Below are 61,613 nucleotides of genomic sequence, written 5' to 3' on the forward strand. Positions count from 1 at the left end.
CCACGGTGCAATTTCGCATTCACCAAGATGGCATGAGGCCTCATGCCATCTTGATATACACACAGCTACAGGCAAGTAAAAACATACATGACAATACGCTAGCCATGAAATTGCAAGGGCCCAAGATGGCATGTGGCCTCATGCCATTTCTAAATGTGGTCCTAAGCCATTCCATGGTGAACATACCAGGAAGCACAAGTGCCAAATATCAAGAGGAAGCGGTAGCCACACCAAAGATAGTGCCGCTCGCAACACCGCAACTGCTCGTAGCACTGCTCGCACAAACTGCCACTCGCATAAACTGCCGCTCGCAATGGCGCTCGCAATGCCGCAACCGCTTGTAGACGCATAAACCACAGCTCACAACGCCGTTTACACAAGTAGCGCTCACTACACTCAGCGGAACCAAGAACACGGCGCACAAAAATGATAGACCTAGGAATGAGTTCGAGAATTCAAAAATAACACACGCTTGAACGTCACATCAAATCCTCTGACAAACCAGATCTTATGATTCCTCTGACAAATTTCAAACTGAGTAGCTTCTAGACTTTGCTGTCGGAGGTTGAACTTTGTCACATCATGTCCTTGCCTCGATCCAGCTGTGCCATGTCAGTGATTCGAACTTTGCCATGCCGTGTCAGCGATTTGCGCCAAGATTATTCGCCGTGTAAAGGAATAATTATGCTGTGTGTGTACGTCCATTTATGGCAATATAAGGCTACACGCCATTTAAAGAATAATGCTAGTCGAGCATTTTTTGGTGCATTTTTGGGTTCAAAATTGCATGAGCCCACACACTATAAAGTTTACCTGTACCAAAAATAGAAACAGCTTTATTTACTTGGGAATTTAAGTGGTTGAGGCATTTTTAAATTTACAAACACATGCCCTACTTACATTCCTTTGGTTGCTTAAAATTCAAAAATATTATAAACCTTTCTTTTTGCATTTTCAATGTTTTCAATTATGGTTTTTGATTTTCGCAGGACCAGCCTAGTAATCTATTTGCATCCCGTCATGTTTATAGCTAGCTTTTGTTTGTCCCCTTCGCTAGCTTGAGATACATCTGCTCAGCATCTGCCTCTTACAGCATTTGCCCAGAAAGGGCATCTTTCTTCACGCAGCATTTGCCACATGTTTAGGGTTTAGGGTTTAGGGTTTAGCAATTCAGTAGCTTGATAAACATGCAAATACAGAACTTGATGCAAAATCCTTTGATATGTCACAATGCCCCTAGGACCATAAACACATTTCAATAGAGAGGGTCCTTTCATTTCATAACTCCTTACGTAGATCTTGGTGAAACCAGAGTTAGTGAAGTTGGTTTCTTGTGATCCCGCATCTGATTGTGATGTCCCTTTGCAGTGTCGATGGAAAGGTCAATGCACACCAAACTGTAGAATCTTGGAGCAAAATAACGGTCGGATCTATGGCAAATGCCCATGAAACATTGTAAGGCTCGTGTGGTCTCATGTGGTGTCTGATCGAGATGCTTTTTTGCAGGATCATCAAGAAGGACATTGTATACCATTCTGTAAAATCTAGTTGTGATCTAACGGTTGGTTCTCCAGAAAACTCAAAACAATCTCGCGTGTGTCAGAATATTCTAGGAATATACTCCTATGTGCCCCTGAAAATGGCATGCGGCCCCACGCCATTCAAGAGATAACGCCAGATGACGCCGAGCATTTTTTGGTGCATTTTTTGGGATCAAAATTGCATGAGCCCACACGCTTGAACATCACATCAAATCCTCTGACAATTTATTTAGCTGAACATCTGGCATTTTTGGAAATACAATATGCTTTGGAATATCCAATCATGCATGGTATAAATATAGTGAGGGTATTAAATGATATCCCAATCATGATCTTTCTTTTGGATTTCGCGTGCATGCAGTCCGAGGAATGATGACGTTGCAGATTTCTTTTGGATTTCACGTGCATGCATGCGCGCGGCGATCCAGAAATTAATGGTGGCGCCCAAGTCCGAGGAATGATGACGTGGTGGGATTACCAACCGTCATGACATTTCGCGCGTGTGAGGTTAGGTTTTGCATTTTGCTTCGTACTCGCGCTCGCATCGCGCTCCCACTCGCGATCACGCTCACATTCGCGCTCATCTACCTTCTCTACAGGTTTCTCGTGTGCATCGGCGTCCACTCGCGCTTGCATCACACTCGCGCTCACATCGCGCTCGTGTGCATCGGCGTCCACTTCAAAACACACCCAGTTTGTAACTTCGCCGCCAACTCCGCCGCCCACTCCGCCACCCACACGCAGCCCACTTGGCGTCCCGGGAGATTTCAGCGCCACTCTCCAACTGGAAGTGGCAGAGTAGCCTTGCTGCTACGCACATTCGCCAGCGAGTCCGGTTGTCACGCCTCCATTCGGCTTCAAATGGTAAGTCTTTTAGGCCAAGTAGAAAATGGCATGAGGCCACATGCCATTCAGTAGCAACATTGGCATGCACCGATTGGGCTCTCGAGTGCAGTCTGGTTACAGATGGCGTGTAGCCTCACGCCATCTTAGGATGCAGCCTCAAGACATCTGATGCAGTGGTGAATGGCGTGTGGCCTCACGTTATTTCCAGCTGCTAGCTTTTCATCTATCAGCTCTAATTGTTGTGCATTTCTGAACAGGCGAGGAATTGCGTTCTTCTTCCAACCATTGTCAATGTGGATGCAGAGAAGGGGGAGGAGCTCACCAGTTGGACTTTTGGGATGGAAGGCGAGGATCTGAGGCTGTACAACACAGATGGTGGGAGAAAAGAATGCATGGGGATCCTCATCCAAGTGATAGACACTCCATGCAGTTCCATGCAAGAATATGGACTGGCACTTGTGGTAGAGACAGCGTCTGCCTTCAAGATCCACCTTGCACATCCTAGCGGCTTCCCAGAGGGGGGCAGTGGCTATGAGGAATTCCTAGAGGGAGCTAGGGAGAGGTTGTCCAGGAGGCCCACAATTTCAAAGACGCTGCGGGTCTATGAAGATCACATAGAATCCACGGACCTCACCTACGGCGATGTTCAAAAACTATATTCCAACATTGAGCCGTTGAGAGTGCCTCCATTTCGCGAAGCGAAGGGGAAGGGGGTCGATCTGGAAACTACCCCGAAGCAGAAAAGGGTGGTCAAGCTCAAGCCGACGTCCGACTCTCCTCCAAAAAAGAAGCTACTCGGTGATGCCATTGCCTTGGGTTCGAACACTACACCCACCAAAAAGAAGAGCCGCAAAGAGCAGAAAGAGCAAGAAGAGGTAGCAAAAATCGTCGCAGATAATAGTACTTGTTACTATTCCAACAAAGTATATACAATCGACGTGAGCCGTATCGACATCCAAAGCAAATACAACCACAGGCTAGTATCTGATGAGTGGGTGGAGAAACTGAAGCAGAAGATGCTGGCAAGTCCAGTAACACCCGACATCGCAAATGTGATCCCCTACTACCAAACAATGAAGGGCGAGACGAGGTTTCCAGACTTGATCAATAGGAAGGTGTTGGACAATCAGAACATCCGATTCTATGCCGTCTCCGGACAGCATTCTAGCTTGGCGATGCAAGAGATAGTTGTGGATATTATGGTGGGTGAGGAGGTGAAGAAAGTCTTCAAGACAAGAGTTGTCCGCCTGATAAAAGGCAACTCGCCCCTCCGATCTATCATATACATCTCCCACGCGCAGAATGTCAAGCAAGAAACGTGCTACAAATCGGGTCTGCACGAGACATTGGCACGAACACGGAAGCTCTGGGTTCAACTGAAGAAGCCACAAAAACCAGGACAAGGACGTGCACTAGCAACTAGCGCCTGGCAGGTAAGCCTCGTTGCATGTGGCATAGCATGTGGCCTCACGCCATTTCCATTGCAGGAATTCTCGAGTCTTCTCTCGAAAACACTGGGGGTCAATGACACACTCAGCATCCATAACATTCTACTCGTGACAAAAGTTGTTTTTGACAAATGAGTAGATGTGCTGAGGAGGTACCATGACGGGGAGTTACTAAACTCAATGGGTGTGAAGGACGGCCGGAAGCCCAATGATTTGAAGCTCAACGCCTTGCGTTTCTCGCAGTCTCTAGACGACGACGACCTTCTGACAGTGGCTAATGCTCTTCTACGTGGTGAGGTAGTCTTCAACAAGACCAAAATGACTCCTGGCCATATTGTGACATACGAGGACTTGTGCACGACTTTGAGAGCTCGTGCGCTATTGAAGGATTGGATCTTCGAGCAAGTGGCCGTGGAGAGGGTGAGTATCGACACCACGCAAGAGATGATGGAAGCGCTGGATTTGTCAAATGAAGACATCGACGAGTACGTGAAGGGGGCCCCCAAGTTCATCGATCTGCTGCGGGATGCCACGAAAAGTAAAGCTGAGAAGTTGGATCAGTATCCAAATTTCATTAAGAGTGATGTCGACCGCCGGCTTCAAAAACAGCTCGACCCCGCAGCAGAGGCCTATCAAGAACCTTACCGGGTATACTTGAATTCGGATGAGGATCAAAGGTGGAGGAGCATCGTTTCCCACGGAGATGAGCAGGTCAAGAACATCTTTTGTGTGATGGACTTCACAAACAAGGAGATCACTCATGCAGACGAAGTCAGCTCCATCATTGACTTAATGGTGGGACTTGCGGAGGTGGAATCTTCAGTCCACTATATGATCTACGACTCCGAATCCTATCACAAGTTCTGGAAGGCCTTGAACGAGGTGAAGGCTCGGTTGAAAGGCAAGGAGATGCGGGAGATCCATGGGATAATGGCTAAGAAGAAGATACCGACGAATGTCCGCATCTTCACACTCGCCCTTGTTATTGGTCCTGCAACAGAGTGGGACTGGAGTGACTTCCCAGCTTCGTTCGACAAGGCCGATCGAATTGATCTGAGGGAGGTCAATTTACCCGTGCCTGAGGAACTGAAGACAGCTATGGAGCTTTCGAATCCAAAGAAAGCTCTAGGTGTAGCATGGGAAATGCTCAGCTGGGTCTTCAACGCAATAGCGGGTGGGTCACCTGCTTCCAACTCCAAGGGCAAATGCGTTGTCGAGTACAACTGCGGTGGACTATTCTTTCGAGCCGCACTACTCAAGGGTGTCCCGTGTGTTGCGGTGACAAACTCCATTGAAGAGGTGACTTCAATGGAGCATATAATTACAGTTGCCAAAGAAAAACAGTATCTTCTCTGCGAACCTGGTGAGTATGCACTTTAAGTTTAAATGTTATCTCACAAGCTCTGTATGCAGGAGCGTGGCCACCCCCAGATGCTGAAACGGCGTTAACAGCTACTATTGAAGATACCCATGTTGGGCCGAGCTCACAACCTGCACAAGGTAAGGTCACGTGAGGCCTCACGCCATTTTGATTATAGATCGTTGTGAATATTCAGACACGAGGACTGAAAAGTGCACTGGTGGCGCGTCGAAGAAGGACAAACAGACAAGCAACAAGGAGGTACAAATTATATTTGCAATGGCATGTGGTCTCATGCCATTCCTTGCAGGAGACACTTCTTCAAAGGCAAAACAGGCAAGCACCAGCCAAGCTCAAACTGACAGTGGTCATAAAAAGCGAAAGCACGTTGGACAGTCGTCGGGATCAGAGGCGTTTGATTCGAAAAGGAAGAAGGGCAACGAAAAGATGATAGGTAATGCCTCGCGGTTATGGTGTGTGTGCTCATGCCATTCATTGCAGATCAAGGGCTGAGTGAAAGCAGGCAGTCACCACCTCCTGACTCAGATTCCTATGGCGAACTCCCCTTCCCCAATCTCAATGGAGAGGTACAATGGATGAGGGATGCTTTTCAAGTCAGGGCCACGTTTTTCTCATCTCGTCGTCTTCGAAGGGTGTAAGAACGTGCAGAAACCATGTTAAGACAGTCGGGTGAGGATACGGTCCTAGGTCACGCACTAAAACAGGCTATGGATGTCTTGTATTTTGAGATGGAGACTCGGCCAGATGATTTTCCCAAGATGGTCCTGGAAGAACAAGCCATCCAGCCTGAGCAGCCTATGGAAGAAATGCAGGAGGGGGATGAGGAGCCAGAGAAAGATAATGAGCAGGAAGAGCAGAAGGACGAAGAGGAGGACAAAGAAGAGGAGGACGAAGAAGAGGAGGACAAAGAGGACTTGGATGGTCCTCACAATGGTGACGATCACAATAACGACGACGACAATGATGACGACGATGGCCAGCCTGAGGTGGCCAAAGAGCAGCGGAGGAAGGTCATACAAGACAAACCATCAGGTAAATAATAGTACATCCATTCCTAACCTTTTACCATTTCTAACATTGTCCATGTAGGTCGCAGAGCAAATAGTAAGTAGAGATTATTCAGTTGAATTTACAAACTCTAGCATTTAGTGTCGAGGAAGGATAGTGCCAAGCAAGGGTCGAAACGTATGTCCAATCCTTCAGAATCAGCAGTGCGCCCAAGTGATATTGGTCCTAGTTCCTCAATAGTAGTTGATGGTAAATACAGTATAGTCGATTCAATGTGCTAATGAGTTTGTTTTTAGTAGCACGGGAGGATACCATCTCAATCGAAGGGAGATATTTGGACATGCATATGGATCCGCCAGTGGACTCTACTTGCCTGCAAGAGTCATCAGAGCTGGTGGAGGCTACTATCCATATCAACGCCAAGCAAGCTGACCACGCTCCACTTGATGCTGCCCATACCACTGAGTCAATCTTGTCCACGTATCCAACTGACAGTGACCAGGCGCCATTGGACCCGCATGAGGCCGCCCCAGCCGCCGAGCCGGTCGTATCCTCATTTCCAACGGACTCAACGTGTGCCCAATCGTCTGACTACACGCCGTTGGAACCTCCCTACACCGCCCCTGCTACATGTTCGGTCATGTCCACTTTGCCAACGGAGGCACCAGCTGAAATGGCGTGTGATCACACGCCATCGGAACCACCCCATGCCACTGTTGAGCTAGTTGTACCAGAGTCTACAGCTGAAATGGCATGTGCCCACACGCCATCGGATGCGATTGACCCCACATTGCAGAGGAGAGTATTTCCGCCCTTCACGTTTCCTCGACCAAAACCCTCTCAACGACCATCGGGAGCACCATTCGCTAATATTGTAGATGGTAAAATTGACTTGTACCATTTTTTATGCTGACGCATTTCATTTCAGAGTCACGGCGAAGGTACTGTATCGTTTTTGATCTGAACGGTGTCCTTTTCTCCCATGAGCGTGGCTCGTCCTCGAATGTCACTGCACCCTCCAAAGCCTGCGGTCGCAAGTTGGTCAAAAGAGACAGATTCACATTAATCACACGGGAGAAACTGCGGGATCTAATAATGACCATGTGACACTTAAAACAGAGGGCCGGGTTCAATTTGCAATTGGGAGTTTGGACATCCATGATGCGCCACAATGCATTAACGTTGCTACAGATGATGCACAATCAAACGCGAGTAATATTACCATTTGACTTTCTCCTAACACAGGAGGATTGCTTGACTATGGTCCATGTGAGGGGTAGCAAGCCCATCTTCGTCAAGCCAGAGGCTGTAGTGATGAACCAGACTGCTAGGTCAAGTGAAATCCTCATCATCGATGACTCGCCGGTTAAAACTGCAACGAACACGCACACATATGCAGTGCACCCCATCTCTTGCAGTATGGAAACTAGGGAGAAGAAACCGTATGTTCTGGGGGACCTTGCAAAACGGCTTGGAGCGATGGTGATAGAGAACCGGCTAGTCCAGAAGGTGGCTGCAGAAATCAACCAAATGGCAGATGGAACGGTATATCAGAAGCCATTTGATCGGACAGACACCAGTCATCATTTATGGCATGTATATTGTCTAGCCAAGCACTATCCGCATCTCCATAATCTGCTCAACCGGATGGGTTCTTCGACCACTGAACATGAGCGTGGACGTATTAGAGAAGAGATGGCATTACTATTGGGTTTAAATCCTGATAGTGTGGAGAGTGATGAAATTCCAAGATTATTGTATAGGCGTTGGAGGCAAAAAATAACAGTCTGAGATGGCATGTATTTATTTAAAAATGTAACTTATTATGGCATGGGGTTCCATGCCATTGTATTAATATTAAAAGACAATTCTTTGAGAGGATTTGCATTATACTAGAAGTGTTACAGCATGTTATTGGAAGTCTACGAAGTTGTTTTATTAATAAGGGGAAAGTAAAAATTGAATGGGGACTTGGGCTCCACCTAGACTCAGAGCAACTGAGCCAATATTAAAAGGATGGAAAGAAATTGGACGACGATGACAAGGAGAAGAGAGAGGTGAAGCAGTGGCAAGGGGAGGAGAAGTGATTGAGTAGACATTTCCTTGTTTAAAATAAAATGGCATGTGCCTCAATGCAGTTGAATTTTGTTATATTTATATACTATATAAAGGTTTGGAAACCTTATTTTACAAGTGGGATAATGACAATTCCCACTTTAACGAAATAGAGCTTTTATGTAAATACTCGTAAAATTGTAGCATATCCCATGGTAGTAGTAAGTGGTGTCAAGTTGATCAAATGGATCAATCAAGCTATAGACCTCTATCTATATCTGTTTTGATGATGACAATGGACTTGGGAACAAGTTGCTACAAAAGACATATATGATAATAGTTTGTGACCACACCACCTCATGCTATCATTGTACAGCCGGGCTGCAACATCTCCCATGCAAGAATGCCACAGCAGACTTCTCGATGAAGGATAAGGAGGAACACTGAGTCTGACCTGCCAGCCACAATGCAAAACGTGCTTCTCCTGCAGCTCAGAGCCAACCTGCCTGCCACATAGGCATTGAGCTGGCCATCCAGGTGGCATGGATAAGGCACAGCTGCCACATGGAATATTTCTAGAGGTCTGGCCAGATATTCATGTCAATTGAGGCAATTCCTAAAGTATTCTCTTCAGGTACCTCAAGGACAAGAGCGATGGCGATCGAATTCGCTGGAATTTCACAAAGTTTTTGATCAATCGCACTGGTGTTCAATATTATGTACCATAGGTTGTTATACCTTCCCACGAGCTCCACAAGGGTCTATGTACGAACTGTTGTTTGTTCTAAATTTTCAGATTTTCCTTGTTAATTAATGCATTAAGGCATTCTGGAGTTCTCCGTAAGTATGTGGCCACAAGAAGGATATATAAGAATGCAGCAGCAAGTGAAAATCATAACACAATGGCTTCCTGTCTCTCTTTCTACTTTGCTCTTACTGTTCTTCTGGCCACTGTGGTGGATGCTTCGAATTCCATTTCTTCGACATCAGATGAGAATGCGGACATCTCTAAGTCACTGGTTGCATGGTGGAAGCTGGATGAGAAGATAGGCCATCTGGTCGCAGACTCGTCTGGGAACAAGGCAACTGGGCTTGTGGAGCAGGCCGGGTCCCAACTTGCTCACACAACTGATGGTATTGTGTTTGATGGTGCAACATACATTTCCATGGGCACCACGCCCTCTCTCTCTGGGCAGACTGATTTTGCTGTTCATGCTTGGGTGAAGGTCCCACCCCGCATCAAGCAGGAACTGTGCATCATCCAGCAACGCTCTGATCATATCTATGGTGAGTGGTGGCTATGGATCCGCAATGGCAGTCTATGGTTTACGGTGTACAATGATGAGTTCCAGTTCAGAATTGAGGGAACAGTGCCAGTCACTGATGGAACTTGGCACCATGTTGCTGGAGTCCGAAATGGCACTGTTGGGTCTATCTACGTTGATTCTAAACTTGATAAGTCACAGAACGGCTCCAAGATAGTCAAGCTCAATTCCAGCCTACCTGTCTTCATTGGTTATGACCCCCGTGACAACAAACGCTACTTTCATGGTGAACTCAAGGAGGTTCAGATCTTCAGTGCTGCTGTTGTGCCTGTGGGCTTCAACCCAATCTCTAGCTATGGAATCATGTAAGCTTATGCTCCTCTGACATGGATTCATATACGTAAATAAAGAGGAGCTGGTTTGTTATATTCTATGAAGTATGGCGTGTTTCTTATGAATTGAATGTAGAATATACATTTCTCTAGTGTCCATAGTTCCACAATCCAACAAAGATGGATGGACAGAATGGCAGCATTCAACATGCGTGGCAGTGCTTCGCCAGAATTCAGCAGCTGACTGTTGTTTCAGGGAATGGCATGCTCGTAGCGCTTGCCTGGAATGGGCACTTGCAGCAGGCAATGATGCAACTGCAATGCCTGGACAACAGTATTATCGATCTAATCGCTGTATAGGTACTTTGAGGGGCGTTTTAGACTCCATATAGAACAGTTTCAGAAGATGCATGTGAGAAATGTGTATCTTGGAATGCCATCATCTGACAGAGCGGCATTTTCATGGCTAAGGTGGTCTTAAATTTTAATTCTTGCATTTGTTGTTTTAAAACAAATTTGTGTTATATCATGTCAATACTGAATTTAAACCTCTGGTCACTCTTGGGCCTTATTACCCTTGGAGGGCCTCCGTGCTAACATTGTATCGATATAATTTTTCAAGTTTTATGTACTAAGCAGCTTTATTTTATTCTAAAAATGAAAAATAAAATAAAAAACAGAGAAAAAAAACTTTATCATCTCTTGCTGGGTTGCTTGTTGTCGTTGTTGATCTGGAGGAGGTTCTTATTTTATATAGTAGAATTGATGTTTTTTTTTTACAATGTTGGCCATATTGAACACAACTACTTAACAGTCCTCTAAATTTTTATGGCACATTTATAATAAATAGTAATAGTTTAATTTCTTCTAATAATAAATTTCGAGCCAAATTAGAAAATTGTAATTTTGTTATTGATGATATTGAAACAATCAAAAGTATATGGTCTACAATATCAGAAAGATCAAATATATTTTGTTATCTTCATCTTCAACTAGATGGTCATTTACTTATAATAGATAATAACAATAATATTATATGGAAAAATAATATATTTTGCTCAAAATGCATAATATTTGCAATTTTAAAAATAGAAGATACTGGACAATTAATAGTAACATTTTATGATTTTTTTAAAGAAGATAATGTGGAGGAATAATAATCTTAATTAAAATAATGTTTTCATTAATTTCTAGGTTAATTCTTATTTATATTGTATTTTTATTTATTTTTAATGTATTTTACATTATTAATAACAAGCATTTTATTGCTTTAGAGTCATCGTTGGTCATCTCCGAAAGATTCACTCTTCTTCTTGTGGCTCAATCCTCTATGTGCCACTGGTTCCAAGCAGCCACTGCACGACGAAGAAGGGGATCACACGCGCGATTGCTCCAAGCACTGTCCAAGGTAGGAGACAATCACAGCCCCTCCACCCTCTGCCTGTTGAGGCTAAGAGAACAATCAAGACCGCCAATCATATTGCTAGATCTACAGCCTTGGAACGATATGGTTATTTAAAATTCGTATAAGCTGCTAGATTATATGTACACCTGTGAGATTAAAATTTTACGATGCAAAAGCTTATTACTTATCATTAGCAAGATCATCGTCAAGAGCGTCCTGACCGACTTGGACCTCACCACACACCCCGTCTTCTTCCGAAAACGCATCCAAATGAACCGTGGCTCCACTCTTTCGCTGCTGGGGCAGGCTCTTGTAGTTGAAGACTTTCTCTAGAACGTCCTTGAGGGTCGAGCAAAGAATAAGCTCCATTCCGTCCACCTTGACTCCTTTAGCACCCTGTGGGACGATGCATTTCTTGAAACCCAGCTTGGATGCCTCAAACAGTCGCCTTTCGAGTTGAGCTACCTGCATGGACGGAACTTCCAGCATTGAAAAGTGAGAAACCACGTAAGAACTTACAAAGCGCAGCTCTCCCCCGAGTCCTAGCTCACCAACGAAGACTGTGTCCCGAGGAACCGCAAGCAAGACGAAGCTCGTGAGTTGGTATGCCCAGCTAGTCGAGAGAAAGTACCTGCTGGCAATAGCGACGGCAACAGCAATATCTGTGGCGGGCTCTTCCAAACGAAAGCCTCCAACGACATTAACAAAAATATCCTAGAGCAGTATTTCAGCATAAGAACTTTTGCTATCACAAAGTACAGAACGCACCCGTCTTGCAAGTCTCAAGCGCGCTTGTTTGAGTAAGACCTGGCATCACAGCGTCAAGCCTCACAAAAGTGGAGAATATTTATGGAGTGACTTACGGCAACAATCAGATTGAATCGAGATGGATCCACTCCAGTGAACGTTCTTTTACTTGGCAGTGAAGTGGCAGGAGAGCATAAGACCTGCAAAACGTGCGTTCATGCCGGAGAAAACTTTAGCTTTTGATCGTTGTCAGATACGCTTCTCGGTTTTAAAGTCAGATCATGGCAAGTCAGAGAAACTGTTCTTGGCAGTCCAGCTCACTCGAAACTCGGGAAATTCCAAAGAATCTACCACCAGTCTCTCGTTGAACCTGGAAAGCTAGAGCAGCCAGACAACGCTCAGATTTGGCTAAAAGTATCATCATCCAACGTAAATCCTAGAAGTCGCTTACCTGGATTTCAACCAGCAGCGGCCGAGATCCTTCCAAAGCCACCCCAACGGTGGCTGACGCATTACTGTCCTCCCCAGTTCTATCAGAAAGAAACATCAAACTGGGATTTCTACCGCTCGTAAACCGCTGTCGACCATCTCAAACACGCCGACCTGTAATAAAGATAAAACAGCCAGATTCAATTTAAAAGCAAATGCTGAAAGACAGTCACCTCTTTCGTAGAAGCGAAGCGATTTTTTAGCGATCTTAGAAGCCGTTGAGACAAAAGACGGTCTCCCTAGAGACAAGAAATATATGGCAACCTCAAACGAACAAAGATAAAAACTCCAAGTGAAGACAAACATCAACCATGTGCTCCAATGTACGTGGCCCCGCTATTTCTCCAGATTTCGTTACATGCCCAATCTTTATATCGCCGAACATCTAATGCAAGAAAGAAAGAGAGCTTACCACCAGTGAAGATATCGACAACCGTAGAGTAGACGAATTGAAGTCACAGTTTGCTCCAGGAGTAGGAAATGTTATCCCGGAGGGAAGGTTTACAGTCCAAGGAGGAGTTTTCAGGCTCTGAAAGGAAAGAGCTTAGTGAGACCAAAACTTTTACCATATGCTTACATCCAGGTTGAAAACATGCACAATGGGAAGACCATTTTGTCGTCTGTATAAGATCAAATGCTTCGCAAAAATATCCATATCCTCTATCCAATTTTCGCTCTCGACTGGGACAACCTCCTAAAGTGTTTCATTTTTTGCTGTGAAAAAAACGAGAATTGACTTACCTCCCACGCCTTCGAGGTCAAGCTATCTGTCTTGCAGCGGACAAGCCGATAGTTGTTTCCTAGCGACGCTAGCTTCTTGTCGCCCAAAAAATTGGTAAGAATATACAGGTGCTCTTCATGGTGTTCCACGAAATACTGGATGCCATCAACTCTATCTGCAACTTTCCGCAACGTTGTGGCTGAAGTTTTCGGATCTACCAGAAAAACCAGGCTCGAGCAACACATTTGTGAAACGCAATTACCTCAGAGGACGTCTTCGAGTTGACATTAATCAAAACGTACTGCCATTTTTTGGTTCTTGTAACATCAACAAAGTTCTTTGGATTGTCGTCGTGATAAATTGCAATGTCATCATCTTAGACCGCAAGTTCTGCAACAAAACCCTGTCGAGATCGAGAAAAAATGATTCTAGAAGAAACTTCAAATAGAAACCTGTGAGGTCGATGTGCTGCATCACTACAAGTGTAGTAAAGATAGTCTCCAGTATCAGACCACTCCACACTTACTACACCATCGGTTTTGTGCTCCAGGAGGAGGCTATCAGTCTCCAAGTCTTTGACAAACAATGTGAAGATCTCGTTGCCACCCAAGTCGATTGTGTACGCTAACAGTTTGTGGTCTCTGGATAGCTTAAAAACTCCAAGCTGTGCATGGCCTACACTTGTGTAATTAGGAAGAATTCGTGATCATCCATATACAAGTCTAACTTCGCGCAGTGACTACGTTTGCTTATTTTGATTTTCTGTCTCTAGGCAAGCACCTGTTTCTATAGAAGATTTATTTCGCGGTTCGGATTCCTACAGTGAACAAACATCAAGTTTTCTCTCCATGCGTAATTCTTTTTATCTTCACTTCAGGACAGCATCGGAGAAGACAACTTCGCAGTAAATTTTACGATCTTCACGTCCATTTTTCAGCCGCAGACAGCCTGGAGTCCACTTCCTTTACGTATCTGGCAGTTCTATAGAGGCGGTTTTTGGAGTCAATGAGGCCGAGTTAAGGTAATAAAAGAAAAGAAAAGAAATTGTTTTCTGAGCAAGGATGCATGCCAGCTGGCGATATACATCGAAGATGAAAGTTTAATGGAAGCTCTAGTGAACCACGAGGTAAAGCTTCAATTCTGTTTAATCAAGACTGGTCGCCAATTATGCAGCTGGTTGAGAGGATGATCGGATACTCCCGTTGGATGTAAGTGCCGCTATAGAATGTCAAGCTTTTCTCAAGAAATACCAGGTGTTTTTTTACAAAGGCACACATGAGATATTTTCTTAAGCGTGTGGTGATCTTTATATTTGGTGAACGACTGCCTACATGCATCCGGAAATGGATGGACGCTTCTTGTCCGAGTTGAAGCTCTTCCAGTTTGCGCCAGGATCATCAGCGATCCCTTCCATTGTATTGAATTTGACTTAGAAAAGAAACTTCATAACTTGCAAAGACAGTTCTTGCATTGCTATAGAAAATCTTTCTCGAAATTGTCTCACAAAAACAAATTCCACCCGGTGACCAAGCAAGCAAAGTTAGTACCTGTACTCTTCAATCAAAAACGATGCTTACCGAACTGGTGCTGGCTTTTGTTCTTAAGCTGCACGAGCTTTTTTCACGATCAAGTCGCTGCCGCTGGGAAGACTCCTCTTCACTCCACAGCACCTGCTGCGTGTCACCGTCTCGCTCTTGCTACTTCTGCTGCAATGCTTCATGATCCAGGGATGTGCAAGCACACGGTCCAGCGTTACCCTCTTGCTCAGTTCGACAGCTAACATCCCCTGGAGGAGATCCTCCACTTGGTCTGAGCCAAAACCAGTTGGAAATGCTCCCGCTCTCAAGAAATCGATCTCCATTCTCGACTTGTAACTCCTCAACAGCTCGTATGCAATGACTCCCAAACCCCACACATCAATGGCTGCCGTGTAGAAGCTCTGTGATTCTCCCTTGCGACCCTTAGTCGCCATCACCTCTGGTGCCATATACTTCTCTGTGCCACAGTACTTTGACATCTCCCTGTGCAGGTCTGTGGCTATCCCGAAGTCTCCAATCAGAACATCGTGCACACCAGTGGCATTGAGCTTGACAAGAATGTTCTCCGGCTTGAGATCCCGGTGGATAATTCCCCTGGAGTGGATCTCCTTGAGCGTTTCAGCCAGCTTCTTGATGGTCTTCAGTGCATCCTCCTCCCTCATCGGCCCGCAATTGATCAATCCCTCGCATAGATTTGGACCGCACAGCTCCATGACAATGGTGCCATAGCACTTGGCACCATCTCTCTCCCTGACAAAACCCTTGAAGGAGACGACCCCAGGGCAGGCGTGAAGCTTGGACATGAGCCGAGCTTCTCTCTCGGCATCACTCCCCGATCGAAACAACTTTCCAGCATATGTGTTGCGGCCATTATGGATCATGAAAACTTGCCCTTGCCCTCCACATCCCAGCTGCTTGCCCCTCATGTAAAACTTGAGAAGCTCACTACAGTCATCCTCGCTCAACTCACCAGTGTCACGCGCCATCGCTCCCAGACCTTCTTGCTGAATGGAAGACCTAGCTTCTTCAAAACGGGTTTATATCGACGGCTGGGATGATGTTTGATGGACGGTGGCGATTTCATGGGACAACCTGCCAAGTAGTGACGCTAGTGTCTTCTCGCCCAAAACATTGGTGGATCATCAGCTCTATCTGTTTGGAAATAAACCATCCGGATGAGGTGGGAGGATACTACCACTACACCAGCTGCGCTTCACCATGGAAAAACCTTAGTTACACGAGGCAGTGACAAAAATTTCTCTAAGTTCTACTATAAACTAAGTCGTCACAAAACGTTTGGTCTTATGAGCTCGATGCTTTCAAAGACGAGTTATATGTGCCTGGATTGCTGTGTTGAATCATGTGTTGGATTATTAAACTTGTTGCCACAGGCCGTTGGCCTTCCACTTCCCGGGGGTATAAAACGGTGAGCTCTTCCCTGATTTTTGCTCTAGTCGCTTCGTTTCCTTTCCTGGTCTCAGAGTGCCGAATTTTGTGAATCTCATTCATCGCAATGCAGGTCCTTTCGATCGATCATCCTCATGATAGCTACGACGAGAGAACGAAGGATAGATCCTCAAAACTTTATCGTGCTTCGCAGCAAGCGCATTGATGTCGATCATCACTTCACTCTGCTTCTTGTCGAGAAAATTTTGTCAAGAAAGCCTTCAGCCTTCCACCTTTGCGGGCTCTTCGTCTCGAGTAGATCTTTCCCCGGGATTTGCACGAAATTTCCTACATCTTTTCGTCTAAGCCAAAAACTGGAAGAACTCACCAATGCCCCCAGCACTCTGGCAGCGACGCGAGCTCCTTCTCCATCCTACTCGCCATTTCCTGGCGGATCTGGCGCTGCAGCTCCCTTGTCCCAGCCATGGTCGATTGCGCGTGCTGATTCGTCTGAATTTCGCAGCCAGTGGCAGGGATCGTCCCATGTCACGCCGTGGCGCGTCTTGGGGAACGATATCCTCGGCACGGCAGGATCGAATTGCTGCAATGCGCGATCTGGAAGAGAAGAGAGTGCGCGCGGCAAAACACCATAAAGCCCTTGCTTGGCAAGCATATTCCTGGAACCTTTCAAGCTAGCAAAATGGCGGGAGGAGGAGCGGGTTGTGGAGATTATGGCTTCTCGTGGAATGTGGCCTAAGGCGCAGTGGCTTTCTTCTTGCCTGCGCGAGCAGATCGGAGCGTCATAGTTGCCGGTAGACTTGTGCACCAAGAAATGCTTTGCGCAGCTCCTCGCTGCCGATTTCAATCTCGTCACCGATGCTGTGCTTCCTCCAGGGGTCCAGGCGATGCACAAAGTGGAGCTAGCGGGCCCTTTCGTTCTACAAGTAAGTGAAAGTTTTTCTATATTTTTTTTTATCGACGGGAGTATGGCACACAGTTAGATGAAACGGTGGACATTTGCTGCGGCCTCAAGGATCGCTACCGGGACCAAGACCGAGACCAAGGCCGAGGCCGGGACCGAGTCTGAGTCCGAGTCCGAGTCCGAGTTTGAGAGGGTGAAAGCCCAAAGTGTTCGTCTCCCAGACCCTGGGGGCTTTGGTGAGCTCCAAAAGTATACTAGGGGGAGGACTCCAGTGGAGCCCATTTGGCCAGGAAAGGCCAGTTTAGCCCAGGAAGGCTGTGCCCAAGTGTTGGGTGATGGGATATCCATTGAGAAGTCCAAGACTAGAGTGAATACAGACTGACAAGTGGGGTAGCTTGGTGAAGTGTTCAAGAGCCGACTCTAGTTCCCCCAGGAGATCGAATGGCCGATGCTCCCAGTCCAAGTGTGGGTGGCACTACCTACTTGGATACCTAATGTGGCTCAACGGAACCTCGCTCTAAACCCATGGCTAGAGCACCTAAAGGCAGAAGGTGGGGAGAGTACCCACGGGGCCTGCATAAGGCCACAGTGTTCCGAAATGTTGTCCCGAAGTCCCAGCCTGTGAAAAGGAAGAGGAGCAATCCTCGAGTGTAGAAACCAGGGATGCAGTGATGGGAGGAGGAAGTCCCAGGAGACTAGGGGACTTAGTGGTCGGGCATGTGGGCCTTGAACAAGTGGCAGTGATAGCAAACACAGCCATGGATAGAAAGGGTCTTGGTGAGGACCGGAAAGGGATATTGGGGAAGGCTATTCCCCATGCCTACGGGCATCCTAAGGATACTAAGGAGTGGATTTGGGATAATCAATCATGGATGGATGCCCCAGTCCTTGAGAGACAGGACGGTGACGCAACTGGTGTTAGACCACCGGTGTGACCAAGGTAAAGGAGCATAGCCTTAGCGTAATGGGCTGATATGTCGGTGGTATCTTGGGGTGTCGATCTTAGGACTGGACATGTGGAGCACTTTGACTAAGTGCAAAGGATGAGTGGCATAGATGCCATTCTCGGGACAAGCAGGTCCTATGTCCTGAGTTGGACTTATGAAGGTTGTGAGTGAGACTCCTCAAAGTGGTCAGAGGTGTGGTTAAGTGACTAAAGTAGAATGGAAAATTTAGTCACTTACATACATCTTTGAAGCGGGCTTGTTGTAATGGAAAAGCACTTTTGTGTTACTTGTTGTTTATTTATGACTTGGGGGACCAAGGCACGTGCAGGGGAGAAGCAGTAGTACAGGATGTACTTGACGAGTTTTCTGATGTTTTTCCATTTGAACTTCTTCATGGGTTGCCTCCATTACGAGGTGTGGAGCATGGGATTATATTGGAGCCGGGGATGCGGCCAATTTACCGGCATCCATTTTGGTTAAGTTATGCGGAGGAGCAAGAAGTTCAACAACAAGTCAAGGGTTACTTGAGTTTGGATTTATTTAGCCAAGTAAGTCTCCGTTTAGTGCTCCGGCCTTGCTTGTGAAGAAGAAAGACAGTTTAATGTGGATGTGTATTAACTACTGTGCTTTGAACAAGAAGATAGTGAAGGATAAGATGCCAATGGCACATGTGGATGATATTTTAGACAAGTTTGGTGAAGCATGAGTGTTTACCAAGATTGATCTAAGGAGTGGATATCATCAGATTGCAATGGATGATGCATTTATCTCCAAGACGGCATTCAACACAAGCTTTGGACATTTTGAGTTTACAGTTATGCCATTTGGTTTGACGAATGCACTAGCCACATTTACTCGGTTGATGATGGAGGTATTTAGGCATTATCTTTATGAGTTTGTGGAGATTTTCTTGGATGAGATTCTTGTTTTTAGCAAGAATATGGGGAGCATAACGTGCATTTGCGCAAAGTTCTTTTATTACTTCGAGATAGCAAACTTTATGCCAAGAAGAGAAAATGTGAGTTTGCAAAGTTAGAGGTGGAATATTTAGGCCATATTGTGATATTTAAGGGTGTCAAGACAGATCCAAGGAAGGTGGCTGTGGTGGAAAACTAGCCTACACCGACTACAGTGGCCGAGTTGTATAGTTTTCTTGGTATGGTTAGTTACTACTAATGTTTCTAGCATAAGTTTGTAGAGGTGGCTATGTTTACGATGCTTTTGACATGGTTATTACGCAAGAATGTGTCATTCGAATGGAAGAAGCCACAAGAGAAGAGTTTTGTGGCACTGAAACGATTGTTGAGCGAAACTCTAGTGCTTCACATTGTTGATCTATCAAAACCTTATGAGGTGACATGCGATGCAAGTGGTTATGCATTGGGAGGAGTTCTCATGCAAGAGGGACAACCTATTGCATATGAGAGTCAAACTTTGAATTTCATGGAGCAACGCTATTCCACATATAAGTAAGAGTTACTCTCTATTGTTCATGCTTTGCGGACGTGACAGCATTATCTTTATGGTGCAGTGTTTGTGGTGTTGACAGATTACAAACCACTTGTGTATCTTTTCACACAGAAGGAGTTGAACACTAAGCAAGCTCGTTGGATGGTCAAACTCATGGAGTTTAAGGAGTTTCCTATTGAGTATCGTCCAGGAAAATCAAATGTGACGGCAGATGCTTTATCTCGTGTTCGTCATGTGACAATGTTACAAACACAATTTTATCATCATTTGAGTAAGGTGGTCAGCGAGTTTGGGTAGTTTGTTGAGCATGCTTAAGCTCAAGATGTTAAGGTGGCCTCTTTGCAAGACCAGATGGAAGCCCCTTTCTCATTGGTGGATAGGATTCTCTACTACAATGACTATGTATATTTGTCACAGGTGGATGTGTTAATTACTCAAGTTTTATCCCACTATTATAATCATCTAGAAGCCAGTCATTTTAGGGGGAAAAAGACGTATGAGTTGATTAAGCACAATTTTTATTGGAGGAATATAAAAGCTAATATCCTCAAGTATTGTAAATCATGCGAGCTCTGTTAGCAGGTTAAGGTGCCACAGGAAAAGCTAAGGGGACTTTTGCAACCTTTACCTATTCCTAAGAGCTGTTGGTGTAGTATTTCTATGGACTTCATTACTTGTTTACCACGAACATTGAGGCAAAAGGAGCAAGTATGGGTTATAGTGGATTGGTTGACGAAGTATGTGCGGTTGTTGGCTCTTCAGAAGATTGTCATTGCCTCAGACTTGGCTGTGGTTTACTTGGAGAAGGTTTTTCCTGATTTTGGTTTGCCGGAGAATATCATTAATGATCAAGATTCAAAGTTCACTAGTGGATTTTGGAAGAGCTTTGCAAAGGCTATGCAAGTGACTTTGAAACTCTCGAGTAGAGATCATTCTCAGACGGATGGGCAAACCAAGCGTGTGAATCAGGTGGTGAAGGATATGCTACGTTGTAGTATTGGTCAAAGGCAAGGATAGTGGGATCTATATCTTCCATTAGTGCAATTTGCTTACAACAATAGCCAATACAGTGGAACCAAGCTAAATCCTTACTTTGCCATGTTTGAAAGGCATCCTTGAATAGCGGTGGAGTTGAGATTGCATTTAAGTAAGGACGTTCAAGATAAGCTTGATTCTGAGGCGACTAATCTGGCTACAGAACTTGATGAGATTCTAGTGGTGTGCAAATAGAATTTGCAGGCAACTCAGGATAGAGCAGAGAAGTTTGCTAATGAGTATCGCCAATTCTGGGAATATAAGGTGGGGGATCTCGTCTTCGTGCAAGTGATCTTTCCGTCAAGTGAGCGGCAAAACACCTTGGTGCCTTTACAGACAAGGAAGAGTGATAAACTTTCCCATCAATATGCTGGTCTATATAAAGTGCTGGAGCGTATTGGTAAAGCGGCTTATCAGGTGTGGCTACTAGTTGGGGTGAAAATTCATCTGGAATTTTATGTCAGCCAATTGAAAGGTGTACTATCTCAGAGTGACGGCCTAATGCCTCCTTGATGTATATGACTGTGGAAGATAGACCTGAGCAGGTTCCTTAGAAAGGGTGATCACTGGTATAACTTGTCCTTGGAACAAGGACTTTGTTAGGGGGAAGAATTGTTAGGTGCTAGCTTTGACCACATGGTCAATGTTTGTCAAAAGGACACTCAAGGGTATATTAAGGCATGTTAGGGTAAGGGACTTAACCTACTTTGTGGAGCAGCAATGCGGTTGGGTAGTGAGGGACTTCAAGAGGTGGTGAAGAGGTGAGAAAACCCCTCTTCGCTGGAAATCTATTGTTAGTAAGAAAACAAAAGAGACAATGGCCCGATCTCCAAGGGCAGAGAAGAAGCACGAGTAAAAGAATGCTGTGTATTGATAAGACAAACGATGGAATGGAGATAGGGATCCACAATTTGGATTCCCCCTTTTGAAATGTTAGCGGTTCTAACTGCTAGCATATACCATATGCTGTGCATGATTTAATCTATGGCTCCGATGCAGCCTTGGGTTCAAAGTCAGAGTCCCCTGAACCTTGTTTTTGGTTGAGACACTCTGCTCCCCTGACAGAACTAGACACCGTCCTCGGTGCGAACATAGTCAGTTTCCATCGCTTGTTGCTGCTGCTGCTCCAGTCGATAGAGGCGACGTTTTTGCTGTGGGAGTGTAAGCTCGTGGTTAGGGACGCTGTCTGGTGGATCTGTCCCATCTTCCTGGAGGTCGGCTACCTCAGCCAGCAGGGTGGTATGATCATCCTCGAGTTTTCGGTAGCGGGTGTTGAGCTCTTCGTATTTGAATTTGTAGGTGAATTCGTGAGCTGCTGATGGGGTTGATGGCTGCTTGGAGACGATCTTCCTGATGTCCCGGAGGTCAGTGCGGATCTGCTTCATCTCTTCAATCTGAGTATCCAGCCGGTGGTTTAAAGGCTCATAAAATTCCTTCTTGATCGCTCCCCGGGTGTATATGAAGGAGTCTTGCTTGAGAAGATGCTGTGCAATGTCTGCTGGTGTTGGGAAGTAGTTTGCTTGCTCGCAGTACATGCGTTGATCCAGGGCTTCAAACAACTTGCGGGTGCAGTAGCTTGGGTCGCGAAGTTTATCTTCGTACTCCTTCCTGATCTCATCATAATCACGGCGTACCTGACTCTGTGGCTGAGGCATGGTTGCTGCTCCTGCTCCTGCTCGGTGATCCTGGTGTTTCTCGCTAGGGTTCGCTCTGTTCTTGGTCCCGGGAGTTGAAGTTACTGGAGGCTGAATCTGCTTCATTGGATGTGGGTGACGTGGTTGGGCCAGATTCTGTGAGGTGGTTGGAGATGAGCTTTTCAGTTTGATGGTGGATGAACGGCCCAGATGTGGCGTTGAAATTAATTTATCCGTTGAGAAATTTTTCGCTTGGAATTTTGTTGAAGGGGCGGAATTTTTGTGAATGCTGGTCGTGGTATTTGCTGGAGGAGACATGGTTGTGTGTTCTTCAAGTGATTGGCGAAGGTAGTCAATGTTTTCTTTTGTAGAACGTGTCAAGGAGGTCGGGGCGTTGAGAATGTTGTTCTCAGCTGGTGTAGAAATTGAGTTCTGGGCGATCAACTGACGTTTTTCTTTGGCGATGTTGATGTGTTTGTGAGAAGTTGTCAGTTTTGGGGCTGATTCGAGTGGATGCGGGCTCTGGGGTGATTGTTGATGGTGGTGTGAGTTGTGTTCCTTGTCGCTGATGATGAGGTGCTCTCGGATCAGCGGTTTGGGAGCTGGATTCGCTGGTGTTTTGCGTGTGAAGCAGCGGCGAAGTGGAGTTGAATTGTTGGAGTGTTTGTTGCTGGAGCTGGTGTTGTTGGAGTGAGTTGAGCCTGATTGTTGAGATGCTGGCTTCGGTTTCTTGCTGGGAGTTGCTCCTTCTGATTCTGAGTGTTCTTCGGAGCTGTCGCTTTGTTCTGTGGAGTTCGTTTGGGTTGTCCATGGTTGCTTGTTGGGAAGAGCTTGGTGTAGAGCGATCAGCAGTGGGAAGATTACTGTGCGCATGGTCCTCTTGTTGAGTGTGGCGAGGATGGTGCGGTCGAGAAGCTTGAGAAGGAGCTCGTGGAGATGATGAGCCACGTTCACACGTTTGCCGTCGAGTAGAGCTCCGTAGACTTCTGCTGTGCGCTTGCCGATGGTGCGATCTGTTGGGCGAAGTTCGTAGTAGAGGAGGAGGGCTTTGAGTCGATCCATATGCTGCTCCTCGATGTCCTCCCATGTGAGCTCACCGGTAATTTCTCGATTGGCCTTGATGATTTGCTGTGGAACTTCTCCTGAAAATTTGAGCAGTCCCTTGTTGGAGATTTTGAAAACAGAGGTGATTCTTGCTGGGCTGAGGGTGATCTCGTTGGTGCCGTCGGTTATGGTGCTGTTCTTGGGGTTGAAGGAGGCGGCCAGTTTCCTTGCTAGTTTCTGATCAGGGTGTGTTGAAAAGGCCTTGTGGAGGAGCTCGAATCCGTGGTCCTTGAGCCAGGTGGTTGTGTCGTTGCTGGGAAGCCTAGGAATATGGTGTATGACGTATCTGAGGCGTCGGGGTGGATGAGCTGGCATCTTTCTCTTCATTTTCTGCGATCGAAGTGCTCGCCCCGTTAGGGTTCTTGAAACCTGTAACTGTTGGTTGGCTGATCGTGCGGCGCTCGATTGCTGGTGATGAACGGTCAAGATTTGTTGACGGAATTGATGTGGTTTGATTTGGCTTGATTGCAAATCAATGGTGGATATTGGTGATGAAGTTAACTCAAGTTCAACTGTTGATATTTGCTCAGGTGGCGTTGATCCAATGGTAGCTTGGGACTTACAGATTTTTGCTGCTGTTTGTTGCTGAAGTTGGTGGATGAGTTCGTGTTGAGTTGAGTTGAGTTGTATTGAACTGATTTGAGTTAAAGTTTGTCTATTGGGGTGAGTGTTGATTGTTGGTTTTGGGGTGTTTGTCGGTTTGGGTCTGAAATTTGTTGAGGTGCTGATGTTGAATATGTTGACGTGATATGGTCGAAGCTTGTTGAGGTTGACGATCTCAGTGAAGTCTTCGGCGAGTGTGCTGACTTTGGCGGTGCCGTTGGGGTATAGTTCAATGATTTTGAAAGGTCCTTGCCAGTTGGTGTGGAGTTTTCGGCCAAGTTTGCCGATGGGTCCTCGGTACCAGAGAACATGGTCGTCGACGCTGTATTTGGGAATCTTATGCCGGGATGCTTGTCGGTCATGTCGAGCTTTTCTCTGTTTTTGGATGGCATGAAGTGTCCAGAGGGCGTTGAGTCGGAGTTCGTCGAGATGTTCGAGTTGCTGAAGCCTTTCTCGAACTGCATGTCGGGTGTCGAGATTATACTTGACGGTGACTCGCATGCTTGGGACGATGAATTCAATTGGTGTGATGGCTTCTGTTCCAAAGGCGAGTTTGAATGGCGTCATGTCAGTGGTGACTTTATACGCAGTGCGATAGGCCCAAAGTACGTCGAGAAGTTTGTCGTCCCAGTCTTTGCCGGAATCGTTGATGACTTTTTTGAGGATGGTCTTCAGTGTTTTGTTCGTTGCTTCTGCTTGACCGTTGCCTTGAGGATAGTATGGTGTCGACGTTTTATGTCGGAGTTTGAACTCGGTGGCGAGATGTTCGATGGTTAGGTTGATGAAGTGGGTGCCTCTATCGGTGACAAGTTCAAGTGGTGTGCCGAAACGAGTGATGATATTTTCGTAGATGAAGGTTGCTGTTGCTTTTGCTGTGGCATGTTGGAGAGGTATTGCTTCGGCCCACTTGGTAGTGTAATCGGTGGCGACGATGATGTACTGATTTCGTCGACGGGTGCTGACTTGGGGTCCGACGAAGTCGAGTCCCCATTTCTGAAATGGTGCCATTGGGAATGTTGGGTTGAGTTGTTGAGTCTGAGTTTTTGGTGGTAATCGATGTCTTTGACATGTGTCGCGGCGTTTGCAGAATTCTTCAGTGTCGTGCCAAAGTGTCGGCCACCAGAGGCCGGCTTGAAGAATCTTCCGAGTGGTTGTGTCAGCAGCGAAGTGTCCGCCGGAAGGTCCATCATGAGCTTCCTTGATGATTTGAGTTGTGTGTGGCTGCTTGATGCATCGGCGAAGAATGTTGTCAATTCCGAGTTTGTAGAGAGTGCCTCCAATGATTGAGTATTGTCGGGTTTTAGCAACAAAAGTCTTCTTTTGGTCGGACGTAGTGTACTGATCTGGAACTTTTGCTGAGTTGAGGTAACTGAAGACGTCATCGAGCCAGGTTGCTGGTATTGAAACTCGGAATAGGTTTGAGTCAGGTAAGTCATCGGTAAGTACTTCGGGTTTGTCACCGGTGGTGATCCGGCTGAGATAATCTGCTTGTTCATGATTTTTGCCGGGTTTGTGGACGATCTCGAAGTTGTATTCTTGTAGTAAAAGGAACCATCTTGATATTCGACCAGATAGTATTGGCTTGTTGATGAGGTAAAGGAGTGCCTTGTGGTCGACGAAAATTACGACTTTAGTTGACAGTATATAGTGTCGAAACTTCTGAAGTGAGTAGATCATGCCGAGAGCTTCTTTCTCGGTGGTGGTGTAATTTCGTTCAGCTGGGTTGAGTAGTCGGCTGGCGTAGTAGATCGGTTGATCGCGGTTGTCGTGTTGAGTTTGGCTCAGAATTGCACCAGTGGCAACGTCGGAAGTGTCGACATGAATGTGGAACTCTTGTGTCCAGTCGGGCTTGGCAAGGATCGGTGCTGTTGTTAGTTTGAGTCGGAGATTATCAAATGCTTGTTGCTGTTCGGACGTCCACGTCCATTGGGCATCTTGTTTTAGTTCATCGGTGAGTGGTTTGGCAATGTGAGCGTACCTGTGGATGAATCGTCGGTGATATCCGACTTTGCCGAGGAAGCGCCGAAGTTCTTTCTGGTTCTTCGGCGGTTCAAGTTTGGAGATGACGTCAACTTTGTCCTTGTCGATGAGAATGCCATCTTTGCAGACAACGTGGCCGAGGAGTACTCCAGATTTGACGAAGAAAGCGCATTTGTCGGGGTTGAGTGCTATGTTGTTCTCCTCACATTTGTTGAGGCATTTCTCCAGGCATTCAAGATGTTGATCTTCCGAGCTGAAAACGCTGAAGTCGTCCATGAAGACTCTCATGAAGTCAGTGAGGTAGTCTCGGAAAGTGTTGGTAACAAGCCTTTGGAAGGTGAATGGGGCGTTGCAGAGTCCAAAAGGCATTCGTCGATAAGCATAGGCTCCCCATGGACTGATGAATGCTGTCTTGTGCTGATCTTCTTCGGCGATGTGAATTTGGTTGTAGCCGGAGAAACCATCGAGGAAGGAATACATCTCGTGTCCAGCGACTGCGTCAAGAACTTCGTCGGTAAATGGTATCGGGAAGACATCTTTTTCAGTGGCGTCGTTGAGCTGTTTATAGTTGATGCAGATTCGAAGTTTGCCGTTTTTCTTTGGCACAACCACCAGTGGTGAAAGCCATATCGGATTCTGAATCGGGTAGATGTACTCAACTTGGAGAAGCTTGTCAAGTTCTTTCTTTACTTGTTCCATCAGATTCGGGTTCATCCGGTAGGCTGCTTGTCTTCTTGGTTTTGAGTCAGGAAGAAGGGTGATGGTGTGAAGGCTGAGTTTTGGCGAAACTCCCTTAAGGTCTCGATAACTCCAAGCGAACAAGTGTTTCTTCTTTCGGAGAAGATTGATGCCTTTGTCTCGAAAACTTGCCGAGATGTCAGTGGCGAGTACAATGTAGTGTTCGTTGCCGTCGTCGGCAAGGCTGACTTTTTCGAGTTTTTGGTCTGCTGGAATTGACGGAATGTAGGCAACTTTGTTGTGGTTATCGACTGTGAATGCCGGTGGCGCTTCGAGTTTTGTATCTCGAGTGACTGGATTGTTCAGTGCTGATGTAATCGGGGGTCGTTCTCGTTGGAAGTCGGCGACAATTCGGAAGAGGTCGATTTCGGCCAAAGGTTCGAGATCGGGGTAGGCTGTGAGAATTTGTTGTTCTTGATAGTCGTCGAGGCCATCTTCGAGATTATATTCTTCCAAGTCAATAGGTCGGTTGTGGCTGGACAGCAATTTAGTCGTTTTTGTCGACACAGTTGTTGGTCCGTCTGGTCCGTGAAGGATAAGATTGTCATTGGGCCAATCTTGATAGACTTGGGCAGTTCGGAGCCAAGGTCGACCGAGGAGAATTGAGTATCCGTCGGTCTGCTCCGGTAGTTTGAGGACGACATAGTTGACTGGTATTTCGACGCCTTGAATGGTGGTGTTGACTTTTCGGATGATGCCTCTGGGTTGAACAGATCGGTGGTCGGCCATTCGGACATTGAAAGGTGCTGGGTGAACTGGGCCAATGTTGAGTTGTTGAACAAGACTTTCTTCAATAATATTAACGCTGGAGCCGCCGTCAATTATGGCTCCTCGAACAAGATGTTTGTCGAGTCGTAGGTCGATTGTCGGAACATCATTGTCACAATCGCCTGGTTGAATCTCGGTTCGAAATGTGTCAACAGCTGTCTGTGTCGAGTTGAGTGTGGGCGAGTCTATCAAAGTGTTGGTCGGTGCAGATGTCAGATCGGTGAGCTGTTTGGTGAGGTAGGGTGCAATCTTCAGCAGTTGGCCGATGGTGATCTGAATATTTTGGTTGAGGATAGTCTCTGTGACTGCTTGGATTTTGTCGAAGTTTGCCGAATTGTGTTCTGGTGTCGGTGTCGATGTTGAACGATTTGTCTGTCCGTTTTCTGGTATTGAGTCTTGGCATTGTTGTCGAGCTGGTGATGGTTGAGCTTCATTGTCGGAGTCTAAAATCACTAATTCGGGTGGTTGTAGAGCGAGTTGCTGCTGTATCTTGGCAGCTAACTTCTGCTTCTTTTTCCATTCCCGGAGTTTTGTCAGGCTCTCAGGGTCTTTCTCTTCACTATCTCCGGAATCTCTGTCCTGTTGTTGTTGTTTTTCTGCTCGAATTTGTGCTCAGGTTTGTACTGCCATGACTTGAGGATCTGAGTCGTCATTGTCGGCATAAGGTAGTTCGTCGGTCTCGACCATCCTTGTTGTTGGTGGTTGCTGCTGGTTCTGATCTTGTTGTCGAGGAGGCGGTGGACCAAGTCTCGGCGGACCGCCTTGGTTTTGAAGTCGAGGTTGCCATGGTCGGTTGTTGTAGTTGCCTTGGTAGGCCTGGTCTTGATAACCTTGGCCTTGGTATCTTGGGTATTGTTGGTATCCTTGGTTGTAGTTGTCTCGATTTGCCGGGTAGTTCCGGTTCGGCAGGTATTGTCGATCGTTGTAGTTGTTGTTGTAGTCGTTGTTGTAATTGTTGTAGTTGTTGTAGCGAGGTTGATCATTCCATTGTCGAGTCTGGTGTTGGAAGTTGTTTCTGAGCGGTCTCCAGTTTGTTGGAGGTGGTGCTTGGTGATTGTCGAAGTATTGATTTGGATATGCTTGTCGAAACTGCTGTCGGGGAGAGTTCGAGACTTGTCGAACTTCTGGAGAATTTCGAAATCTGCAAGTCTTGGCGTCATGACCTTCTTTGGCACAGATTTGGCATTTGGAGATTTGGAGCTTGCAGTCACTTGCCGGATGTCCTTCGTTCTTGCACTTAGTACACCAAATTCCAGATCGAAATTCTTTGATATCGGTCTTGGCTTTTCCCTTGAGCTTGTCGATTGTTTTCCTGAGTTTCCGAAGTTTTGACTTGGTGCTCTCTCCGAGTTCATCGTCAGAGTCGTTATTGGAACTGCTATCAGAATCTGAGTTATCTGTGTCATCTACTTGTGCTGTCATTCGTCGAGCTTGAACATCTTGAAGGGCTCTTGCGAGTTCGAGGTAAGTGGCAACGTTGATGTGTGTTGCTGCTTCTCGGAGGGATCGTCGGAGTCCTTGCATGTACCATTGGTAAAGTAATGTTTCGGTGGCACTGTTGCTGCATTTGCTAGCATGTCGAGTGAAGGTTTGAGTGTAGTCGTCGATAGATTGACCGGACTTCTGCTTGAGTTTTTGGATCTTGTGAAGTCGTTGGCTTTGAGTGAGGGAAGACTTGAATCGGTCTACGAGTTTGAGTGTGAGGTCGTCGAAACTTGTATTTTGAGGAAGCGTTTGAGCCCATTCGTTGGCTCTCTTTCGAAGGGTACATCGGAAATAGTATGGAAGTTCGGTCGTCTGGTTGTTGATTCGGATGGCTTCTCGGAACTGTTCAACATGTTTCTCGGCATCTTCTGACTTCAGACCATGAAATAGTGGATAGGAGACATGTCTTCCGACTGGTATGTTGGCGACAGCAGTAGTGACTGCCATTTGCTGTTGGTAATAATGTCGGTATTGTCGAGGTTGTTTTGTCAGGTTGTTACTGTGGAGTCCTAAGGTGATTTGGAGCAAGGGGTTGTCAGGGTCGACGGCAAAGTTGGTGTAAGAGGAAGGTGGTGAATTGTTGTTGTTGTTTAGTGGACTCTTCTTTGTTGTTCCTTCTGTGTTGGGACTGTTGTCGGGTGTGTCTTCGACGTCGTCGTAGTCGTCGGTGTCGGGTTGCTTGCCGGTGTTGATTTTCAGAAGATGGTGTTCGAACTTGTTGTCGACGTACTTGTCGGAGTTATGTTGTGTTGGTTGTGGTTGTTCTTCTAAATTGTCAAAGAGTTCTTCGATCGTATAGTTGTGTGGTGATTGTGGTTGCTGAGGAAGATTGTTGTCGTCGACAATTGGTTCGTCGATCTCGTTGTTGTTGGATGATTGTAGCTGTTCGGCAGGTCGTTGTGAGTTGTTGATGTGGAGTGCTTGACTATTGGACGATTCGGGTTGTTAGTCTTTACTGCTGCTGACTGGGTATATTGGAGTGCGACTGTAATTGGTGAAGTCGAGTTGTTGTCTAGTCGGCGCGTTGAAGTCGAAAGCGTGTTCGAAAGGTCTTGCTGATAGCGGGCTTCGGTAGATGTTGGAAGCAAATGTAGGATATATTGGTGTTGTGAAGATCGGTCGGTATGGCGAAAATGGTGCTGGTCTGGTGAAGTCTGTGAAGCTGGGCTGGAAACTTGGTCGTTCGTCGTCACTGTAGATCGGGTTAGTGAATGTACCTTTGAAGTGGTTGTATGCTGCTTGAAAAATGTTTTGTTGCTCGGGCGTAGTCTGTGTCGACTGCTCGAATGTTCGGTTGGGCTCGGGCACTTTGGTGGGTGCCGTCGAGGGTGCTGATTCAGGCTCGGGCACTTCGGTGGGTGCTGTCGAGGGTGCTGCCGGTGGTGTGTCCGGTGGTGTTGTGTAGTTGTTGTATTCTTCGCGGATGTCCGATACTGATTCGTCGGAGTTAGCTCGCGGTAATAATTCGTGTCGGATGTAATTCTCTCTCTTGGAGGGTCTAAGAATTTGATTCAACTTCTCTTGGTCTTTCTTTCTCTTTGTTTCTAAATTCTTCAAATCTCTATCTAAATGTCGGATAAGCCATTGTCGGTCTTCTTCCGACTTGCTGGATGTTCTTCATGGTTTTGGATACATGCATTCTTCTACTGGTTGTCGGTGTCAGATTTGTGTCTGCAGTCAATCATGCAGTTCGGGCAGAACTTGGGGAAGACTGTCGATGGGCCAATTGTTGATAAAGTCGTTGTGAGCTTGTTCTTTCTTTTCAGTGCAAATATCGACGGTGGTGTGTGTTGGGTTGGGTTGTGTTCAGCCGAGTTGTGTTGAGTCGAGTGTGCTGGTGCAGTATGCAAACTGGTCTTCCACGTGCTGGTGCCGAGATGGAGTTCAATGAAGAGTTTCGGATATTCGGGTTTGTCTGGAATGATTTCTTCGATAATGTCGTCGAGTTGTTCGAGTCCGGATTGGGTGATGGCGTGATTGGCGAGAGTTGTTGCAGCGAACGTGTTGATTTCGAACCGAGTTCGGACTGTTGTTTCAGTGCTGAGCTGCTGACTTTGTCGGAGGGGTTGTCGAAAAATCGGTGGTGCGTTCTGAAGTTGTCCCTCGACAAGTTGTCCGATACCGGGTAACAGAGTGATGGGTTCGTCGTTGGTGTAGGTTTTGAGGATGTGCTTCGGTATTTGGAGTGGGCGCAGGAATTGGACTTGTGTCGGAACGCTAGGATTGCTGGGTCGACGACTGCACAGAAGATGGGCTCGTTTCGGTAGTGGTGTCGGTTTGTGTCGAGGGCGCTGGTTGATGTCTCGAACTTGGAGTGGGTGGTCTTGTGCTCGGAGATGGAGTTTGCCAATGAAGCTGCTGAGGGCGTTTGCTGATGAAGGTGCTGGTAGATTGGAGTTTCTTGTCAAAGAGAGTCGTTGGTGTTCTTCATCGGTGATTGGACTTGGAGATCTCGAGAGAGAGCTTGCAGATTCTTCAAAGATCTCCTCTGGAAAGTTTCTGTCTTTACTGCGTTGGGCAGCAACCGCTTGGACGCCGTTGATCCATGGTGGCAGTGGCATTTGCGTGTTGAATTTGGGCAAATGTACAAATTAGGGCGTAATTTGGGTGAATTTGGGCGAGATGGGTAGATTTCTGGATCGTTCTTGCTATCTGCGCACAGAGAATGGAGAAAAAATGGAAGAATTTGTGAACCTGAAGGGGAATTCAGAAGCCGTGGTCGCCAAATGAAGAGGTGAGAAAACCCCTCTTCGCTGGAAATCTATTGTTAGTAAGAAAACAAAAGAGACAATGGCCCGATCTCCAAGGGCAGAGAAGAAGCACGAGTAAAAGAATGCTGTGTATTGATAAGACAAACGATGGAATGGAGATAGGGATCCACAATTTGGATTCCCCCTTTTGAAATGTTAGCGGTTCTAACTGCTAGCATATACCATATGCTGTGCATGATTTAATCTATGGCTCCGATGTAGCCCTGGGTTCAAAGTCGGAGTCCCCTGAACCTTGTTTTTGGTTGAAACAGGTGGCATAGCATAATCTAGGGCAGTTAGATCTTTGTCTTTTTGTGCCGGATTATAACAAGAGAATGGGGCTGTTAGAAGAGTTATGACTTTCAGCTTCTGTTGACGAGGGTGTGAACTTATAAGAAAAACATGATAAATTATAAGCAACCAAAGGGAACAATTCGAGAGACAATCCGTAATAGTTTAAATATAGAACGAAATGGCTTAGGAATAAAAATGTACCCTTTTTTTTAATTGATTAAGGGTCTTGGGATATTTAGGGTTAAACATCTTTCGATTTGAATAATACTAAGCTTTGGTGACTTCCCGGGAAATCCAAATTTAGGAGTTTACACTTATATGGAAAAATAATAATGTATTTTTCTCAAACTATATAGTATTTACAATTTTAAAAATAAAAGATACCAGACAATTAATAGTAACATTTTATGAAAATGGTTTTAAGAAAATATTTTGGAGGAATAATTTTAACTATAATCTTAATTAAAATAATGCTATTTTAATTTCTTATTTTTATATAAAAACAATAAAAGCCAATGTATTTTACATTATTAATAACAAGCATATTCATTGAAAGTCGATTGTCCTCACCTGCCTCTCCTTGGATCAAACTCCATTTTCAATGACAGTTAGTCATTTTATAAAGATTCACTCTTCTTCTTGTGGCCCAATCCTCTACGTGCCACTGGTTCCAAGCAGCCACTCCAGGTTGCAATGTTCTAGCTCTGCACGACGAGGAAGGGGATCACACGAGCACTGTCCAAGGTAGGCAACAATCACAGCCCCTCCACCCTCTTCTGGGTGATGCCTGTTGAGGCTAAGAGAACAATCAAGACCGCCAATCGTATTGCTAGATCTATATCCTTGGAGCGATATGGTTATTTACAATTCGTATAAGCTCCTAGATTATATGTACACCTGTGACATTAAAATTTTACGATGCAAAAGCTTATTACTTATCATTAGCAAGATCATCATCAAGAGCGTCCTGACCAACTTGGACCTCACCACACACCCCGTCTTCTTCCGGAAACGCATCCAAATGAACCGTGGCTCCACTCTTTCGCTGCTGGGGCAGGCTCTTGTAGTTGAAGACTTTCTCTAGAACGTCCTTGAGGCTCGAGCAAAGAATAAGCTCCATTCCGTCCACCTTGACTCCTTTAGCACCCTGTGGGACGATGCATTTCTTGAAACCCAGCTTGGATGCCTCAAACAGTCGCCTTTCGAGTTGAGCTACCTGCATGGACGGAACTTCCAGCATTGAAAAGTGAGAAACCACGTAAGAACTTACAAAGCGCAGCTCTCCCCCGAGTCCTAGCTCACCAACGAAGACTGTGTCCCGAGGAACCGGCCTTTCTATATAGCTGCAAGCAAGACGAAGCTCGTGAGTTGGTATGCCCAGCTAGTCGAGAGAAAGTACCTGCTGGCAATAGCGACGGCAACAGCAATATCTGTGGCGGGCTCTTCCAAACGAAAGCCTCCAACGACATTAACAAAAATATCCTAGAGCAGTATTTCAGCATAAGAACTTTTGCTATCACAAAGTATAGAACGCACCTGTCTTGCAAGTCTCAAGCGTGCTTGTTTGAGTAAGACCTGGCATCACAGCGTCAAGCCTCACAAAAGTGGAGAATATTTATGGAGTGACTTACGGCAACAATCAGATTGAATCGAGATGGATCCACTCCAGTGAACGTTCTTTTACTTGGCAGTGAAGTGGCAGGAGAGCATAAGACCTGCAAAACGCGCGTTCATGCCGGAGAAAACTTTAGCTTTTGATCGTTGTCAGATACGCTTCTCGGTTTTAAAGTCAGATCATGGCAAGTCAGAGGTTCTTGGCAGTCCAGCTCACTCGAAACTCGGGAAATTCCAAAGAATCTACCACCGGTCTCTCGTTGAACCTGGAAAGCTAGAGCAGCCAGACAACGCTCAGATTTGGCTAAAAGTATCATCATCCAACGTAAATCCTAGAAGTCGCTTACCTGGATTTCAACCAGCAGCGGCCGAGATCCTTCCAAAGCCACCCCAACGGTGGCTGATGCATTAGTGTCCTCCCCAGTTCTATCAGAAAGAAACTTCAAACTGGGATTTTCTACCGCTCGTAAACCGTTGTCGACCATCTCAAACACGCCGACCTGTACTAAAGATAAAACAGCGAGATTCAATTTAAAAGCAAATGCTGGAAGACAGTCACCTCTTTCGTAGAAGCGAAGCGATTTTTTAGTGATCTTAGAAGCCGTTGAGACAAAAGACGGTCTCCCTAGAGACAAGAAATATAAACGAACAAAGATAAAAACCTCTTACCTCCAAGTGAAGATAAACATCAACCATGTGCTCCAATGTACGTGGCCCCGCTATTTCTCCAGATTTCGTTACATGCCCAATCTTTATATTGCCGAACATCTAATGCAAGAAAGAAAGAGAGCTTACCACCAGTGAAGATATCGACACCGTAGAGTAGACGAATTGAAGTCACAGTTTGCTCCAGGAGTAAGAACTGTTATCCCAGAGGGAAGGTTTACAGTCCAAGGAGGAGTTTTCAGGCTCTGAAAGGAAAGAGATTAGTGAGACCAAAACTTTTACCATATGCTTACATCCAGGTTGAAATCATGCACAATGGGAAGACCATTTTGTCGTCTGTATAAGATCAAATGCTTCGCAAAAATATCCATATCCTCTATCCAATTTTCGCTCTCGACTGGGACAACCTCCTAAAGTGTTTCAGTATTTGCTGTGAAAAAAACGAGAATTGACTTACCTCCCACGCCTTCGAGGTCAAGCTATCTGTCTTGCAGCGGACAAGCCGATAGTTGTTTCCTAGCGACGCTAGCTTCTTGTCGCCCAAAAAATTGGTAAGAATATACAGGTGCTCTTCATGGTGTTCCACGAAATACTGGATGCCATCAACTCTATCTGCAACTTTCCGCAATGTTGTGGCTGAAGTTTTCGGATATACCAGAAAAACCTGTCCTGTAGAGGCTCGAGCAACACATTTGTGAAACCCAATTACCTCAGAGGACGTCTTCGAGTTGACATTAATCAAAACGTACTGCCAGTTTTTGGTTCTTGTAACATCAACAAAGTTCTTTGGATTGTCGTCGTGATAAATTGCAATGTCATCATCTTTAGATCGCAAGTTCCACAACAAAACCCTGTCGAGATCGAGAAAAAATGATTCTAGAAGAAACTTCAACTAGAAACCTGTGAGGTCGATGTGCCACATCACTACAAGTGTAGTAAAGATATTCTCCAGTATCAGACCACTCCACGCTTACTACACCATCGGTTTTGTGCTCCAGGAGGAGGCTATCAGTTTCCAAGTCTTTGATAAACAATGTGAACATCTCGTTGCCACCCAAGTCGATCGTGTATGCTAACAGTTTGTAGTCTCTGGATAGTTTAAAAACTCCAAGCTGCGCATGGCCTACACTTGTGTAATTAGGAAGAAGAGAGAAACAAGGAAAGATCCTCAAAACTTTACCGTGCTCGGCAGCAAGCTCATTGATGTCGATCATAACTTCACTGTTCTTGTCAAAAAAACTTGTAAAGAAAGCCTTCAGCCTTCCACCTTGGCGGGCTCTTCGTCTCGAGTAGATGGGAAACTGTTTCCCTTGCGGGATATGCACGAAATAGTACCTACATTGTTTCTAAGTTCCTCAGCTAGGCAAAAAAAAATCAAAACGACCAAGGAAGAACTCACCAATCCCCCCAGCGCTCTGGAGGCGATGCGAGCTCCTTCTCCATCCTGCTCGCCATTTCCTGGCGGATCTGGCGCTGGAGCTCCCTTGTCCCAGCCATGGTCGACTGCGCAGCCAGTGGTAGGGATCGTCCCATGTCACGCCGTGGCGCGTCTTGGGGAACGATCTCCTCGGCGCCGCAGGAGCGAATTGCCGCAATGCGCGATCTGGAAGAGAAGAGAGTGCGCGAGAGAAGCGGCAAAGCGCCATAAAACCCTAGACCCTGCTTGGCAAGCATATTCCTGGAACCTTTCAAGCTCGCAAAATGGCGGGATGTTTAGAACCATAGTAGGGTTTTGGAATTTCTCCACGGTTCTCGCCTAAGGCGCAGTGGCTCTCTTCTTGCCTGTGCGAGCAGATCGGAGCGTCTCAGTTACCGGTAGACTCTCGCGCCGAGAAATGCTTCGCGCAGCTCCTCCGACGCTCCAGAGGTCCAGGCGATGCACTTATGTTCTACAAGTAAGTGGAAGGTTTCTATAGCTTTTCATCGATGGAAGCATAGCACACAGGTAGATGAAGCGGTGGACATTTTCAAGGATCACTACCAGGAAGGAATTGGAAGTCGAAGCTTGAAGCTATCCATGACCGATGATGCTCAACGAGTTTTTGGCATTGAGTATCGTCCTACCCCACAGCTCAAAGTATTACAAGTCTTTGCCTTGAATTTTCTTTTCTTCCAATGCGAAAGGAATGTCGGGGGATGTTTCTTCTCGTCCCGGAAATTGTTACTGTTCTTGGAGGACCTTGAAGAGGCTCGACAGAGCGTGGTACATAAAGTACACAAACCTCCTCGGGGAAACAGGTAAAGTTTTCTTCTTCAAGTACTAGTTAAGGATATTTGCAGGCACCCGCGTGGTACTACTTGGAAGAGCAGCTTACACAAGCTGCCTGGCCCCGAACTCCAAGAAAACAATGGCGCTGCAGCCAATCCTGGAATGAGCAGCAACCTTCTTCGACTGTTCGTGATCATCCATATACAGGTCTAACTTTGCGCAGTGACTGCGTTTGCTTATTTTGATTTTCTGGCTCAAGGCAAGCACCTGTTTCTATAGAAGATTTTTCTCGCGGTTCGGATTCCTACAGTGAACAAACACCAAGTAAACACAAAGAAGGCCTTTCAAGTTTTCTCTCCATGCATAATTCTTGTTATCTTCACTTCAGAACAGCATCGGACCTGTCGGCCTGGGAACTTCGCGTATTCGTATGCTTTTCCTCCAATCCAATCAGGAAACCAGGAGTAGAAGAAAACTTCGCAGTAAGTTTTATGATCTTCACGTCCATTTTTCAGCCGCAGACAGCCTGGAGTCCCCTCCCTTTACGTCTGGCAGTTCTACAGAGGCGGTTTTTGGAGTCCGGTGTAGTTCAATCAGGCCGAGTTAAGGTAATAAAAGAAAAGAAAAGAAATTGTTTTCTGAGCAAGGATGCATACCAGCTCGAAGATGAAAGCCTTTTAATGGAAGCTCTAGTGAACCACGAGCAATTCTGTTTAATCAAGAATGGTCGCCGATTATGCAGCTGGTTGAGAGGATGATCGGACACTCCCCGTTGGATGTAAGTGCTGCTATAGAACGTCAAGCTTTTCTCAAGAGATACCAGGTGTTTTCTACAAAGGCACACATGAGATATTCTCTTCTTAAGCGTGTGGTGATCTTTTATGTTCTCCAGCATAGGGTTGTGGCCGTGAACGACTATCCGGAAATGGATGGAGGCTTCTTGCGCGAGTTGAAGCTCTTCCAATTTGCCGCCAGGATCATCAGCGATCCCTTCCACTATATTGAATTTGACTGTTCCCATCAAGAGAATAGAAAAGAAACTTCATAACTTGCAAAGACAGTACTTGCATTGCTATAGAAAATCTTTCTCGACAGGAAGATCATTGTCTCACAAAAAAAATTCCACCCGGTGACCAAGCAAGCAAAGTTAGTACCTGTACTCTTCAATCAAAAACGATGCTTACCGAACTGGTGCTGGCTTTTGTTCTTAAGCTGCACGAGCTTTTTTCACGATCAAGTCGCTGCCGCTGGGAAGACTCCTCTTCATTCCACAGCGCCTGCTGCGTGTCGTCGTCTCGATCTTGCTACTGCTGCTGCAATGCTTCACGATCCAGGGATGTGCAAGCACACGGTCCAGCGTTACCCTCTTGCTCGGTTCGACAGCTAACATCCCCCGGAGAAGATCCTCCGCCCGGTCCGAGCCAAAACCAGTTGGAAATGCTCCCGCTCTCAAGAAATCGATTTCCATTCTCGATTTGTGACCTTTCAACAGCTCGTACGCAATGACTCCCAAACCCCACACATCAATGGCTGCCGTGTAGAAGTTCTGTGATTCTCCCTTGCGGCCCTTCCTCGCCATCACCTCTGGTGCCATATACTTTTCCGTGCCACAGTACTTTGACATCTCCCTGTGCAGGTCTGTGGCTATCCCGAAGTCTCCAATCAGAACATCGTGCACACCAGTGGCATTGAGCTTGACAAGAATGTTCTCCGGCTTGAGATCCCGGTGGATAATTCCCCTGGAGTGGATCTCCTTGAGCGTTTCAGCCAGCTTCTTGATGGTCTTCGCTGCATCCTCCTCCCTCATCGGCCCACAGTTGATCAATCCCTCGCATAGGTTTGGGCCGCACAGCTCCATAACGATGGTGCCATAGCACTTGGCACCATCTCTCTCCCGGACAAAGCCCATGAAGGAGACGACCCCAGGGCAGGCGTGAAGCTTGGACATAAGCCGAGCTTCTCTCTCGGCATCACTCCCCGATCGAAACAACTTTCCAGCATATGTGTTGCGGCCATTATGGATCATGAAAACCTGCCCTTGCCCTCCACATCCCAGCCGCTTGCCCCTCATGTAAAACTTGAGAAGCTCACTACAGTCATCCTCGCTCAACTCACCGGTGTCACGCGCCATCGCTCCCAGACCTTCTTGCTGAATGGAAGACCTAGCTTCTTCAAAACGGGTTTATATCGACGGCTGGGATGATCTTTGATGGACGGTGGCGATTTCATGGGACAACCTGAGAACCTAGGCCAAGTAGTGACGCTAGTGTCTTCTCGCCCAAAACATTGGACTCTATCTGTTTGGAGATAAGCCATCCGGATGAGGTGGGAGGATACTACCACTACACCAGCTGCGCTTCACCATGGAAAAACCTTAGTTACACGAGGCAGTGACAAAAATTTCTCTAAGTTCTGCTATAAACTAAGTCGTCACAAAACGTTTGGTCTTATGAGCTCGATGCTTTCAAAGACGAGTTATATGTTCCTGGATTGCTGTGTTGAATCATGTGTTGGATTATTAAACTTGTTGCCACAGGCCGTTGGCGGTGGCCTGTGGTGAGCTCTGCCCTGATTTTTGTTCTAGTCGCTTTGTTTCCTTTCCTGGTCTCAGAGTGCCGAATTTTGTGAATCTCATTCATCGCAATGCAGGTCCTTTCGATCGATCATCCTCATGATAGCTACGACGAGAGAACGAAGGATAGATCCTCAAAACTTTATCGTGCTTCGCAGCAAGCGCATTGATGTCGATCATCACTTCACTCTGCCTCTTGTCGAGAAAATTTTGTCAAGAAAGCCTTCAGCCTTCCACCTTTGCGGGCTCTTCGTCTCGAGTAGATGGGAAACTCTTTCCCTTGTGGGATCTGCACGAAATAGTTCCTACATTGTCATTAAGCTTTTCGTCTAAGCCAAAAACTAAAAAGTTCAAACGGGAAGAACTCACCAATGCCCCCAGCGCTCTGGCAGCGACGTGAGCTCCTTCTCCATCCTACTCGCCATTTCCTGGCGGATCTGGCGCTGCAGCTCCCTTGTCCCAGCCATGGTCGATTGCGCGTGCTGATTCGTCCGAATTTCGCAGCCAGTGGCAGGGATCGTCCCATGTCACGCCGTGGCGCGTCTTGGGGAACAATATCCTCGGCACGGCAGGATCGAATTGCCGCAATGCGCGATCTGGAAGAGAAGAGAGTGCGCGCGGCAAAACACCATAAAGCCCTTGCTTGGCAAGCATATTCCTGGAACCTTTCAAGCTAGCAAAATGGCGGGATGCTTAGAACCCTAGTAGGGTTTTGGGATTTCGATGGAGGAGCGGGTTGTGGAGATTATGGCTTCTCGCGGAATGCGGCCTAAGGCGCAGTGGCTTTCTTCTTGCCTGCGCGAGCAGATCGGAGCGTCACAGTTGCCGGTAGACTTGTGCGCCGAGAAATGCTTTGCGCAGCTCCTCGCTGCCGATTTCAATCTCGTCACCGATGCTGTGCTTCCTCCAGGGGTCCAGGCGATGCACAAAGTGGAGCTAGCGGGCCCTTTCGTTCTACAAGTAAGTGAAAGTTTTTCTATATTTTTTTTTATCGACGGGAGCATGGCACACAGGTAGATGAAACGGTGGACATTTGCTGCGGCCTCAAGGATCGCTACCAGGAAAGAAATGCTGGAATTGGAAGTCGATGCTTGAAGCTATCCATGACCGACGGTGCTCAACGAGTTTTTGGCATTGAGTATCGTCCTATCCCACAGCTCAAAGTCTTACAACCAGCTGGTTTGAAGGTACACGTTCAAGAAATCCTTTAAAGTCTTTTCCATGATTTTTCTTTCTCCCAACCGCAGATTTGCGTAAGGAATGTCTGCGTCCGGAGAGGGATGTTTCTTCTTGTCCCGGAAATTGTTACTGTTCTAGGAGGTGTTGTCCAAGAGCTTGAAGAGGCTCGACAGAGAGTGGCACATCAAGTAAACAAACCTCCTCGGGGAAACAGGTAAAGTTTTCTTCTTCGTGTACTAGTTAAGGATATTTACAGGCACCCGCGTGGTACTACGCCACCATCGTTGGAAGAGCAACTTACACAAGCTGCCTGGCCCCGAACTCCTGACGTCCAAGAAAACAATGGTGCTGCAGCCAATCCTGGAAGTGAGCAGCAACCTTCTTCGACTGTTCGTGATCATCCATATACAGGTCTAACTTTTGCACAGTGACTGTGTTTGCCTTCTTTCTTTCATTCTTCTATCCTTGTATTTTGATTTTCTGTCTCTACTTTTTTGTCTTCAGGAAGGCAAGCACCTGTTTCTATAGAAGATTTTTCTCGCGGTTCATATTCCTACAGTGAACAAACACCAAGTAAACACAAAGAAGGCCTTTCAGGTTTTCTCTCCATGCCTAATTCTTTTGATGTTCACCTCCAGGACAGGACGAAACTACGCATCGGACCTCGTCTGGTACACCTTCCGAGACTTCTATCGGCCTGGGAACTTCGCGTATTCGTATGCTTTCCCTCCAATCCAATGAAACCAGGAGTAGAAGACAACTGCGGAGTAAGTTTTATGATCTTCAGATTTTCGTGACATATGCCCGTCCATTTTTCAGCCGCAGACAGCCTGGAGTTCCCTCCCTTTACGTATCTGGCGGTTCTACAGAGGCGGTTTATGGAGTCCGGTGTAGTTCAATCAGGCCGAGTTAAGGTAACAAAAGAAAAGAAAAAAGAAAGTACGATTCGTTTTCTGGATACAGTGTTTCCTTACAGCCATGAAAGAGTTCCTTTTCAAGGATCGCAATGCATACCGGCTGGCGATATACATCGAAGATGAAAGCCTTTTAACAGAAGCTCTAGTGAACCACGAGGTAAAGCTTCAATTCTGTTTAGTCAAGACTACAGTCTCCGATTTTGCAGCTGGTTGAGAGGATGATCGGACACTCCCCTTTGGAAGTAAGTGCCGCTATAGCGAGCAACGAACACGCGCGAATGAAATCAAAGATGAGAGAACTTCAAGCTTTTCTCAAGAGATACCAGGTATTATTATTTTTCTTCTTGTACTTTTGACTGGTTATTTTCTTCAGGGATACATGGACATAGAATTCGGGGACATCGTGAGGGTTGTGGCCGTGAACGAATGCCTACATGCATCTGGAGATGGATGGACCCTTCTCGCCCGAGTTGAGGCCCAAAGCTCGAGTAGTATGGAGATGGACTTGTTTAATATTAATTAGAATATATTTATTGTTAAATCACTCTAATAAAATAGTATTAATGTACTTAAATCTAAATTATTAAATTAATGTGGCATTCAATAAAGTACAATTAAAAGTTTTACACAGTTGAATTTTATAGATATTTTTGTCATTAAAATTAATTAAGTGTTCAAAAGTTGGATCCTAATTGTTTTGAAACCAGGAATAACCTTTAAAAAATATTATTTATTACGTTTGCTATCACAAAGTAAATCATTATAATCCATAAAAATTACTTTAAATAAAAATGTAAATGAATTAAATTTGATACTGGATTGTGTACAAGTGGGACAATAATGACACTACAACTCCCATTATCATCCACTTGTAGAATAAAAAATAGATAACTTGATGTTAGTTTATTTTTTTTAATCTTATAGTATATAATTTATTTAAGGGGCTCCTTGCTCAATAGAAGGGATTGTATTGGGTGTTCTGTCAAGTTAAATTGTAAGTTTATGAGGTTTGGAATGATGTTTAATAGACTAATCTTCCAAAAATTATGCATATGTAATAGTTATAACACTTCATACAAAAGGAGTAGGAACAACTAGCACTACTTATAGATTTATTGATGTTGGGACAAAGTATACTATATATTATATACTAATATTAGTATAGTGGAATTTTGATAGCTGTTGGATTGGTTTTAATCTAGGCCACTCACTCTTGTATATAAATTAAGGTGTTTATGTTAATTAATATGCATATTTTTGTATTCCATTTTCATATTCTATACACTCATACTAGAAATTAAATAAAATATTATTTTTAATTAATTTTATTGTTATAATTATTCCTCCATATTAATTTTTATAAATGTTAATACTAATTTTCTGGTATCTTATAAAATTATAAGTGTTATACAATTTAATAAAATTTATTATTATTATTATTATTATTATTATTATTATTATTATAAGTAAATGACTGTATAATTTTATGAAAGCCTAAAAACCCTAATATTCTATGAATAATTTGGTATTACTATATTAACTAACAAGAACAACTCATAATATATTGTTAGAATTATTCAATTGGATTCCCATTATCAACATCTTAGTAGCACATTTTACAAAATTAAACTATAATTTCAAATATTTAGATAGGTTTTTAAATAATGATAAAAGTCATCAAACAACACATGTCAACTTTTTAAAGCACTTATTAAGTATACATAACATTATTAAAATTAATTTTTCAAGAACATTTTTCCAGGGTAGTTAACCATTAGCAAAAACTGTATTTCTTTACAAAAATTCTAACTTAGTTATAAACTAAAACAAATGCTTAATGACAATATTTCATGTTGAAATCCATTTCAATCACCCCTCCATTTGATAATAGCCTCCAGATCAGATAATATTGGTTAAAAGAGTCAAACTTTCATGCTTTGCTTAAAAGAACCCTAATTGTAGACCATGATGAAGGGCGGCCTGCCATTAAACACCATCCTCATTCACTCTCTCTCCACTTACCTGGCGGTGATATGGCATTAGGCCTTCTTTTTGTTTTTTTCTCCAACGCAGTCCTTCTCCCATCTGTCGCTGCTATGCACTCCCACCTGCAGCTATTGCCTGCCTGCAGCTCCCACCTGCCCACTCACCCTCACAGCTCTTGCCTGCACTCTCGCCCACCCCCACACGCCCAATGTGTGCCCTAATTACTTCCACGTGGCCACAACCCCAACACTTAGCCAAATTTCAATTAGCACGCCCTATTCCACCCATAATTGACCTAAAAATGTTTCTGTTTCTTTTATGATCAAGCATGGCGGCAGCACATCAATTTCTAGAGGTAAGCAATCAATTCAACTTCATATTGATTCAAGAAAATCATTGAGGATCCCCATGGCTTGATGAGGTGCAAGAATTCTATGAAAAGGATTGTTTTTGTGTAGATGATTTAGATTGGAATTTGTCTAAATTAAATGAAACTATAGCTCTTATTTGTGAGACATAAATCCCTAAGCCCCAAAGTGAAGTTAAAAGGGTGCCATGGGGTAATGGCCAAAGTGGAAGCCTAACACATGTAACACATTTGGACTAAAAGCTCCAACTTGGATAATTGAGAGTGGGAGTGGAACTCCCAACAAAGAGCTCAAGGAACGAGCACAAAGCAAGCAATAAATAAGTCTCTAGAAAAGGGACACAAAAGGACTAAACATATAATACGTGGAAGTGTCGAGATGGACCCGAGATGGAGTCTGAGATGGAGTCCGAGATGAAGTCTAAAATGGAGTCCGAGATAGGATCTGAGAAGGACCCAAGATGGAGTCTGAGATGGAGCCAAGATGGAGTCCGATATGGAGTCCAAGATGAATCTGAGATGGAGTCCAAGATGGAGTTCAAGGTCAAGGCTAAGACTGAGGCCGATACTGAGACCGAGACTGAAACTGAGACTGAGATTGAGTCTGAGTCTAAGTCCGAGACCGAGTCTAAATCCGAATCTGAGTCTAAATCCGAATCTGAGTCTAAATCCGAATCTGAGTCTAAGTCCGAGTCCAAGGGTGAAAGCCTAAAGCATTCGTCTCCCAAACCCTAGGGGGTTTGGTGAGCTCTAAAAATATAGTAGAGGGAGGACTCTAGTAGAGCTAATTTAGCCAAGAAAGGCTAGTGTGACCAAGAAAGGCTATACCCATATATAGGGTGATGATAAAACCATTGAGGAGTTCAAAACTAGAGTGAATATAAATAGACAATTTAGCTTCGTGAAGTGTTTAAGAGGTAACTCTAGCTCCCCTGGGAGATTGAATGGTCGATATTCCCAATTCAAGTGTGGGTGGCATTACTTGCTTGGATATTTAGCATGGCTCATCAAAACTTCACTCTAGACACATGGCTAGGGCATCTAAAGGTGGAAGGTGGGGAGTGTACCCACAGGGTTCGCATAAGGCCATGGTGTTTTGAAATATCGTCTCAAAGTCCTAGACTGTGGAAAAGAAGAGGAGTAACCCTCTAGTGTAGTGACCAAAAATATGCTCCTATGGTGAGGAAGTCCTAGAGGATAGTGGGATTTAGTGGTTGGGCCTGATTCACTCTCTCTCCACTTACCTGGCAATGACATGGCATTAGGCCTTCTTTTTGTTTTTTCTCTAGCGCACTCCCTCTCCCATTCGTCGCCGCTATGCACTCCTGCCCACGGTTCTTGGCATCCACATGCCCTCATGGCTCCCGTCTGCACTCCCACCCACCCCCGCACATCTGCCCATGCCCAGTGTGTGCCCTAATTACTTCCTTATGGCCATAGCCCTAACACTTGGCCAAATTTGAATCAGCATGCACGTGGACACCTTTTTGCATGCTTTATGTGGCCAATGAATGTCATGGATGACCATTAGGAGTGGTGATCCTATGAAATCTTCTAACTAATTTAAATATATGCAATGTAAGTACATAAAGAGTTTGTTTTTATATTTATTCTTTACTAAGATTGATTTTTTCATTTAAAGAACTTTTCTTTCTTATCTTCCTCTGCCTAGTAAAAGGAATTGCTTTTGGACTACTAAAAGCTTTTTTTTATCTGTAATTCTTTCCACCAAAGGTTTTGCCCGCTTCATAACTATTAACATGCTATTAAAATTCTACTGCAAAATGAATAAAATTGCATGGCCTAGTTTTAAAGGTTGCACCTTTCTATTGTATCATTTCTAAATTGTTGTCAACCATAGATAAAAAAGCTTCTTCATTAGGAAGATTTTGTAAAATATCAATCATCTTTTGCTGCAATATCACTTTTATAACTTTTGATAGAGTGATATCTTCCTGCTCAAAGTTCATATCAATATTTAAAATTTGTTTAGTGTAAATTACTTGTATAGTACTCCTTAGCTAAATTTTTTGTTGATGATACACATTTTGATGGATATTTTTTTGCTCAATATTCATATATATTAGTATATAAAATATGCTAGTTTACCTCTATGTAGTCTCCAACTAAATTTTTTTGCTCATGATAAAAATTTTGATGGATATTTTTCTGCTCAAATTTTTATAAGTATTTCAAAATTTTAATTAATAAGTGAATTATCTCTGTCATAGCTTCCAAGTCAAGTGCTTCAAAATTTTGATAATGATAAAATAAGTCATCTGACCTAGGTTCTAAAATTACATGTGATTGTGATGGTTGAAACTCATAACTAGTTGCAATTCAGATGGTTTTCTCTCCTTGTTTTAATATAATAGTTTTTGCTTGATGCTTGTAAAAGTTTTTTTTGGTTGCCCATGGACAATTACACCAAGTCAAAAAATCCCAATCACTGTGTCCTTCACTTCCAACAACAAAATGCCATATAACTAGATCTAAAAAGGATTGTACATAAGATTTGTGAGTATTGTTATTATCGAATTTTATTTGAGAGTTGTTAATATTTTTTGCTTTAACAATCGCACCATTGATTAACTTTTCATATGAATGGTTTCAAATAAAACCATGATCTTTGTAATAACTAGTAAACCAGTACTTTGCATGAACCTTAGTAGTAAGTTGATAAATTGCCCAATCAATCCTTCGATTACGGGCATGTTTTTTCTCAAACGAGTGTATAGCTTTCATATTTGCATGGAATGCCTTAATCAAAATATTTATCTCCTTGTTAGCATGAGGGAAATTTCGAGCAGCAACAACCCACATATCTATTAAATATAAATAGAAATATATTATAAAAATCAAAATATTGATTCACTAACCAACTTTGTCCTTCCATTCATCTTGAAAATACTTGATAAAGGCTACTTCATTTTGAAAATCCACCTCAAAATGTTCAATAAGTTGTTTAATCTCAGTTCACATAATATTATCATCATCAAAAGCTACATAAATTAAATGATACATAATATCTTCAAGACGTTTCCATATTTCCTTCCTAATATCCTAAATTTCACTTTATGAATAATATATCTGAGCCAATTCCTTGTTACATACCAAATATATAATAAAATTTGACAATCAAATGTAGCTCTATATAAAAGAAAAAAAATTATATCATTTTAAATTAATTACCTTATACCATTAATCTATACTTCAGCATTATTAATCATTATCACATATGGTTTCCATTCTGGTATGTGTTCTAAAATTCATTTTTTAAGAGATATCATCCAATTCTTCATATGTTCTTCTTTTTCATTAGAAGTTAAAACTCAGGCCCCAATATGCAATTGGAATACTATTTCCATGATAATCAAAAGCAAGGTGTATAATGGGAACTATAAATTATTAAATATTATTCACTTAAAAATAAATGAAAATTTTACCTTGTAGCAATTAGTTCCAAAAGTTGCATCAAGACTCAATAAATTATTATTTGCAAAGTCCACCATCTTTTGTAGTTGCCAAGTTATCTGAATCCCAATAGTTAAACAATCTTTATCTCGATCACCTTCCTAATAGAAAAATACTTTCTTAGGATTTGTGTTTTTCCAAATATGTACACTCTATGCATCATTCTCATGTAGTTGATAAGTTGAAAGCAAATACTTCTTATGTAAATTATTGATATCTTGTATACGTGGAAAATCATCTCGAGAAGCTGATTTATTTCTTCCCACAATTTGTATATGCTCATTACAAATTTGATTTGATGTGAAATCTTGCTAGATCATATGAATCATACAATATCGAATATCTACTGAAAGCTTCTAAGAAAATAATGACTTTCCTCCAGTTGGATCAAGTTGACCATGACAAGGAATCCCATTCTTATCACAATGCTCTCTATGATAATATGTAATCTACACATAATCAAGCTATTTGTAAAACTATTTGACCAAAAAATTGTAAAGACAACCCCGTGTAAGCTTGTGAGTTTAAACTTCCCGGAAAGCCACCCAGCTCAATACTATTCAAACCCAAAGATGTCAAGAAACCCCCAATTCTTGCCACATTCCTGACTCTCACCGGATTCCTGACTCGCAGACCATATTCTTGACTCTTGAGACAGTTCCCTATTCCTGACTCTCGAGACACTTCCCTATTCTTGATTTTCTGATTTCCCATACGATTCTAGAGTCTTGAACCACATTCTTGATGATGATGTGGCACCTCCTTGACCTCAGCTATATTTAGGCCGTTCTCGATCCAAGAGTGGTGAAGCTTCCTTAATCTATAGTATATATAGGTTAACCTTGTTCCATTTTTTCACAATTTGAATCAACGCCAGTCTAAGGCCTTTTCTTTGTTTCCACTAGCTTTTCTCTTTGTCTTTTGCATTTTCTAGTTTTGATCTTGTTGGGGGTCTTGATAGTTTGATTCAGATTGTGTTTTTTGCTTTTGCTTTAGCTCGTTTTGATTGTTTGACTGCCTTTGCCTTTTTTCCCCCTTTTCTTTCTTTTTTTCCGATGGAGTCTCCAAGCCATCCTGATTTCTTTGCCGAAGTCCTTGCAAAAATCCAGTCTGAGAATACCGAGATGAAGGTGACTCTTCTTCACATGCAATAGGAGCTTGCTTCACTTTTGGCTCAAGGATCAAGCGAGTTCCTGAACCAAAGGTGAGTCCCCGGCGAAGTTCTCAGGCAAGCGTTCAGAGCTTCGCGGATTCCTGGACCAGATGGAGCTGATCTTCGCACTTCAACATTGGCGGTACCCCACTCCCGAGTCTCAAATCGGCGCGATTGGGACGTTGCTCGAAGGTGTAGCTTTGTCATGGATTTCTCCTCTCATGGAGAAGAGCATGAAAGGGGTCGTGGTTCTGGAGCTGATGGATCTTCAATTGTTCAAAGAGAAGCTCGAAGCATGTTTTGGCGAGACGGATCGGGTTCGGGCTGCCACCACAAAGATGAGACGTCTCTCTCAAGGGTCTCGTTCTGCCTTGATCTATGCTGTAGAGTTCCAACTCCTTGCCTTGGACACTCAGTGGGATGAGCGGGCCCTGATTGATCAATTTCATTTTGGCCTCAACAACAGTGTCAAGGATTTGTTGCTCACCATGGAGGATCCCACGGACCTGTCGGATGCCATCGACAAAGTTTTTTGATGTGACAATCATCTCTTTGAACGTCGTCAAGAAAGTTGCCACGCCACCGTTTTCTTGTCCCAGACTCAGGAATCCCAGCTTGAGTCTTCGGGGCATATTCCTGAACCTATTACTCCGGTCCTAATGGATATCTCTGGTACTCCCCGACTCATTAGAGGGAAGTTGAGTCCTATTGAGAAGCAACATTGAGTATCTCATAATCTTTGCCTCTACTGTGTTGATCCTAATCACAAAGCAGCTGTGTGTCCCAAGAAGCCTCCTCGACTGCTCGAATTCACTCTGCCTCAAGGTCCACCTCTATTGCAGTCGGGAAACGACCCTGTCCAAATAGAGTAGGAGCTATCTGTTTGGACTCCCCGAATAAAAATCACTTTTCTTCTTTATCAAGCTCCTCACCACCTTTCATCAAAGCCACCACCAATTTCCACAACTTCCACATCCCATGTCTCCTTTCTTTTACTGGACAATCAGGACTCAAGGCTTTGGCCCTACTGGACTCGGGTGCAACTTCCTGCTTCATGGACACGGATTTTGCTACCCGACATCATGTTCCTCTTTCTCCTACTATATGGGATCTGAGGGTTGAAGGCATTGGTGGGCATTTTGTGTCTCCATTTTCTAGACTTAGGGAAATGTTGCCCGTTCGAGTACACATCGGGTCTACCGTCACTGATATCACCTTCAGCATTATCAACAGCAAGTCCTCCTCTATAGTGCTTGGCCTTCCTTGGTTCCAACTGCACCAGCCCTAGATCTGTTGGAAAGAATTACAACTTATCTCTCCCACGTCACCATCTCCCACGTCTTCCTCTGCTATTCATCGAGTCCGAATCAGGAAAAGTTCCCTAAACTCAAATCAGGGTTTTGTTCTTGACTCTACAAAATTTTCACCCTTTTCTTTCCCCTCTCTTCCATATTACACTAGACAGTATCCTCATCTCATCATTCCATTCAGTTGTACGCCTCCTCCTATCTCCACAATCACAATGAAAGAACTCCTTCATGAAGAACTTGTTTTCCTTTTTGCTTTACATGTTTCTCTTGTCAGTCTTCCTAAGAAGTATCATGATTTTGAGGATGTGTTTGACAAGAAAAAAGCTAGTGTACTGCCTGTTCATTGGCCTTATGACTGTTCTATTGATTTACAGGAAGGAGCGTCACCTCCGTGGGGGCCTATCTACGGATTATCCCCGTCCAAGCTTAAGGTCCTCAAAGAGCATGTGGACGAGAACTTTGCCTCGGGGTACATTCAGCATTCGCAGTCCTTGGTTGGAGCACCTGTCTTCTTTGTCAAGAAGAAGGATGGGAGTTTGCGGCTAGTCATCGACTATCAAGGTTTGAACAAGGTGACTTTTCAGAACCGTTATCCGTTGCCCTTGATCTTGGACCTATTGGAACACCTTGGCGGTGCCCACTTCTTCACCAAGATCGACCTCTGTGGAGCATACAACCTGATCCAGATCCGGCCTGGCGATGAATGGAAGACTGCGTTCCAAACCCGCTATGGCCACTTCGAGTACACTGTCATGCCGTTTGGCTTGACAAATGCTCCAGCAGTTTTCCAACACATGGCAAACGACGTGTTTTGGGAGTTTCTTGATCAAATGGTGATCGTCTACCTCGATGACATCTTCATCTACTCAAAAACTCAGGAGGAGCACGATGAGCATGTGCGCAAGGTGCTAGTGAAGTTGCAGGAACACGACCTATACGCGAAGCTTGAGAAATGTTCCTTCGATTAGGAGTCTATGGAGTTCCTTGGGTACATTGTCACTCCTGAGGGTATCACGATGGATCCTGCCAAAGTCAAGACTATTCTCAAATGGGAGCCTCCACAATCAATGTCGGACATTCAAGTTTTCCTTGGCTTCGCCAACTTCTACCACAAATTCATTGCTCACTACTCTAACATTGTCCTTCCTGTCACGCATCTCACTCACAAGGATGTTCCCTTCTCTTGGTTTGCTGCTACCCAACAGGCCTTCAACACACTCAAGGTGGCCTTCAGTTCTACTCTTGTTTTGATCCACACTAATCCCTCACAACCTTTCTTCATCAAGGTGGACACCTCCGACTTTGCCATCGGTGCTGTGCTGTTTCAATTCGGAGCGGATCAAGAATTTCATCCAGTCGCTTTCCATTCTCAAAAATTCCAGCCTGCGGAGATCAATTATGAAATCCACGACAAGGAGCTCCTTGCCATCGTGGATTCCTTTGGAGAGTGGTGTCATTTCTTAGAGGGGGCAAGCCACCAAACAATGGTCTCGATGGATCACAAAAATCTTGAGTACTTTGCCACTTTCCAAGTTTTGAGCTATCGTTAGGCAAAGTGAGCACAATTCCTGAGTCGGTTTAACTTTGTTATCAAGTATAGACCTAGAAAGCTTCAGGGCTTTTTTGATACTCTTTCAAGGCGCTCCTATCTCAGTCTCAAGCCTGGTAATCTTGCCTTCGATCAACAGGATCAGGTTATCCTCGGTCCTGATCAGCTTCATGTTATGGCAATTTCCCTGGCCCCTCAAGACTCCTCCTTGATGGATGCGATTAGAAATAATCTTCAATCTGACAACCTCGTCAGCGACATTTTCCCCCATCTTTAGGCTGGACACCCAGTGACTCCTGACTGCTAGCAATTTGATGAGTTCAAGGTTTTAGATGGCTTGTTGTACCATGGGGAGCAGCTTTATGTTCCTGAAGGTGATGCTCGAAGGTTGGTCTTAATAGCGTGTCACGATAGCCCAACTGCTGGTCACTTCAGCATTGTGAAAACCTATGAGCTGGTTGCACGGGACTTCTGGTGGCCCCACATAGAGGACTACATCAAAGTTTTTGTTACCTTCTGTGACACTTGCGCCCGAAATAAGGTACCTCACCACCTTCCTTCAGGTTTGCTTCATTCCCTCCCAGTCCCTTCAGGTCCTTGGGAATCCATCTTCAGGATTTCTTGAGTGATCTTCTGAGTTCTTGAGGCTTCAATAGCATTTGAGTTGTGGTGAATCGCTTAACAAAGATGGCACACTTTCTGTCGTGTACCAAGGAGTTTTCGGGCGAGGACATGGCAAAATTGTTATTTAAGGTAATTTTGCGACTTCATGGGATTCCTATAGATGTGGTTTCGAATCAGGGACCTCAGTTCATCTCTCATTTTTGGCAATGGTTCTTGCAGTTGCTTGGAGTGAAGGCCAACCTCTCTTCAGTGTATCATCCTCAAACTAATGGATAGTCGGAGTGAATGATTCAAACATTGGAACAATTATTAAGGTGCTTCATCAATTATCATCAAGATGACTGGTTCGATATCCTTCCCTTTGTTGAGTTCTCCTATAACAACTCTGTTCACTCCTCCCTTCGAGTTTTCCCCTTCTTTGCAAACTCTGGCTAAAATCCTCAATTCAATCTCTCACTTCTTTCTCCATCTGAATCCTCTCATTCAAATCCCCACTTTGAGGTATTTGTCTCCAACCTCCAGGAAATCCACAACTCCATCTCCTTCCACCTCCATCGTGCTCAGGAATCTCACAAAACATTCGCCAATGTCCATCGTTAGGATTGTCCTCCTTACAATATCGGGGATAAAGTTTGGCTCCTCAAGCAAAATATCTCCACCACCAAGCCATGTCCCAAACTCAATTTCAAACGCCTCGATCCTTTCCCTATCACTACTATCATTAATCCTATCACTTATCACCTTGCACTTCCCTCCTCATATCAAATTCACCCTGTTTTTCACTCCTCTCTCCTTGAGCCTTATATTCCCAGTCCTATTCCAAATTGGGTCATTCCTCCACCTCCACCAATGCAGCTCAAAGATGGGTCTGAGTATGAGGTTCAGGACATCCTTGATTCCAAGATCTCACGGTCTAAAGTCTACTATTGAGTAGACTTGAAGGGTTATGGACTTGAGAAACGCACTTGGGAATCTGCGGACAACTTAATTCATTCTCCTGACTTTGTTCAAGACTTCCACTACTGCTATCCTTCTTGTCCCAGTCTTCATTCTTTTCATTCTCCCTCTCCCATCCCTCACCGCCCATTTCATCCTCCTCTTCGTTCCTATTCACGTACTCATTTCACTTGTTCTTGAGGAGGGGGTGCTGTCAGATATCCTCCAATTCTTGCCACATTCTTGACTCTCGCCGGATTCTTGACCCGTAGATTATATTCCTAACTCTCGAGACACTTCCCTATTCCTGACTCTCTAATTTCCCGTACAATTTTTGAGTGTCAAATCACATTCTTGATGAAGATGTGGCACCTCCTCGACCCCAGCTATATTTAGGCCGTAAGAGTGGTGGAGCTTCATCAACCTATAGTATATATAGGTTAGCCTTATTCCATTTCTCCATAATCTAAATCAACGCTAGTTTAAGGCTTCTTCTTTGTTTCCATTAGCTTTTCTATTTGTCTTTTGTATTTTCCAGTCTTGATCTTCTTGGGGGTCTTGACAAAGGATGCTTAACCCCAAATATCCTAAGACCCTTAACTGATTAAAAAAGGGGGTGCACTCTTATTCATGGGCCCTTTCCTTCTATATTTGAACCCCTATGGATCATCTCTCAAGTCATTCTCTTTGGTTGCTTACAATCCACCACATTTTCCTGCAAGTTCACGCCCTCATGAACGGAAGCTGAGAGCTGCAGCTCTCCTAAAAGCCCTGCTCTCTTGACACCCTACCCCTTGGGTCGAGCCCAGCCGAAGCAAACTAGACCTGCCAAATATCAATCAACATGTGGTGCGATTCCCTTAGCCAACCAGCAGAGTCGGACCCGCCAAAAGCACGACCAAAATGATAAAGAGTTCATTGGATTGGACCAAGTCTAAGATCGAGTCCAAGACTAACTTTGAGACTGAGTTCAAGACAAAGTTTGGGATCGAGTCCGAGTTGACTTTGAGACTGAGTTCAAGATTGAGTTCGAGACCGAGTTTGAGACAGAGTCCGAGATCCGAGATCAGGTCCAAGATTGATCGAGTCTGAGGTTTAGGAACCAGTCTTGAAGGATCTCTCCAATGGTGCTTCCAAACTAACTTGAGGTTGAGACAGGGGCTGAGGGGCCTTGGGCAGGAGTGAGCATGGACTTGGGTGGTGCCAGAGGGGCCACCTCAGGAAGTGCCACTCCCGGAAGGGAAACTGACTGCAGTACTCCCGGCTCATGTGAAGTGGTGCCCCATTTGAGTACCTTGTGGCTCATTGGTCCTCACCCTTCCTAGGGGCTTGGGCCTTCCGTTTTGGGATGGGAGTGGGGAAGTAAACATACCCATATTTGGTTGTTAGGCCACAGTGTTTCCCCCTACTAGTGTCCCGAAGCAAGTGTTGCCCCTAAGGCTTGGGATTTAGAGGGTTCTATGATCAAGTCTTGTTGTACCAAGGGATGTTAGGAATCTAGAGGCTTGGTGTGGTTAGCTTCTTGTGCTTACGGGGAGTGTAGCTGAACCTTAAGTCCAATCTCACTTGGGGAGGGGGATTGGGAGAGATTTGGGAATCCATGGAAGGATGGTTAACACTCTATTGCTTATGTAGTGAGTTGTTAAAACCAAGTAAGACCAAGTAAGAGCTAGTACAATAGGCAGAAACTTTGGCGAGGGAACTTAGCAAAGGCCAAAGTCGTGATGGTCGAATAGACAAGGTAAGCTAACAAATTGGAAAGGAAAAATTTATGGCTTACACCCCTCTTGTTAGAGCTTCGACCTAGTCTACTTCCAAGTCTTAACCTTGGTGTAAATTCAGCAACCGAAGAGGATGTTTCACGTGTTATGGTTTGGCATAAAAAGACAGAAATTTAGTTACCCTGGACTATACTACACCACCTCTTGAGGTTCCTCACCACCCAACCACCCCCAAGCTACCTCAAAAGCTCCACTACGCTGCCACTCCACTGTGAGCCCTAGGGTAGGTTAAGTCCCTTAAATATACCCTTGAGCCTCCCTTTGACCAATGTTGACCATGTGGTCAAAGTTGGTGCCTAACAATTCTTCCCCCCCAACAAAGTCCTTATCCCAAAGACGAGTTGTATTGGTGATTACCCTTTTTAAGGAACCCTACTCAAACTCCTGATCCAACTTCCATAGTCGTACACATCAGGGAGACATTGGGCCCGTCACTCCGAAATAATACACCTTTCATCTAATTGACATAAAATACTATATGAATTTTCACCCTAGTTGGCAGCCGCACCTGATGTCGCAAATGTGACTTCGGGTATCGAAAGATACTTGTCGGCCAGTCCTTACGGGCACTCTTTCCTTACTGCCACGACGGCAGGAGGTCGGTACTGCTGGTCCCTTTTATAGTCTCCACTCAAGCTAGTTGAGAAACTGGTCATCGCATGTGCACTTGACCAGATGAGCATAAGGACGGAATTCCTACATGCTATTTGTCAAGCATACTTGACCTGGTTAGAGAAACTCATTCGCTGACTTGCACTTGCTAGTGTTGGGAACCCCCGTGATATTGAGACTAGTCCCTCAATATTCGATTGATGATAGCTTACCGTGTCTGCCAAACACCCTCGCTATCATGCCCTTAGTGTTGGTCTCATTTCGGTCCCATATGCTATTTATGGGAAGTGTCTAGATTCGCTCATTTGGCATATTTACAGAATGTAGAGATCGGCTTGAACACAATGGTGTTCATCCCGTGTCCAAATTCGCAATCTAAGGCCATTCCATATTTAGTAAGTTTCGGACTTGTCCCAGAGACTAACTCCTGGTACTAAGGGAGGCTTGGGGTGAAAGCCCAAAGCGTGTGTCCCTCAAGGGGGGGGGGGGGGGGGGGGGGGGGGAGGTATAGTAGGGATAGTGGTTGGAATGCATGTCCGACCACCTGAGACATTAGTTTGGCTCCCGCTGGGCTGTGTCGCTCCTTGTTCTGCGTCCGGCTTGGGTCTAAGCCCAAGCTCCACGCTGCTCTAGTCGGTGGAGTACCCTCCTTCTCGCGTTAGGCCACCGGTATGCCAAAATTGTGCCAGACTCCGTCTGACACCATTTTGCGTGCAGGTGCTGGATACGGGGAGCTGGTGCTCGTGGGATTGTACCGGACCCTCGTTTCGTAGCGCAACGGGCTTGGAGTTCGGCTCCAAATTCAGGTGCGCTACATTTGGTATCAGAAGAATTGTCTGAGCGATTCCTATCCAACTTTTGTCGGATTTTCTGACTCAAGTTGCATACACAGAGACTTTTCTAGTAGATCCGAAGCGACCTGTGTAGGATTAGTTGGATAGCACCATTCGGTAAGAATGTTGTATGCATGTTCAGTTACTGATAGAGGCATGCATGCAGCTAGCAAGATGGTGAAGAGGAACCGTGCTGATGATGCTGAAACCTCTAGACGGGCGAATCGAGAGGAGGAAACTCCTGCTAGAGATGCTGCGGAAGAGGCTGAGGCCGAGTCGGAAGAGGATGAGCCAAATGCTACAGCACTGCAGCGCACGGCTCATGAAGTCGAGATCGAGAATTTGCGAAAGGAGATTCGCAAATTGAAGAAGGAGAACAAGAAGAGGAAGAAAGAAGCTGAGGTAGCTAAACCAGCTAAGCCTAAGCAACCGGACTCCTCTTCAAGTTCTGAGGATGATGAAGTTCTGCAGCCGCCCCCGGTTGCACGAGTTTCAAAGTTCAAGCCTCCGAAACCACCCAATTTCAGAGGCATGCAGGACTATCAGGTTTTGGAAGACTGGGTCTACGATATGGAGAACTACTTCATAGCGGCAGACGTAGATGATCGTACGAAAGTTGCGTGCGCGCAATCCTTTCTCACCGATCATGCCAAAACTTGGTGGCGCCAGGTGTGTGCTGAAAAAGGGCAGACTAGAAGTTGGACCAAGATGCGGTCTCGTATCCGTAAGGAATACTTGCCGGATGATCTTGGTCTGAGACTTCGCGCAGAGCTGCGGCGGTTAAAGCAGCGAGGGGACCTTATGCATTACGTTAATGCATTTGCTCAGAAGCGCATTATGATTGCAAATATGAGTGACGAAGATGCTCAGAGTTATTTCCTGGAGGGTTTAAGTTCACTTTCTCGAAATGAGATTTTGAAGTTTAAGCAGAAGACGTACCTAGAGTGTAAAGAGGCAGCACAGCAAGTTGCCTTTAGTCACTCGCTCATAGAACAATATCAGCAATCGTATGCTGGTAACTCGGACAAGAATAAGAATTCTGGGAATAAGCAAGGTGATCGGAAACAAAGGGTGGAAAGTAGGTACCGCCCTGGGGGCTCACAAGCTACGGTGAATAAAGGTGGTGGTGGTTGGAGACCACCAGCAGCTTCTTCTGGTCCTAGGCCCTCTGTTCCTCCTCCTGGTGGGTACAAGCAACAGCAACCTACAAAACCTGCTCCTAGCGGAATGGGTAGTGTGGCTCATTGCTTCCATTGTGGAGAGTCGGGACATAGGTCCTCAGAATGTCCCAACAAGCATAAGACAAGGTCTCGGGTTAATGTCATGAGGGAAGACGGTGGTGGTGAAGCCGAAGGGGTTGACGAGTTGGTCAATGCAGACTATGAGGAAGAAGAGGTGAGTAACTTTCATTGCTTTCCTCAAGCTTTTCTTGCAGTCAATGCAAACACTGATCCGTTAATGTATCTGGTAGGCTTTGTCCGTGGACACCGAATCCGAGTGATGATTGACACGGGAGCTACGCACAGCGTGATATCCGAAGACTTAGTTAAGTTGTTAGGATTGAATGCTGAGCAAATGTCGCCTATGCACTTCCGGTTTGCGGAAGGTGGGCAAGTAGCCAGAAAGTTTGTGAGTGATGTTCCAATAAAGATATCCAAGTGGAAAGAAAGAGTGGACTTGGTAGTGTTGAAGATACCAGATTTTCAGATGGTGTTTGGTATGGATTTCTTCAACAAGTATATAAAAGGGATTTATGGTGCTGGACAAAGTCGTATCACATTGAAGTCAGAAGGACATCCTGATGTATCCTTTCAGTTGCAAAAGCGTTCCTCAAAAGATTGGGATGCAAAGTTCCTAACTGCGAGGGCCGTTCAAAAAGCAGCTAAGAGGGGATGTCAGACCTTTTGGGTTCAAGTGATGGAAGCTGAGGGTGTTGGTGACTCAGTACGAATTGGCGATGGGGTTGATCCTGTACCAAAAAGGATATTGGAGTTGTTGGCGAGGAATCAGGATATCTTTCCGAAGGATTTGCCGCCAGGGCTACCTCCTAGCCGTGAGGTTGATCATCGGATTGAGATTATTCCGGGTTCTAAACCGCCTACGAAAGCTCCATATCGGTTGAACATCAAGGAGATGGCTGAACTCAAGAAACAACTCACGGAGCTTCTTGACAAAGGTCATATCCGACCAAGCAAGTCACCTTATGGAGCGCCGGTCCTCTTCGTTATGAAAAAGGATGGAACCATGAGGATGTGTATTGACTATCGGGCACTCAATAAGATCACGGTTAAAAACAGTTATCCTTTGCCTCGCATTGATGACTTGTTTGACCAACTCTTAAAGGCTAAGTATTTTACGCGACTTGATTTGCGGTCCGGATATCATCAGATATGGGTGGCAGATCAGGATGTGGAGAAGACAGCCTTTAAGACTCGATACGGATCTTATGAGTTCCTTGTCATGCCGTTCGGGTTATGCAATGCTCTGGCAACGTTCAGCACTATGATGGATAGAATATTCGGAGATTATTTGGATGCATTTGTTGTCCTATATATCGACGATGTTCTAGTCTTTAGTGAAACGTTGGAGGATCATTTGAAACACTTGGAGCTGGTGTTTCAAAAATTGCGCGAACACAAACTATATGCTAAGGAAAGTAAATGCGCTTTTGGTCAATTGCACGTAAACTTTCTCGGACATATAGTTGGTGGTGGCGTGATTGAGGTCGATCCAAAGAAGGTGGAAGCGGTGAAGTCCTGGGAAGTCCCGACCACTGTATCAGATGTTCGTTCCTTTCTCGGTTTGGCGGGATACTATCGCAAGTTTGTCCGCAATTTTGCAAGTATTGCTCTTCCGTTGACTGAGTTAACGAAGAGTAATATTCCGTTTCATTGGACACCAGCTACAACTTCCGTTGACTGAGTTAACGAAGAGTAATATTCCGTTTCATTGGACACCAGCTTGTCAGCGTGCTTTTGTACGATTGAAGTAGATCTTGACTACGGTTCCTGTTCTCAGGAACCCAGATCTTGATAAACCCTTCGAAGTGCATTGTGATGCATCTGGTTATGCTATTGGTGCCGTGTTATAGCAAGATTGTGACAAAGCAGTTGGTGTTACGCTAAAAAGACATGGTTGTCCCGTTGCGTTCTATTCCAAGAAATTGGATGAGACCCAACGAAGATGGCCAACGCACGAGAAAGAGATGTTTGCTATAGTGTCGGCCCTGGAACACTGGAGACACTACTTGGGTGGACATACTAAGGTTTATACGGATAGTAACACACTAAGCTACTCTGCTACGCAGCCTAAGCTTACGCCGAAGCAGGCTCGTTGGCAAGAGAAGCTTGCTAGATATGATATTGAAATCATATATAAATCTGGTAAAGACAATATTGTTCCGGATGCGTTGAGTCGTCAAGCTCAATTCCGGGCAATATCAGCAATCAGTTTGGACTGGTTGGAAGACATTCGGGCTTCGTATGGAAGTGATCCATTGGCGAAGACAATCTTACGCCGTGCGGAGTTGTCGAAGCAGAGCCCTGGTAGCGAAGCAGCAAAAGTTGCTAGTCGCACTAATGCGAAACTTCACTTCTCAGTTCGGGATGGGCTTATATTCTATAAGCAAGAAAGATTGTACCTTCCCTCTAAGGATCTTCAGCAGTTATTTCTGCGGGAACATCACGATGTTCCAGCAGCAGGACATGGTGGACAACGAAAGACTCTGGCTTCATTGAAAAAGGGATTTTTCTTGTCTGGTATGGAAGATGATGTAGCGGACTATGTCCGTTCCTGTCCTGTATGCCAGCAATGTAAGCGCAGAACTGAGAAGCAGGCTAGAAAGTTGCAGTGCATTCCAGCACCGGCATGGCCATTTCAAAGTGTGACACTTGATTTCGTCACTTGTTTGCCGAAGTCTAAGGGTTATGATACTTTGATGGTGGTTGTGGATCAGTTGTCAAAGATTGCACACTTCATTCCAACTGTGGGAACAGTAAATGCGAAACAAGCAGCAAAGCTCTTTTTCCATGAAGTAGTTCGAGTTCGTGGTCTTCCTGAAGAAATGATCTCAGATAGAGATTCGAGGTTTACGGGGAAGTTTTGGGGGACCCTATTCCAGTTGTTTGGTACCAAGTTGAAGTTTAGTACAGCTTATCATCCTCAAACCGATGGGCAGACCGAACGTGTGAATGCTCAAGTTGAGGATTATCTGCGGTACTATGTCGCGGCGGACCAAAGCGATTGCATTGAGCATTTGGATACAGCAGAAATCTGTTATAACAACACATTTCACAGTGCTATAGGCTGTTCTCCATGGGAGATGTTGCAAGGAAATGCTCGTGGGGTTCCTCAACAGATTGTTGTCCTGAAACCAATGACCGAAGTGTTGGTCCCAGCCGTGGAAACTTATGCGGAGCAGCTACGCCAAGGTTGGTCTAAAGCTACCGAGGCGATGGGCAAAGCTCAGGATAGGTATCGACGTGATAAGGATCAGCATCGTCAGGATGTATCCTATCAAGTGGGAGATCAGGTGTGGCTATCTTCCCGAAACTTGAATATTAAGGGTTCTTTGTCTCGGAAGCTCTTGCCGAGATACGTTGGACCCTATCGGGTGTTAAATCGTCTTGGTGATGTATCCTATCGGTTGGATCTGCCTACGGAGATGTCCAATGTTCATAATGTATTTCATGCCAATCTATTGGCTCCTTACACTATGGATGATGCACGTCAAGGGGAGATTCGTCCGCCACCAGATGTTGTGGACGGTGAACCTGAATACGAAGTTGAAAGCATTCTGGCTTGTCGCCGGAAACGTGGTGGTCATGCAAAGGAATATCTAGTTAAGTGGAAAGGTTACCCGACTTGTGAATCAACTTGGGAACCTCTTAGTAATCTTACCCATGCTCGTGACCTTGTCACGGAGTATGAGAATTGTAATAAAGCCTAGCTTTTGTAAATCTTGTAATAAATCTTGCAAATTAATAAAGTAAAATATTTCTATCACTCAAAGTGTCGTTTCTCTCGATCATTTGTACTTGGGTCAGTTTTGGCAGGCTGACTTCGGCACTTCGGTGCATGGGTCCAATCCATAACCATGGGGATAACTATTATAGACTGATCACAAGTCCCTGCCTCTCTCTCGATGACTCCTTTTCGAAAAAAAAAAAAAAGGGGCGTGGTCGTGTAAACAACTTACTCTGCCAGTTTATAATAGTTGTCTAAATCTTCCCGACGGGGTTGATTTCTTGCTCAGGGGCAGTTGGGCCTCTGGCCTTCTCCCTATATCCCTGCGGGCAGGGATGTATCATTCCTTTGTAAGCTAAGTGGTATTCAAAGTAGCAAGGGTGGCTAACTCTGTTGGTCATTTCCTTGTCGGCGACGGCCGGAGGGTGTCTGGGTCTTAACGTCTTTGGACGTAGAGGAGAGGTCGTTCCATAACTCATTTAAGTCGGTGTATTTCCCCCATAGTGTGCTTTCTGTTAACTTTCGAAGTTGTTTCCTTGACGGTTTGCTAGACTTGGGTATGCATCGACGAGGACGTCGATCTTCCCCAAGGGGGGGAGAGTGTCGCGAATGTGACTTCGGGTATCGAAAGATACTTGTCTGCCAGTCCTTACGGGCACTCTTTCCTTACTGCCACGACGGCAGGAGGTCGGTACTGTTGGTCCCTTTTATAGTCTCCACTCAAGCTAGTTGAGAAACTGGTCATCGCATGTGCACTTGACCAGATGAGCATAAGGACGGAATTCCTACATGCTATTTGTCAAGCATACTTGACCTGGTTAGAGAAACTCATTCACTGACTTGCACTTGCTAGTGTTGGGAACCCCCGTGATATTGAGACTAGTCCCTTAATATTCGATTGATGATAGCTTACCGTGTCTGCCAAACACCCTCGCTATCATGCCCTTAGTGTTGGTCTCATTTCGGTCCCATAT

The 61,613-nt window shown here is 45.0% G+C and overlaps 5 protein-coding genes and 2 long non-coding RNA genes across 8 annotated transcripts; 1 reads left to right on the plus strand and 6 right to left on the minus strand.

The window, feature by feature from the left end:
* Positions 1-12,051: 12,051 nt before the first annotated feature.
* LOC9649181 lies at positions 12,052-12,562 on the minus strand. Its single transcript, XR_002993130.1, has 3 exons — positions 12,480-12,562; positions 12,145-12,228; positions 12,052-12,088 (listed from the first exon to the last, which is right to left on the minus strand). It is a non-coding gene; the product is annotated as an uncharacterized LOC9649181 (long non-coding RNA).
* A 442-nt stretch (positions 12,563-13,004) lies between these two features.
* On the minus strand, positions 13,005-13,537 carry LOC112348672. Its single transcript, XR_002993134.1, has 4 exons — positions 13,501-13,537; positions 13,259-13,452; positions 13,095-13,198; positions 13,005-13,046 (listed from the first exon to the last, which is right to left on the minus strand). It is a non-coding gene; the product is annotated as an uncharacterized LOC112348672 (long non-coding RNA).
* A 1,301-nt stretch (positions 13,538-14,838) lies between these two features.
* On the minus strand, positions 14,839-15,762 carry LOC9649553 (serine/threonine-protein kinase PEPKR2). Its single transcript, XM_024681460.1, has one exon. It carries the CDS (start codon positions 15,760-15,762, stop codon positions 14,839-14,841), a length of 924 nt encoding a protein of 307 aa, XP_024537228.1.
* Positions 15,763-32,817: 17,055 nt separating this feature from the next.
* Positions 32,818-34,363, minus strand: LOC9649554 (DNA repair protein RadA). Its single transcript, XM_024681656.1, has 9 exons — positions 34,302-34,363; positions 34,176-34,225; positions 34,066-34,131; positions 33,854-34,006; positions 33,524-33,607; positions 33,429-33,467; positions 33,292-33,374; positions 33,163-33,235; positions 32,818-33,108 (listed from the first exon to the last, which is right to left on the minus strand). Exons 2-9 carry the CDS (start codon positions 34,200-34,202, stop codon positions 32,824-32,826), a joined length of 810 nt encoding a protein of 269 aa, XP_024537424.1. The 5' UTR covers positions 34,203-34,225; positions 34,302-34,363; the 3' UTR covers positions 32,818-32,823.
* A 108-nt stretch (positions 34,364-34,471) lies between these two features.
* LOC112348671 (protease 2-like) lies at positions 34,472-35,675 on the minus strand. The gene is made up of 5 exons (XM_024681655.1): positions 35,572-35,675; positions 35,353-35,507; positions 35,073-35,295; positions 34,630-35,023; positions 34,472-34,569 (listed from the first exon to the last, which is right to left on the minus strand). Exons 1-5 carry the CDS (start codon positions 35,667-35,669, stop codon positions 34,549-34,551), a joined length of 891 nt encoding a protein of 296 aa, XP_024537423.1. The 5' UTR covers positions 35,670-35,675; the 3' UTR covers positions 34,472-34,548.
* Positions 35,676-37,588: 1,913 nt separating this feature from the next.
* On the minus strand, positions 37,589-38,512 carry LOC112348616 (serine/threonine-protein kinase PEPKR2-like). Its single transcript, XM_024681461.1, has one exon. The coding sequence runs from the start codon at positions 38,510-38,512 to the stop codon at positions 37,589-37,591; it is 924 nt and encodes a 307-aa protein (XP_024537229.1).
* A 1,150-nt stretch (positions 38,513-39,662) lies between these two features.
* On the plus strand, positions 39,663-41,590 carry LOC9649556 (recQ-mediated genome instability protein 1). 2 transcript variants are annotated; one of them, XM_024681566.1, is made up of 11 exons: positions 39,693-39,781; positions 39,864-39,913; positions 39,967-40,140; positions 40,201-40,346; positions 40,389-40,543; positions 40,637-40,705; positions 40,771-40,899; positions 40,952-41,046; positions 41,096-41,206; positions 41,256-41,375; positions 41,423-41,590. In XM_024681566.1, the coding sequence occupies exons 2-11, from the start codon at positions 39,875-39,877 to the stop codon at positions 41,570-41,572; spliced, it is 1,188 nt and encodes a 395-aa protein (XP_024537334.1). In that variant the 5' UTR covers positions 39,693-39,781; positions 39,864-39,874; the 3' UTR covers positions 41,573-41,590. The 2 variants fall into 2 exon arrangements, with proteins under 2 accessions (XP_024537333.1, XP_024537334.1); XM_024681565.1 differs by having other exon boundaries at positions 39,663-39,913.
* The last annotated feature ends 20,023 nt before the right edge of the window (positions 41,591-61,613 follow it).

Source organism: Selaginella moellendorffii, unplaced genomic scaffold, assembly GCF_000143415.4.
Source record: "Selaginella moellendorffii unplaced genomic scaffold, v1.0 SELMOscaffold_31, whole genome shotgun sequence".
NCBI classification, from domain to species: domain Eukaryota; kingdom Viridiplantae; phylum Streptophyta; class Lycopodiopsida; order Selaginellales; family Selaginellaceae; genus Selaginella; species Selaginella moellendorffii.

Coding starts and splice junctions, on each gene's coding strand:
- LOC9649556 (XM_024681565.1), top strand. CDS start 39,677: ATGGAGGAGCGGGTTGTGGAGATTATGGCTTCTCGCGGAATGCGGCCT. Junction 40,347..40,388: donor AAACCTCCTCGGGGAAACAG/GTAAAGTTTTCT, acceptor GGATATTTACAG/GCACCCGCGTGGTACTACGC. Junction 41,047..41,095: donor TTCAATCAGGCCGAGTTAAG/GTAACAAAAGAA, acceptor TTCTGGATACAG/TGTTTCCTTACAGCCATGAA.
- LOC9649553 (XM_024681460.1), bottom strand. CDS start 15,762: ATGGCGCGTGACACTGGTGAGTTGAGCGAGGATGACTGTAGTGAGCTT.
- LOC9649554 (XM_024681656.1), bottom strand. CDS start 34,202: ATGGTTGATGTTTATCTTCACTTGGAG. Junction 33,608..33,853: donor CGCTGCTGGTTGAAATCCAG/GTAAGCGACTTC, acceptor CGCGTTTTGCAG/GTCTTATGCTCTCCTGCCAC. Junction 33,375..33,428: donor GCTTGAGACTTGCAAGACAG/GTGCGTTCTATA, acceptor ATACTGCTCTAG/GATATTTTTGTTAATGTCGT.
- LOC112348671 (XM_024681655.1), bottom strand. CDS start 35,669: ATGGCTGGGACAAGGGAGCTCCAGCGCCAGATCCGCCAGGAAATGGCG. Junction 35,296..35,352: donor TGAGCTTGCTGCCGAGCACG/GTAAAGTTTTGA, acceptor ACACAAGTGTAG/GCCATGCGCAGCTTGGAGTT. Junction 34,570..34,629: donor TGACCTCGAAGGCGTGGGAG/GTAAGTCAATTC, acceptor AGGTTGTCCCAG/TCGAGAGCGAAAATTGGATA.
- LOC112348616 (XM_024681461.1), bottom strand. CDS start 38,512: ATGGCGCGTGACACCGGTGAGTTGAGCGAGGATGACTGTAGTGAGCTT.